Source organism: Myotis yumanensis, unplaced genomic scaffold, assembly GCF_028538775.1.
Source record: "Myotis yumanensis isolate MYYU_CA2020_CCGP unplaced genomic scaffold, mMyoYum1.0.hap1 SCAF_10, whole genome shotgun sequence".
NCBI classification, from domain to species: domain Eukaryota; kingdom Metazoa; phylum Chordata; class Mammalia; order Chiroptera; family Vespertilionidae; genus Myotis; species Myotis yumanensis.
This window is the reverse complement of record NW_027223761.1, coordinates 83,249,194-83,316,551: the sequence shown is the minus strand read 5'-3', so window position 1 is coordinate 83,316,551 and position 67,358 is coordinate 83,249,194. Positions and strand designations below refer to the sequence as shown.

At 51.1% G+C, this 67,358-nt stretch overlaps 6 protein-coding genes across 15 annotated transcripts in view; 2 read left to right on the top strand and 4 right to left on the bottom strand.

Moving 5' to 3' along the window:
- The window catches only part of HINFP (histone H4 transcription factor), a 14,470-nt gene extending 6,536 nt beyond the window's left edge, over window positions 1-7,934 (bottom strand). The window contains exons 1-2 of one of the 2 annotated variants that reach the window (XM_070426217.1): window positions 7,729-7,934; window positions 3,284-3,471 (exon numbers count right to left, since the gene is read on the bottom strand). In XM_070426217.1, the coding sequence (XP_070282318.1) occupies window positions 3,284-3,461 (178 nt within the window). In that variant the 5' untranslated portion in view covers window positions 3,462-3,471; window positions 7,729-7,934. Of the gene's footprint in view, window positions 1-3,283; window positions 3,472-7,311; window positions 7,674-7,728 lie in introns of those variants that run through there. The other variant, XM_070426218.1, reaches the window with a different exon arrangement.
- A 15,048-nt stretch (window positions 7,935-22,982) lies between these two features.
- Window positions 22,983-33,362, bottom strand: C2CD2L (C2CD2 like). 5 transcript variants are annotated; one of them, XM_070426212.1, is made up of 14 exons: window positions 32,669-33,362; window positions 30,619-30,714; window positions 30,124-30,243; window positions 29,854-29,964; window positions 29,635-29,751; window positions 29,215-29,326; window positions 28,990-29,098; window positions 28,234-28,298; window positions 28,005-28,132; window positions 27,750-27,918; window positions 26,464-26,565; window positions 26,197-26,333; window positions 25,826-26,111; window positions 22,983-23,736 (listed from the first exon to the last, which is right to left on the bottom strand). In XM_070426212.1, the coding sequence occupies exons 1-14, from the start codon at window positions 33,020-33,022 to the stop codon at window positions 23,525-23,527; spliced, it is 2,118 nt and encodes a 705-aa protein (XP_070282313.1). In that variant the 5' UTR covers window positions 33,023-33,362; the 3' UTR covers window positions 22,983-23,524. The 5 variants fall into 5 exon arrangements, with proteins under 5 accessions (XP_070282313.1, XP_070282314.1, XP_070282315.1 ...); XM_070426213.1 differs by having other exon boundaries at window positions 26,197-26,330; XM_070426214.1 differs by having other exon boundaries at window positions 26,464-26,562.
- A 5,492-nt stretch (window positions 33,363-38,854) lies between these two features.
- Window positions 38,855-44,770, top strand: DPAGT1 (dolichyl-phosphate N-acetylglucosaminephosphotransferase 1). The gene is made up of 9 exons (XM_070426211.1): window positions 38,855-39,381; window positions 39,619-39,739; window positions 39,882-40,095; window positions 40,560-40,706; window positions 42,410-42,494; window positions 42,834-43,022; window positions 43,323-43,410; window positions 44,046-44,201; window positions 44,278-44,770. The coding sequence occupies exons 1-9, from the start codon at window positions 39,221-39,223 to the stop codon at window positions 44,341-44,343; spliced, it is 1,227 nt and encodes a 408-aa protein (XP_070282312.1). The 5' UTR covers window positions 38,855-39,220; the 3' UTR covers window positions 44,344-44,770.
- A 1,162-nt stretch (window positions 44,771-45,932) lies between these two features.
- H2AX (H2A.X variant histone) lies at window positions 45,933-46,974 on the top strand. The gene has a single exon (XM_070426210.1). The coding sequence runs from the start codon at window positions 46,013-46,015 to the stop codon at window positions 46,439-46,441; it is 429 nt and encodes a 142-aa protein (XP_070282311.1). The 5' UTR covers window positions 45,933-46,012; the 3' UTR covers window positions 46,442-46,974.
- On the bottom strand, window positions 46,931-55,911 carry HMBS (hydroxymethylbilane synthase). Of its 5 annotated transcripts, none has more exons than XM_070426204.1 (14): window positions 55,767-55,911; window positions 52,929-52,982; window positions 52,519-52,591; window positions 51,852-51,901; window positions 51,714-51,769; window positions 51,280-51,432; window positions 50,967-51,044; window positions 50,772-50,847; window positions 49,601-49,714; window positions 49,321-49,359; window positions 48,698-48,817; window positions 47,935-47,988; window positions 47,715-47,801; window positions 46,931-47,624 (listed from the first exon to the last, which is right to left on the bottom strand). In XM_070426204.1, the coding sequence occupies exons 1-14, from the start codon at window positions 55,797-55,799 to the stop codon at window positions 47,451-47,453; spliced, it is 1,161 nt and encodes a 386-aa protein (XP_070282305.1). In that variant the 5' UTR covers window positions 55,800-55,911; the 3' UTR covers window positions 46,931-47,450. The 5 variants fall into 5 exon arrangements, with proteins under 5 accessions (XP_070282305.1, XP_070282309.1, XP_070282308.1 ...); XM_070426208.1 differs by having other exon boundaries at window positions 51,280-51,357; window positions 55,767-55,910; XM_070426207.1 differs by lacking the exon at window positions 55,767-55,911 and adding an exon at window positions 54,631-54,825.
- A 626-nt stretch (window positions 55,912-56,537) lies between these two features.
- On the bottom strand, window positions 56,538-67,071 carry VPS11 (VPS11 core subunit of CORVET and HOPS complexes). The gene is made up of 16 exons (XM_070426203.1): window positions 66,863-67,071; window positions 66,180-66,328; window positions 65,947-66,082; window positions 65,474-65,637; window positions 64,420-64,667; window positions 63,794-63,995; window positions 62,666-62,817; window positions 61,639-61,825; window positions 60,771-60,917; window positions 60,225-60,413; window positions 59,957-60,118; window positions 59,587-59,726; window positions 59,299-59,501; window positions 58,997-59,168; window positions 57,341-57,563; window positions 56,538-57,230 (listed from the first exon to the last, which is right to left on the bottom strand). Exons 1-16 carry the CDS (start codon window positions 67,047-67,049, stop codon window positions 57,066-57,068), a joined length of 2,826 nt encoding a protein of 941 aa, XP_070282304.1. The 5' UTR covers window positions 67,050-67,071; the 3' UTR covers window positions 56,538-57,065.
- Window positions 67,072-67,358: the final 287 nt, after the last annotated feature.

The following is a 67,358-nucleotide window of genomic DNA, read 5'->3' as shown; positions in this document are numbered from 1 at the left end:
AATAAACACAGGGAGACGGGTGTCTTGGAGTGCCCCTGTGCTAAGATCTGACGGGCGAGTGTCTATAAACGAGTGGAGAAGTGTGATCGAGGCAGAGGGATGGTGTGTGCAAGTCCCAGCGCCAGAAGCTGAGCGGCGGGGTGAGTGGCATGCAGTTCCCTGGCTGAGTGTCCACTGCTCCCTGTGGAAGATGCTGCTTCCCAACCGGGACACCCCTGCTCCTTGTGTCAAACTACAAACCCTTCTTCCTCCCATGTTCTGCTCAAGATCTGTCTTCTCCAGGAAGGCCCGTCAACCATTCAATCTAAGCACCATATTTTCAATGTTTATACGGGTTTACTTGTTTTGAAAAGTAGATACTTTTAAAAATATAACAATCCCCTAATTTCTCTTTTGTGTAAATATCATTTGGCTTTTGACACTGTTAGTTACATATTTCAGTCACGACTTCAAACAGAATTTGAAGGGAGCTATCTCTGTACTTTCTATATTTCAAACTCTGCTGTGACCTATTAGTGGGTGGCGAAATCAATTTAGGGGATTGCAAACCACATTTTTTTCTTTCTTTCTTGTAATCCTCACCCAAGGACACGCTTGGAGAGAGAGGAGGAAATGAGGGAGGGAAGGAAGAAGACATTGATGTGAGAGAGAAACACCAATCAGTTGCCTTCTGTCCAGGAATCGAACTCGCAACCACGTGTGTGACCTGACCAGAAATCGAACCGGCAACCTTTCGGAGTGAAGGACAATGCTCAACCAATCAAGTCACACCAGCCAGGCCACATTTTTTTCTTTAAAAAAAATAGAAGAAGAGAACACTTCAGAGAGCATTTAATAAAGTTAAACATTTTTCCAAATGTTTTTTAACTTTTTTTTTCAAGGGGAGAATGGCCCTAGCTGGTTTGGCTCAGTGGATAGAGCATTGGCCTGCGGACTCAAGGGTCCCAGGTTCGATTCCAGTCAAGGGCATGTACCTTGGTTGTGGGCACATACCCAGTGGGGAGTGTGCAGAAGGCAGCTGATCGATGTTTCTCTCTCATCGATGTTTCTGACTCTCTATCCCTCTCCCTTCCTCTCTGTAAAAAATCAATAAAATATATATTTTTAATAAAATAAAGGGGGAGAATGATTTTTGAATGATGATTTTTATTTTTATTTTATCATTTTTTAAAAAATATATTTTTATTGATTTTTTACAGAGAGGAAGGGAGAGAGATAGAGAGTTAGAAACATCGATCAGCTGCCTCCTGCACACTCCCTAGTGGGATGTGCCCGCAACCAAGGTACATGCCCTTGACCGAGATCAAACCTGGGACCCTTGAGTCCGCAGGCTGACGCTCTATCCACTGAGCCAAACCAGTTAGGGCTGTTTTTTAACTTTTGTGTATAGGGTTGTGATGTAAAATGTATTCTTAATTGGTAGTCACATTAAAAAAAAGAGAGAGAAACACTTACTAGGGAGTGAAAAAAGCAGGATGCCAACAGCTTGTACAATATAAAAGAAAAGTCAGCCCTGGCCGGTGTGGCTCAGTGGATAGAGTGTCAGCCTGCAGACTGAAGGGTCCTGGGTTCAGTTCTGGTCAAGGGCACATGCCTGGGTTGCGGGCTTAATCCCCAGTGTGGGGCATGCAGGGGGCAGCCAATCAATGATTCTCTCTCATCAATGATGTTTCTATCTCCCTCTACCTTCCTCTCTGAAATCAACAACTATATATATATATATATATATATATATATATATATATAAATCTAGTGCCCCGGTGCACGGATTCGTGCACATTGAAAGGAAATTAATTAGAAGGTGGCTGGCAGGACTGGGTGAGACAAGCTGGACATGCCCTAGAGCCAACCTCCCGTGGTCCCTCCCTGGCCGGTGGCACCTGGGGTGGCCCCGTAGCTCGAAGGGCATCTGCGGAGTGAGTGGGATCCCTCTGACAGGTGGTGTCCCTCGGCCTGGCCTGTGGGGATTGGGCCTAAACTGGCTCTCCAACATCCCCCAAGGGGTCCCGGATTGTGTAAGGGTGGTTCTTGGGTGACGCACCCCAGAATCAGGCTCCCTCCTCTCTGGCTCCAGGGTACGTCACCCAAAAACCACTGCTGCCAAGTCACCACAGCTTGGCAGCTCCTGTGTTGAGCGCCTGCCCCCTGGTGGTCAGTGCGCATCATACCTACAGGCTGGTCAGACGGTCACTTAACCTTTTATATATATATATAGAAGACAGGTAAATAAATAAATAACAGGAAAACCAGGCTTGAAGATCAGCCGCTATCATGAACAACACAGTAACTATGCAGATCAGGAAGTTCATGACTAACAGAATACTTTAACGAAACAAAGGGTCACTGACATCCGTTTCCCTGGGAAGTCAACAGTTCCTAAGACAGAAATTCAGGAAAAACTAGCCAAAATGTACAAGACCACACCAGATGTCATCTCTACGTTTAGATTCAGAATCCATTTTGGTGGTGGTACCACAACTAACTAGCTTTGTCATGTTTTATTTAACTTAAAAAAATATTTTTATTGATTTCAGAAAGGAAGGGAGAGGGAGAGATAGAAAAATCAATGATGAAAGAATCATCTATTGGCTGCCTCCTTCACTCCCCACACTGGGGACTGAGCCCAAAGCCTGGGCATGTCACTGACAGGGAACCGAACCGTGACCTCCTGGTTCATAGGTCGACGCTCAACCACTGACACACCAGCTGGGCATGTCATGATTTGTTCCTGGGATTACTCAAAGAAAAATGAACCCAAACAGACTAGCAAGTCATGACCTATATGAAAAGAAGAGCTTAAGAAAAGAATTGGGAAAGGAATGCAAGGACAGAATGAAGAAAGCCAGGGAACTAACTACAAAGGCCAGTGTTGGTGCTGCAAACAGTGGGCTGGAGTCAGGACAATAGGAGTAAAGGTTCTTCAGTGACTTTTTCTGTGGTGACTGCAGATTTTCCATGAGAGGATTAATGAATTAAGAACTTTTATGTGTCTGGTTGTTTAGAAATACATATAAAAATATCAGTTACCACATGTACAGAGAGGTCAAAAAGAATGTTCACAAAAGTACTGTCAATAATTGCCTTTTGATGGGAAGATAGCAGATTCATGTTGAAAATCCTTGTCGAATGAGTTTTCTATGCGTCTACAATGTTTTTATAAACAACAAAAGCACAGTTAGGAAATTAAACCACCACTTTCCTGGGCTGCCTTCTCCGTCTGCGGGAAGGAAAGTCAGATGCCCCACCTTCCCTCGAGCTCTTTCCCCTCCCGTGTCCTGCTTACCCAGCAAGTCCTCCTCTTCCTCCTCCTCCTCTTCCCCCGAGCTGTGCAGGTGCTTCTGCAGGTGCTGAGTGACATGCTCGCAGAACTCCTCCATGGCTGAGCACACAAAGGAGCAGGACCCCCACTCACACTGCAGCCCCAGGTTCTCCTTTCGGGGAACTTTCCCAGGGGGCGGCATGGCCTTCACCCTAGAGGAGGAGGAAAAGATCCACAGCTGCAGGATTACCCCCTGTGGCTGGGGGTGACCTGGGTAGGCAGCCTTCCTAGAACCTGCAGCAGAGTCTTTCCAGCCGCCTGGGAGAAAGCCTGTGCCTTTTCAACAAGGATGGAAGAGTTCCTCAAAATCCTGAAGCTTTCTGTGTTCTCGGGAAAGGAGAGCACAAACTAACCTAGTTGATTAGCACGTGCCAGGCACGGAGCTAAGAACTTAACATGTTCTCATATAGCTTCAGAGCAACCCACCTGGGAATGACTCCTGTGGGAAGCAGAACAAAGCTCAGGTTCAGAGATGGCCTTGGAGAAGAACCAGTGCAAATCCAGACGCTGTGGACCAGCATCTATTAGCTGTGTGACTTCAGCCAGGTAACAACCCTCCTACTCCTGAACATCAGCAGCTTCAAAACGGGGTACCAAAACCTTCGGTTTTTAATTTCGCACTTACTATATGCCAAACACCATACTAAGCGCTTCATTTCCATTATGTCGGTTAATTTAATTTCATCACACTATGAGGTAAGCACAATTTTTCCAAAATATTTTTTTATTGATTTCAAAGAGGCAGAGGGAGAGAGAAACATCAATGACCAGAATCGTTGATCTGCTGCCTCCTGCACTGGGGATCGAGCCCGCAACCTGGACATGTGCCCTGACCTGGAATCAAACCGTGACCTCCTGGTTCATAGGTCAATGCTCAATCAAGGAGCCATGCCGCCAGGCTAACTTTATTTACAGATAAAGACCTGAGGCTCAGAAAGATTAACTGGTTTGCTCAAGGCCACACACTGGGTCTGACAAGGTCAGGTTGGGCTAACTCCAAAGTCCATGCTCCTTCTAACCTCACAGCCTGCAAATGAACCCAAAGCTCCTCATTTCTTACTGCATCGCATCACAACGCCCCTGCCGGACTCTCAAAATGCCATACAATCTGCCTTTCCCTAACCTACCCGGTGGTTTCCTCTGACTCTCCCCTAACATCCTCTAAACAAAAATGTAAAGAGGAAAAAAAAAGAGAGAGAGAAGCCCATTCTTCCTTTTCCTTGGGGAGGGGATAACTCCCTCTTGCTCATGAGCTTTTTAATAAACCTCTTGCCTGAGTACTAAAAATAAATAAATATATAAAATGCAGATTTCATTTGAACAAAAGAAGCCAAATCTGTCTAGTTGATATCATACCTAATGTGTATTCAGCATGCTTAAGTATGTATTAAATATTTGTTGAAGAAAGCTAAATAAAAAACGAAAGGTTCTTGCTTGGCTGGTGTAGCTCAGTGGTTGAGCCTCAACCTATGAATCAGGAGGTCGAGGTTGATTCCTGGTCAGGGCACATGCCCGGGTTGGGGCTCTATTCCCAGTGTGAGGTGTGAGGCGTGCAGGGGGCAGCCGATCATCATTGATGTTTCTCTCTCTCTCCCTCTCCCATCCTCTCTCAAATCAATAAAAATATATTAAAACAAACAAACAGTAAAAGTTTTCAACTTTTAATAAAGCATGCAAATGCAGAGTTCTCCTGCTCCCCACCTAGGGGTTTGGATTCAGGAAGCTGGGGTTAAGCCTAGAAATCTGCCCCTTTAACTCAGCACTCCATTCTCAGGTGGGCAGTTCCAGAACAGAGTTTGAAGAGCAATACAAGTTTCCCCATTAAAAGAAAACAGAACAGCAGAGGATGACACTGTAAGCAAAAGTTCTGGGGGATGAGAGGATGCTAGAGGCCTTGACTCTGTCCCAAGTGTCACCTCACCTGGAGAATTCTCACTGATTCTCAATGCCCCCACCATGTGGACCCTGGGAGTAGGCATGGCTCCCTCTGGCCTCCCTGAGACCGGCAGGACCTATGAAAAAGGCCTCTACTACATATTGAGAGGCGGTGGGAAGAGAGAGAATACAAAATACATAAAATCCTGCATGCCCACCAGTACAGGAACGTACTATACCTAACTGCTTACCAGAGAAACCCCTTTTCAATCTACAGCCCTTGCCCCTCCCCCGAGAAGAATCTAGTCACCTTCCACACTCTGGGGAAAACATGGGTTTGCTGGGCTGACACCAGAAAATCTCAACCCTATTTTTATGCTGCTCATGGTCAACATGATTGTTTGTGTTCTATTCTCATTTACCCAACTGGGCAATATTAGCTGCTTCTGAGAAGCCATTTCACACCCACCTGTGTCCCTAACACTGTGGCCAGCACAGTACTGAGCACGAATATTCTAAGCACACTGCTGCTGAGACTGGGGTAAAGCCCAGGAGCAGGCTACCCAGGTATCTAGAGTGACCTGAAACCTTGCAAGTTCCCCGAATCCCTCTTTCACTACCCCCTTCCTTTCTTTCTCTCCTTGTGCCCTGCTTATTTCTACCCCTGGGGGCGGGGGGGGGGGGGGGGGGGGAGTCATAGGACAGAGTGACTATCTGACCGCCACATTTTCCCAAGGCAGGGAATGCAAGGAGGCAACAACGTGTGTAGTGGAGCACTGGACCAGCTGTAAGACCTGGGTTCAAGTTTTTGTCTCAATGACTTCGCTATGCCTAGAATGTAAGTGTCAAGCACTATTCAAAGCGTCTTATTTATATAAAAATGCATTAATAGCCCGGCAGGCGCGGCTAGGTGGTTGAAAACCGACCTATCAATCAGGAGTTCAAGGTTGATTCCTGGTCAGGGTACATGCCGGGGTTTCAGGCTCCATCCCCAGTGTGGGGCGTGCAGGAGGCAGCTGATCAATGATTCTCTCATCATTGATGTTTCTCTCTCTCCCCTTCTCCTTTCCTCTCTGAAATAAGAAATATTAATAAGTAAATAAAAGTGAATACAGGAACCCTACTGAGGTAGGTACCATTATTATCCTACTTCACTGATGAAGAAATGGGCCGATTAGGTTAAGTAAGTTACCTAATGTCACAAAGTTAGGGATTGATGGAAAAGGAATTCAAAGCCAATGAGTTTAGCTCCATTTTCCTCCTATATCTGTCTTACTTCTCCTTTTGATTTCCTCCTTCCCGCAGACATCACATCTATATATACAACACCCAAAACATCTCACTAAATAGTTACTTTGTCAGTTCCCTCCACTATGTTGGAAGCTCTTAGAGAGCCTGCCCTTTGCCTTGTTCAGTTCTATCTGCAGGGCCAGCACATACCTACTAGGGGGGGTCTCTTAATGTTTAAGCAAACTTAATTTATTACTTTTTTTAATTCACTGACTTTAGAGAGAGGGAGGGAGAGATAGAGAAACATCGAATTGTTGTTCCACCTTCGCATTCATTGGTTGATTCTTGTATACACCCTGAGGATCGAGCCCGCAACCTTGGCAGGACGCTCCAACCAACGAAGCTATTATTTTATTATTGAACAAATCACTTAGCTTCTCTAAACCTGTTTCCTTAAATGTAAAAAGGAATACTAATATCTCAGTAATGGGTAATGGAGACAACAGATCTGGTCAGAAAGCTCCAACTAGCTACACGACCTTAGGCAAGGTAACATGGGAATAATTATGCCTGCCTCACTGAACTTATGTATGACCCAACTTACATAATATTAAAGTGCTCAGCAAAACACACCACTAGAACTCAACAAATGTTAGCTATTCGTGACGTCTCCTTGCTCCTGGTGGTGCGCTGATGTTAAGCTTCATCTAATTCTACAAAAAGGTCAACCAACGGAAAACCCGAGGGTCCTTCACACTTTTCACAGGAATCATGGGAAGACGGCATCAGCAAGTGCTGGCGGGTGGGTACAACGCAAGGCACCGACGGAACCCCGAATGGCACTCGGGAAAAGGAGGGACCGGGTTCCGCGCCTCCTCGAGACTCACAGTTCGGCAGGAGAGTGAAGGCTCGGACGCGTGACGACAGCGACCAAAACAAAGCGCCCGCGGAGGAAAGGCAGGCCTCGCAGCGCGCAGGCGGACACCGAGTCCCGCCCCCACGGTGGGCGCCCGGCCCCGCAAGGACGTAGGGTTCGGAGAGAAGAAAGGAGACCCTCCCGGCGGGCAGCGCCTCTCCGGCGCGGCCCCGCAGTGGCCCGGGCCCTGCCCCCGAAGGCGGGCGAGACCGGGTCGCAGCGCCGAGGGGACCCAGATGAGAGAGCAGGGAGGTTCGGGGCGCGCAGGCAGCAGGCCGACGCCGTGGCCGAGCAGCGAGAGAAAGCCTCGCTGGGGCGACCCGGGAAGAGCCCGGTCTCGAAGCCCGCGGTCCCCCGCGCTGCCCAACCGGCGCGGGGTCCTGCTTACCGCCCCTCGGCTCTCGCGTCTCTCCAGCTCCCCTTCCACCGCGACCACTTCCGGGAGGGCACTTGAGCGACGTCAGCGACAGCCAATCGCCGCTCTCGTATCTCCCTAACAGCCAATGGGCGCTGCGACTGATGGTGTGGACGCGCGCCAAAACCCGGAAGGGGCGGGCGCGCGGGGCGACGGACTGTGGCGAAAAGGAGGGTGGCGGGCGCCGCAGGGAGCCTAGCGCTGCGCCGCGCAGCCAGAGAGCCCGAGCGGTGCGTCCCGCGACTGCGCGGGCGGCGCGCGGGCCCCACTGCACTTGCGCAGGCCTCGGGGGCGGTGCCCGGTCGGGTCTCACCTCCCGGATTGGCTCCTGCGTTCAGCTGGCTGTCTGGGCGGCGAGGCGGAGGTGTCAGAAGCTGGGTGCCCAGTGCTACCGATTCTGCTTGCTCAAACTGGATCCTACCGCTATCTTTCACCCTCTTAATCCTTCTTTAAAAAAATTGATTTCAGAGAGGGAGGGAGAAGGAGAGAGAAAAACATCAATGACGAGAGTGTCATTGTTCGGCTGCCTCCTGCACGCCCCCACACGGGATGGAGCCCGCCGCCGGGCATATACCCTGACCTGGTTCTTAGGTTGACGCTGGACTCATCTTACTTTTTATCCAATCCCAGAGGTTTCCCCGCTTTACTTTCTCCTGCCTCCCTAATCAATCAACAATGGATTTCATGTAACCCACCTATGTTACCGCTGATGGTGGTTTATAAAAATGGGTGCACAACCATTTTCCGGAGCACTGTCTCCATGTGTTGAGATTCTGCTTCTGGCAACTGTCGACAGTTTGGTTCAAATAAACTCACAAAAATTCTCTGCAGGTTTGAATGTTTCTTACGTTAACAGCTGCTACAAATGATTCTCGATGGAACATTCAAAGTGGTCTTCACAGAGAGCAAAAGTGATCAAACAACCACTTTGCTTTGAACACTCAAAGGCATTCTGTTGGCCTCAGGGCAAGATCCCAAAACCATAGGGAGGCTTCCTAGACCAGTGGTTCTCAACCTTCCTCATGCCGCGACCCTTTAATACAGTTCCTCACGTTGTGGTGACCCCCAACCATAAAATTATTTTCGTTGCTACTTCATAACTGTAATGTTGCTACTGTTATGATTCGTCATGTAAATATCTGATATGCAGGATGTATTTTCATTGTTACAAATTGAACATAATTAAAGCATAGTGATTAATCACAAAAACAATATGTAATTATATATGTGTTTTCTGATGGTCTTAGGCGACCGACCCCTGTGAAAGGGTCGTTCGACCACCAAGGGGTCGTGACCCACAGGTTGGCGACCCACAGGTTGAGAACCGCTGTCCTAGACCCTTCAGCATGTGGGTCCTGCAAACTCTTCAGCTGTGTCTTGAATCCTTCCGCCTCCACCTCACTTCCTGCTCCAGCCCCAATTTTGTTTGTTTTTTAATTTTTTTTTTATTTGAGAGGAACAGGGGTGCAGGGAGAGATTTGTTGTTCCACTTATTTTTGCATTCATTGGTTGACTCTTGTATGTACCCAAAAATCTAACCTGCTGAGCTACCCAGCCAGCAACCTCAAATTTCTTTCAGTTTCTCCACCACGACTAGTTGCTGGCCACCTCTTACCTCTCCTGCCTTGTGGTTGCTGTTCCCTCTGCCTGGGACAATCTTCCACTTCTCCCCCTCCCAGGTGTACCTGTGTGATTGCTACCCATTCTTCTGGTCTCAGTGAAGATGCTTGTTTTTCCAAGAAGTTCTTGACATCACCGCCCCGTATTTCCCTCTGACAGCTCTATCATCTACTGCATTTGCCTGTGCCCTTGTCCGCACTCTGCACCAGACTCAGTTCAGTGGGAGAGGGCAGGGGTGTAGGTGTTCTTCACCTTTATCATTCCACCACTTAGGCTAGTGGCTGAAATTTAGTACGGGTTCAGGATACATTTGTTAAATAAATTCTGTTCCTTAGTAAAGTTCATTGGGATAAATAGTTATTTTATGGTGTTATATATTTCTTTTTAAAAAAATATATATTTTATTGATTTTTTACAGAGAGGAAGGGAGAGAGATAGAGAGAAACGTCGATGAGAGAGAAACACCGATCAGCTGCCTCCTTCACACTCCCCACTGGGATGTGCCCGCAACCAAGGTACATGCCCTTGACCGGAATCGAACCTGGGACCCCCTCAGTCCGCAGGCTGACACTCTATCCACTGAGCCAAGCCGGTTATGGCAATTGTGTTATGTATTTCTAACCTAAAAATAAGCCTGTATAGTTTATATGATCAGAAAACAATTAAATATTCAATATAAATAAGATAAAGATGCCATTAAAAATAGCAAAGTAAGCCTTAGCCGGTTTAGCTTAGTGGATAGAGCATCAGCCCATGGACTGAAGGGTCTCAAGTTTGATTCCTGTCAAGGGCATGTACCTTGGTCACAGGCTCAATCCACCGTCCCAGTTCAGGGTACGTGCAGGAGGCAACCAATTGATGTGTCTCTCTCACATCGATGTTTCTCTCTCTCAGTCTCTCTCCCTTCTTCCTTTCCCTCTCGCTAAAAATCAATGGGAAAAAATCCTAGGGTGAGGATTAACAAAACAAAACAAAAAGCAAAGTTATAGTAAAATCAGGAATTTGCACATGAAGTTTATTAACAACTGTGTATTATAGCTTTGTTCTTGTTTTAAAATATAATACAATAGCCCTAACTGGTTTGGCTCGGTGGATAGAGTGTTGGCCTGCAGACTTAGGGGTCCCAGGTTCGATTCAGTCAAGGGCCATATACCTTGGTTGCGAGCACATCCCCAGTAGAGAGTGTGCAGGAAGCAGCTGATCGATGTTTCTATGAATGTTTATAACTCTCTATCCTTCTCCCTTCCTCTCTGTAAAAAATCAATAAAATATATTTTTAAAAATAATACGATAATAAAATATATCTCATCAACTTTACTCATTCAAAAGCATGGTTATAGTAACACTTCATGAAATGTCAATCGTATTTTAATTCAATTTATACTTCTAAAGATGGCTAGTAGCTTTCATTTAGCAATTTCATGAAGAAAAAGTTCACTTGCAGAATTGTGTAGACTCAATTTTGACAGAACAAAAATTCAGGATAGTTCTGCAATCCACAGATTTCCAAAATTTGAGGAAGTGTATTACTGTCCAGTATAATTTCCTTCCATCTCGGTCTGCTTCTTTTGAAAATAGCCTCAATATTGGCTGGATTGCTCAGACACATTCTGAGACTTGTATGTATATACTAGAGGCCCAATGCATGAAATTAGTGCAACAGTAGGCCTTCCTTCCCCTGGCTGTCAGCACCAGCTTCCCTCTGGTACCCAGGACCCAGGCTTCCCTCACAGCCCCCGCTTCATCCGGAAGGTCGTCCGGTCTAATTAGCATATTACGATTTTATCATATATATCTATATACATATATGTATATATGTATATATGTATATATGTATATATGTATATATACACACACACACACACACATATATATTTCACAGAGGAAGGGAGAGGGAGAGAGAGAGGTAGAAACATCAATGATGAGAGAGAAGCATTGATTGGCTGCCCCCTGCACGCCCCACACTGGGAATCAAACTGTGACCTCCTGGTTCATAGGTCAATGCTCAACCATTGAGCCACGCCGGCAGAACTGAGATTTGTTCTTTAAAAGCTGCCACAAAAACTTAAAAACCATTCATACTCATCAAAAGCTGTGCTCTCCTCTGCAAGTGTAAAGTGGGTAAAGTTGATTAAGTTATGTTTTTTAGATCTTTTGCATTCACTTTTAAAATCCCTATTTTGTGATCTGGCTCTTCTTCTCTACAAAGTAAGTGGTTCCATTGAGTTCTGGGCAGCTCAGCACTGTAGGCTGAATACAATTTCCAGTTACCATCCACTCAATCCAGGGGCCCAGGGGGGATTGGAATACCTGCCCTCCCATCAGGAATTTTCTTGTGGCCTGGCCAGCATGGCTCAGCCCTTCCTCTCTCTGTAAAAATCAATAAAAGCATATTTTTTTAAAAAAAGAAGTTTCTTGTGTCTGGCCGGTGTGGCTCAGTGTTTGAGTAACAGCCCATGAACCAGGAGGTCCACGTTTGATTCTAGTCATGGTATATGCCCAAGTTGCTGACTTGATCCCCAGTAGCGGGCGTGCAGAAGGCAGCTGATCATCTCATCAATGTTTCTATCTCGGTCCCTCTCCCTTCCTCCCTCTAAAATCAATTTTAAAAATATTTTTTAAAAAACGTTTCTTGTGAAATTTCAAGTTCAGTGTGTTTGGCTGTCTTGTCATATTGTCAACAAAGAAACTGGCCCTCTGTGACCCGCTGAGAGCTGCATTCCTTATTTCAGGGGAAACAGCTTGATAAGTTTGAGTCCTCATGGCCTAAAGTTGAACATATTGCTATATTCAAATTAACAAATACCCACACTCTGCCCCTCTTCCTACATACAGTATTGAGGACTGTGGGGACTATTAACAACTCCATGCTGCCTCCCAAAAACACCCGCGATAGAGAAGCCAGAGCAGCCAGGCTGAGAGCCACCTGAATGATGACCCAGGCCACTGCTGGTTTCAGAGACCAAGACGCTGAGATCCAGAAGGAAGCAGTCTGCTCAAGGTCACTGGTGGGTCTGTGGCACACTCAGGTTTTCAGTCCCTGGCTCAGTGCAGGAGGTTGCCTGTCTCAAGTCCTGGGGTAAAGTTCCAGAGAATAGGGACATAGAGTTTGCTAGTATCCATAACTCCCTGAAACTGGCCCACATTTAGGAATGAAACAACTTTTATTATGATGAAACCTTTATAAGATTTCCCCTCCTGATTAGAAACTGGTGCATCTACTATGGAAAACAATATGGAGACTCCTCAATAAATTAAAAATAGAATTACTTTGCCTGGCTGTGGTAGCTCAGTGGTTGAGCATTGACCTATGAACCAGGAGGTCACTGTTTGATTATGGATTGAGGCACATGCCCGGGTTGCAGGCTCGATTCCCGATTGATCAATGATTCTCTCTTATCATTGATGTTTCTATCTCTCTTTACCTATTCCTTCCTCTCTGACATAAATAAAGATATATTGTTTATTGATTTGTTTTTAGTTTTTATTGATTTCTGACAGGAAGGGCGAGGGAGAGAGAGATAGAAACATCAATGATGAGAGATAATCATTGACCGGCTGTCTCCTGCATGCCCCTACTGGGGATCAAGGCTGCAACCTGGGTATGTGCTCTTGACTGGAATCAAACCCAGGACTTTCAGTTCACAGGCTGATGCTCTAACCACTGAGTCAAACCAGCTAGTGCTAAATACATATATATTTTAAAAATAGGACTACCAGCTTGTGTAGCCCGCCCCATCCAAGGAACAGCAGCCTCCTGATCACCACACCCTCTGTCTGAGGAACAGCAGCTGTGTGTGAAGCCTCCCCCCACCAGCCAGAGGAACCACCACAACTGTGAACAGCACCCATCAGAGGAGCTGTTACCAACTGAGGAGCAGCTGCTACCACAACCGCCCGAGGAGCAACCACAGCCCGAGGAGCCACTGCCACCCAATGAGCAGCCACTGAATGACTCAACATCTAGATATGGCGGTACGATCAAACATGGGTAGACAAAGAAACCCCCAAAGGAAAGAAAAGGAGGACTCGCCAGAGAAGCGATAAGTGAAACCGAGGCATGCAACATGACAGAAAAAGAATTCAGATTAAGGTTCCTAGAGTGCATAAACCAGATGGAGGAAAAAATCAACAACTTATGCAAGAAGCAAGAAGAAACAGATGAAAAAATCAATAAATTATGTAAGAACCAAGAAGAAACGAAGAGTGATATAGCTGCAATAAAAAACACCATTGAAAGTTTCAACAGTAGACTAGGAGAAGCGGAGGACCGAATTAGCGAATTAGAAGACAGGGAAACAAAACACACCCAAACTGAACAGCAATTGGAGAAAAAAATTAAAAGACAGGAGGAGAGCCTAAGGGAGCTATGGGACAACATGAAATGAAACAACATACGATTAATAGGGGTGCCAGAACAACAGAAAGAGGAACAAGACTTAGAAAACCTATTTGAAGAAATAATATCAGAAAACTTCCCTGAGGTGGGGAAGAAAAAAATCACACAAGCACAGAGAGTCCCAAACAAGGTGAACCCGAAAAGACCCACACCAAGACACATCATAATTACCATGGCAAATGTTCAGGACCAAGAGAGAATCTTAAAGGCTGCAAGAGAGAGATGGAAAGTTACATTAAAGGGATCTCCCATTAGATTATCAAATGATTTCTCAACAGAAACACATCAGGCCAGAAAAGAATGGACAGAAATTTACAAAGTGATGCAAAGCAAAGGACTGAATCCAAGAATACTCTATCCAGCAAGGCTATCATTCAAAATTGAAGGGGAAATAAGAAGCTTCACAGACAAAAAAAGGCTAAGGGAGTTTATCAGCACCAAGCCAGCAATGCAAGAAATGCTAAAGGGACTGGTGTAAAAAGAAATAAAAAGCTCAGAAAGAAAACAGCCACACAAAGAAAGAAATGGCTACAAACAAGTACCTTTCAATAATAACTTTAAATGTAAACGGACTAAATGCTCCAACCAAAAGACATCGAGGGGCTGAATGGATAAAAAAAAACATGACTCATACATTTGCTGTCTACAAGAGACCCACCTCAGAAGAAGGGAATCACACAGACTGAAAGTGAAGGGATGGAAAAATATCTTTCAGGCAAATGGAAATGAAAAGAAAGCTGGGGTAGCAATACTCATATCGGACAAAATAGACCTCAAAGTGAAGGCCATAACAAGAGATAAGGAAGGCAACTTCATAATACTAAAGGGATCAATACAACAAGAAGATATGACCGTGATAAACATATATGCACCCAATGCAGGAGCACCCAAATACATAAAAAAACTCCTGGAAGATTTCAAAGGAGAGATCGACAACAATACAATCATAGTAGAGGACTTTAATACACCACTGACATCACTGGATAAATCCTCTAGACAAACAATCAGCAAAGAAACAGCAATCCTAAATGACTCACTAGATCAGATGGACTTAATTGACATCTTCAGAACACTTCACCCCAAAGCCATGGAGTATACATTCTTCTCAAGGGCTAATGGGACATATTCAAAAATAGACCACATATTGGGTCACAAACAAAGTCTTTCCAAATTCAAGAAGATTGAAATCATACCAAGCATCTTCTCAGACCACGATGGCATAATATTAGAAATAAACTACAATAAAAACAACCCAAAATACTCAAACACTTGGAAGCTGAATAGCATGTTATTAATACTGATTGGGTTACCAATGAGATCAAAGAAGAAATTAAAAACATCCTGGAAACTAATGACAATGAAAACACAACAATACAAAACCTATGGGACACAATGAAAGCAATCCTGAGAGGGAAGTTTATAGCTCTACAGGCCTATCTCAAAAAAAAACAAGAAAAAATGATAGTAAATTATCTAACTCTGCAACTCAAAGAATTAGAAAGAGAGCAACAAGAAAAGCCCAGAGTGAGCAGAAGAAAGGAGATAATAAAGATTAGAGCAGAAATAAATGACATAGAGACCAAAAAAACAATACATAAAATCAATGAAACCAAGAGCTGGTTCTTTGAAAGGATAAACAAGATTGATGAACCTCTAGCCAGGCTCACCAAGAAGCAAAGAGAGAGGACCCAAATAAACAACATCAGAAATGATAGAGGTGAAATAACAACAGACCCCACAGAAATACAAATGATTGTTAAACAATACTATGGACAACTCTACTCCAACAAATTAGACAACCTGGAGGAAATGGACATATTCCTAGAAAAATACAACATTCCAAAACTCAATCAGGAAGAATCTAAAAATCTCAACAGGCCAATAACTATGGAAGAAATGGAAGCAGTCATCAAAAAGCTTCCAGCAAACAAAAGCCCAGGACCAGACGGCTTCACAGGGGAGTTTTACCAAACATTCAAGGAAGAAATAAAACCTATCCTCCTCAGACTACTACAAAAAATCCAAGAGGAAGGTATACTTCCAAGCTCATTCTATGAAGCCAGCATCACCCTAATGCCAAAACCGGGTAAAGACAACACAATGAAAGAGAATTACAGGCCAATATCCCTCATGAACATAGATGCCAAAATCCTCAACAAAACCTTAGCAAATCGGATCCAGCAGTACATCAAAAAGATCCTACACCATGACTAAGTAGGATTTATCCCAGGGATGCAAGGATGGTACAATATCCGAAAATCAATAAACGTGATACAGCACATAAACAAATTGAAAGAAAAAAACCACATAGTCATATCAATGGATGCAGAAAAAGCATTTGACAAAATCCAACACCCATTTTTGATAAAAACTCTCAGAAAGGTGGGAATAGAAGGATCATACCTCAACATAATAAAAGCAATATAGCCGAAACCGGTTTGGCTCAGTGGATAGAGCGTCGGCCTGGGGACTGAAGGGTCCCAGGTTCGATTCCGGTCAAGGGCATGTACCTGGGTTGCGGGCACATTCCCGGTGGGATATGTGCAGGAGGCGGCTGATCGATGTTTCTCTCTCATCAATGTTTCTAACTCTCTATCTCTCTCCCTTCCTCTCTGTAAAAAAATCAATAAAATATATTTTTTAAAAATAATAATAATAAAAAATAAAAGCAATATATGACAAACCCACAGCCAACATCATACTCAATGGACAAAAACTAACACCATTTCCCCTAAGAACAGGAACAAGACAGGGATGCCACTCTCACCACTCCTGTTTGATATAGTACTGGAAGTATTAGCCATTGCAATTAGACAAGAAGAAGAAATAAAAGGCATCCAAATTGGAAAAGAAGAAGTAAAACTGTCCTTATTTGCAGATGACATGATATTATACATAAAAAACCCTAAAGACTCCATCAAAAAACTATTAGACTTAATAAATGAATTCAGCAATGTAGCAGGATACAAAAAAATAAAAATAAAAATAAAAATAGGACTACCTTGGAGAAACCAAGATGGTAGCATAGGTAAACACTGGAAATTGCTGCCTCGAACAACCACTTAAAAAAAATACAACTAAAAGACAACACGGACATCATCCAGAACCACAGGAAGGCTGGCTGAATGGAAATTCTACACCTAGAAGGAAAGAGAAAAGCACTGAGACTCAGAGAAGGTGCGGAAGTAAAGTGCAGAGGTACAGAGGCGCACACGGCAAGGGCTGGCAACTGAGGACACGGTTGTCTTTTTCAATCGGGAGGGAGTCTCAAGCTCCCAACTGCTCTGAAATCCAGTTCCGGGTGAGCCTCTGGGGACCCAGACTCATACAGGGAGAAACTGGACTGTCTGGCATCGGTCGGAACTTGAGGGCGGCTTTCTCTCTGAGGTGCTTGCAGCGATTACGGGGACACTGAGACGCGGGGCCTCTTAGGGTAGGAATGGGGAGCAGCCATAGCTGCTTGCCCCGCCCTGTTGATCCCCTGAGACCCTGCCCCGCCCAAGCTATGCACAGAGGCTTTTGCATATGAAAGGCCTGGCCCTTTACAACCTGAAAATTACCTAACAAACTGCAGCTGAATCAGAGAGACCCAGAACTTCCAAAAGAAGGTCCATTGCTTCACAGCTGGGCCTCATCTGGGCACCTCCAAACATCAAACAAAGAAGAGGAATCTCTCCATAGCTCCTGCTGGGTAGCTTCAGGCAGAGGCTAAATTAGCATCTCCTTAGAGACCCAAGAGCCAGTGTACCCAATGGTCAGAGTGGGACCATCCAGATTACAACTCCTCAGATCCATAAGGGACACACTCAGGGGGCAGACTCAGTGAGCACCAAAGCCCCACTGAAGCAAGTCTTGCCCCAGAAGAGTGTCTCCAGCTCAGAAATTCTCCCACTGCAGACACAGCTGATTCTCACAGCCAATTGGCCTGGAGGTCAATTCCTCCCAGTGATACCTACAACAATCAAGACTTAACTACAACAAGACTCTGCTCAAAGCCCACAAAGGGGTGCACCAAGAGTGTCCACCTCAGGTAATTGGAGAGGCTGAGCCACTGGGCCCTATAGGACACCTAACACAGAAAGCCACTCTATCAACACAGGGAAGCATAAAAAATGCGGAGACAAAGAAACAAGTCACAAATGACAGAAATGGAGGAAAGCAAACTACTGGATATAGAGTTCAAAACCACGGTTATAAGGTTTTTCAAGAATTTTCTAGAAAACGCCGATAAATTAAGTGAGACCCTCAAGAAATCTAGTGAGACCCTCGAGGATATGAAAAAGGACCAACTGGAAATTAAGCATACACTGACTGAAATAAAGGATATTATGCAGAGTTCCAACAGCAGGCTAGGGGATCGCAAGAATCAAGTCAAAGATTTGAAATACGAAGAAGCAAAAATCACCCAACCAGAAAAACAAAAAGAAAAAAGAACACAAAAATATGAAGATAGTGCAAGGAGCCTCTGGGATAACCTCAAGCGTACCAACATCCAAATTATGGGGGTGCCAGAAGAAGAGAGAGAGCAAGATATTGAAAACCTATTTGAAGAAATAATGACAGAAAACTTCCCCTACCTGGTGAAAGAAATACACTTACAAGTCCAGGAAGCGCAGAGAACCCCAAACAAAAGGAATCCAAAGAGGACCACACCAAGACACATCATAATTAAAATGCCAAGAGCAAAAGACAAAGAGAGAATCCTAAAAGCAGCAAGAGAAAAACAATCAGTTACCTACAAGGGAGTACCCATACGACTGTCAGCTGATTTCTCAACAGAAACTATGCAGGCCAGAAGGGAGTGGCAAGAAATATTCAAAGTGATGAATAGCAAGAACCTACAACCTAGATTACTTTACCCAGAAAAGCTATCATTCAGAACTGAAGGTCAGATAAAGAGCTTCAGAGATAAGAAAAAGCTAAAGGAGTTCATCACCACCAAACCAGTATTATATGAAATGCTGAAAGGTATCCTTTAAGAAGAGGAAGAAGAAGAAAAAGGTAAAGATACAAATTATGAACAACAAATACACATCTATCAACAAGTGAATCTAAAAATCAAGTGAATAAATAATCTGATAAACACAATAAACCGGTGAATATAATAGAATCAGGGGCATAGAAAGGGAGTGGACTGACTATTCTTGGGGGGGGGGGGGTTGGGGGTTGTGGGAAGAGACTGGACAAAAATTGTACACCTATGGATGAGGACAGTGGGGGGGGGGGTGAGGGCAGAGGGGGGGGGTGGGAAACGGGTGGAGGGGAGCTATGGGGGGCAAAAGAGGAACAACTGTAATAATCTGAACAATAAAGATTTAATTTTAAAAAATAGGACTACCTTATAACTCAGAAATTCCACTTCTGGGTATTTATCTGAAGAAATCCAAAACACTAATTCAAAAAGATATATGCACCCTGTATTCACCGCAGCATTATTTACAATAGCCAAGATATGGAAGCAACTAAGTGCCATCAATAGATGAGTGGATAAGGATGATGTGGTACAGGTACACAATGGAATGTTACTTGGCCATAAAAAGAATGAACTCTTACCATTTGCAACAACATGCATGGACCTAGAGCAGTGGTTCACAACCTTCCTAATGCCGCGACCCTTTAATACAGTTCCTCACGTTGTGGTGACCCCCAACCATAAAGTTATTTTCGTTGCTACTTCATAACTGTAATTTTGCTACTGTTTTGAATCATCATGTAAATATCTGATATGCAGGATGTATTTTCATTGTTACAAATTGAACATAATTAAAGCATAATGATTAATCACAAAAACAATATGTAATTATATATGTGTTTTCTGATGGTCTTAGGCGACCCCTGTGAAAGGGTCATTCGACCCCCAAAGGGGTCGCAACCCACAGGTTGAGAACCGCTGACCTAGAGGGTATTGTGCTGAGTGAAATAAGCCAGACAGAGAAAGACAATTGCCATATGATTTCACTTATATGTGGAATCAAGAACAAAATAAGCAAACAAAACAGAAAGACAAACTGGTGGTTTTCAGAGGGGAGTGGTTTGGAGGACTGGATGAAAAAGGTGAAGGAATTAAGAAGTACAAATGGGTATCTTAGAGAATCCTATATAATAAAAGCTTAATAGGCAAATTGTCCCCTCAGGTGGTCATTTACCAGGAGTTCGACTGACCAGGAGTTCAGTCGCTTGCTATGACTTGTGCAGAACATGGCAGGCATCAGTGACGCGGTGCTGGCAGCAGGCGGCAGTGGAGGTGCTGCTGGCCCTGATGGGCCCTGATGACAACAGAACCACGGAGGGATGATGGAGCAGGTGAGTGGGAACCAATCACCCCACAGACAGCGGCGGCAAGGGGTGGGGTGAGTGGGTGGTGCCAGGTCAAGAGGGGTGCTAGGTGGGGCTGCGGGGCTGTAAGGCTGGGGCCCAATCTCTGCAATCTCTGCAGGCCACACTGAGGGACCCCACCCATGCATGAATTTTGTGCACCGGGCCTCTAGTATAATAATCTACACTAATAAAAGAGAAACATGGTAATTGGCGTACGACCGCTACCCTTCCCATTGGCTAATCAGCGTATCCTTATGCAAATTAACTTTCAGCCAAGATGGCGGCCGGCAGCCATGCACTGAAGCGAGCAGGGAGGCTTGCTTCCTCCAGGGACTGCAGACTCCAACGTTCCCCGCCTCACTTGCCAGACTCTCAACTGCAACTCTAAGCAACTATTACTATGTTGCAAATAAACAAAACTGGCTTTCAGTCAGCCCCGGACCGCAACATTGTATCCATGTTTTCAGCAGCGAGGCCTCAGAGCTAAAGCTGGCCCAGAATAAAAAAAAAGAAAAAAAGAAAACAAGGAGCGGTTGGGAGCTTTTAGTCAACTGCCAGCGGGAAAACAGCCCTCAGCCCCTCAGCCAGCCTGGCCAGGCACCCCAGTGGGGACCCCCACCCTGATCCAGGACACCCTTCAGGGCAAACCAGCCGGCCCCCACCCGTGCACCAGGCCTCTATTCTATATAGTAAAAGGGTAATATGCCTCCTGGCACCGGGATCAGCGTGACAGAGGGCAGCGCCCAAACCCCCTGATCAGCCCTGCTCTGTGCCTGATAGGGGGGAGCTCCCCAATCCCCTGATTGCCCTGCAGCTCTGTGTGTGACAGGGTGCAGCGCACCAACCCCCTGATCGACCCTGCTCTGTGTGTGACAGGGTGTGGTGCCCCAACCCCCTGCCCCCACGGGCCCTGCTCTGTGTGTGACATGGTAGAGCCATAACCTCTCCATCGGCCCTGCCCTGAGTGTGACAGTGGCGGTGCCCCAACCCCCTGATCGGCCCTGCTCTGTGGGTAATAGAGGGTGGCGCCCCAACCCCCCTCCACGGGCCTTGCTCTGTCTGTGACAGGGTAGAGCCATAACCTCCCCATTGGCCCTGCCCTGAGTGTGACAGGGTGCAGCGCCCCAACCCCCTGATCTTCCCTGCTCTGTGTGTGACAGGAGGCGGTGCCCCAGCTCCCCTATCGGCCCTACTCTGTGAGTGATAGGGGGGAGCTCCTCAACCCCCTGATGGGTCCTGCTCTGTTAGTGACAGGGGGCAGCGCCCCAACCCCCTGATTGGCCCTGCTCTGTGAGTGACAGGGGGCGGCGCCCCAACCCCCTGATCGGCCCTGCTCTGTGCGTGACAGGGGGTGGCGCCGCAACCTCCCCATCGACCCTGCCTTGAGTGTAACAGGGGGCGGTGCCCCAACCCCCCAATCAGTCTACCCTGAAAGTGACTGAGGGTGGCATTGCAACCTCCGGATCCACCCTGCTCTGTGCATGACGGGGCGGCGCCCCAACTCCCCAATCGGCCCTGCTCTGAGCCTGACCAGGGGCTGCACTTAGGGATTGGGCCTGCCCTCTGCCACCCGGGAGCAGGCCTAAGCCAGCAGGTCGTTATCTCCTGAGGGGTCCCAGACTGTGAGAGGGCACAGGCCGGGCTGCGGGACCCCCCCCTCCCGAGTGCACAAATTTTTGTGCACCGGGCCTCTAGTCTATATATATAAAAGGCTAATCGGCAAAGTGTCCCCTCGGGAGTTTGACTATGACATATGCTGACCACCAGGGGGTGGCATGGAACATGGCAGGCAACCAGCAGCAGTGGCAGCAGGGCACTGAGAGAGTGAGGGAAGGAGGAAGTGGGGAGGCAGGGAGGTGGGGAGGCGGGGAACCTGATTGGCCCTGATTGCCGGTCAGGCCTAGGGACCCTACCTATGCATGAATTTCATGCACCGGGTCTCTAGTATTGTAATAACGATGTATAGTTCCAGGTGAGTACTAGAATTCTTGGGGGATCACTTCATAAATTATATAAATGTCTAAACACTATGTATATATCTGAACTGTAAATGAAAGACTTTAAAAAGACTTCCCCCTCCCAATCTATCTCTTTTGAGACACTAGTTAACCCTTCGTCCTCACTGACTATGTGCCAGGAGAGTGCTAAGCACTTTAACCACTTCTCGTCTACAACCAAATGGTAGCTGTTATCCCATTTCACAGATGGGAGAATGGAGGCACTCTGAGTTACATAACTTTCCAAGGTCACAACGTCAACTAACGGAATCAGGAGTCAGATTCAGGCAGCCTAGATCCAGAGTCCACCCTCCGCACTCTGTAATATCCTGGAAGGAACAGCTTGTTCAAGAAAGGGAAATGAGAGAGAGAGAGAGAGAGAGAGAGAGAGAGAGAGAGAGAGGGAATTTTTTAAAAAATAAAAATTTAAAAAAGGGAAATGAAGATGCCTGTACTGGCAAACTGCCTTTTTGCTACAACTTCACTCTTTAAAGACGCTTGTTCTTCATCCTCTTTCTCCATGTCCCTCCCTCCCTGCAGGAAGGAACTTTTAAAAAATGTGTAGTTTATGGATTTCAGAGAGGAAGGGAGGAGAGATAGAAACATCAATGAGAGAGAGTCATGGATCAGCTGCTTCCTGCATGCCTCACACTGGGGATCGAGCAGCAACGGGGCATGCGTCCTGACTGGGATTCGAACCGTGACCTCCTGGTTCACAGGTCGACGCTCAACCACTGAGCGACACTGGCTGGGCAGGAAGGAAGTTCTTAGAAAACCCAATATGTGTCCCTCCCCCCTCCCCCCTCCCTGGCCGTGTGGGATCCTCCCACCCCATCGACCCCACAGCCTCACTGCCCCTTCCCCTTTCAAAGGATAACCAGTGGTGCAGCGTATAAATTCCAATTTGACTTTAATAAATTAAATTCCAAATCATCTCGCAGCAATGGCCGTCATCCTCTCTCAGCACACGCGGAGCACCCCTGCTTCCGCTCCATCGCCGTCGTCACGCGGGCTTTCAGTGAGGCCCCGAGAGCCGTCGGTGCAGGGAGGGGTCCCGCCCGGAGACCTCCGCGAGGCATCAAGTACAAAAAACGGTACTAAAGGGGGGGGAGCGGAGGAGGGAGAACCTGCCCCATCCCGCTTCCCGTGGGCCGCCATGGCCTCGGGGACACGGCGCGGGCAGCGCAGGCTGCGCGGGAGCGAGCCCCAGCCCGCAGGGACCGCCGCCTCCTGGGCTGGGCGAGGCCACCTGGGCGCGAGGCCGGAGCTCCCGGCCCGGACGTACACATAGAAAAGCGAATAAATTAGGAGGGACGGCGGGGAGCTGAGCCCCGGGACTGCGGGCCCCGCTCTGGGAGGCCACGCGTGCCGGCAGCGCCCCGCGCGCTCCCCGCCGGTGCCCTCCGTGCCGGGCCGCCCCGCTCAGCGAGGGGCCTCACAGCTGGGGGCTGGGGCTGCCGGCGGCCTTGGGTTTGGACTTGAAGGAGAAGCGCTTCATGAGGCGGCGGGAGAAGCTGCCGGCCTTCTTGCGGGCGCCGGGCGCGGCCATGCTGTCCGAGAGGTCATCGTGCGACTGGCTCAGCCCAGCTTCCCTCTGGCGGGGCCGCCGGCGGAAGAGGAGCTTCGTGCCGCTGCTCAGGAAGCTCACTGCGGAGGGAGAGGGCGGGAGAGGGCGTTGAGCGGAGGGGGAGGGCGCCCAGCGGAGGGGGAGGGCGCGGAGCAGAGGGGGAGGGCGCCCAGCGGAGGGGGAGGGCGCGGACCGGAGGGGGAGGGCCCGAGCGGAGGGGGAGGGCGCGGAGCAGAGGGGGAGGGCGCCCAGCGGAGGGGGAGGGCGCGGACCGGAGGGGGAGGGCCGGAGCGGAGGGGGAGGGCGCCGAGCGGAGGGGGAGGGCGCCCAGCGGAGGGGGAGGGCGCGGAGCGGAGGGGGAGGGCGCGGAGCGGAGGGGGAGGGCGCGGACCGGAGGGAGAGGGCGGGAGAGGGCGTTGAGCGGAGGGGGAGGGCGCCCAGCGGAGGGGGAGGGCGCCCAGCGGAGGGGGAGGGCCGGAGCGGAGGGGGAGGGCGCGGAGCGGAGGGGGAGGGCGCGGAGCGGAGGGGGAGGGCGCTGAGCGGAGGGGGAGGGCGCCCAGCGGAGGGGGAGGGCGCCCAGCGGAGGGGGAGGGCCGGAGCGGAGGGGGAGGGCGCCGAGCGGAGGGGGAGGGCGCCGAGCGGAGGGGGAGGGCGCCCAGCGGCAGAGCTCGGAGGGAGGACCAGCTGGCGGGGCAGGTTCCAGACCCGCTCCTTCGGCCAGAGCCCAGTGCGGGGCGCGCAGGAGGCAGCCGATCAATGATTCTCTCATCATTGATGTTTCTCTCTGACCCTCTCCCTTCCTCCCTGAAATCAAACATATTTTTAAAAGAAGAAAAAAAGAAATGTCCTCAGAGGCAGACATGGAAGAACAAGAAGGTCTGGACCCGGCTCATTGACAAATTCCAGGACGTGAGCAGGAAGGGGTATCCAAGAGGCCCGTTCAGACCAGGTCATGAGAGGCGCTCAGCGGCGGCTTTGGGTCTGGGAGCTCATCATCCCAGAAGTGATGCCGGCTTCAGCCGTCAGTGGTTAAGTGCAGCTGTGGTTGACAGAGGACTGAAGATGTTGGGGGAAGCCCTCATCTTTAGCAGTGAGGAGTACCCCAGCTGTCCACAGGAGTGTCACTGCGCAGGGACAGTCCTAGGTCAGCCCAGGGTAGGATTCTTTTCTTTTTTTAAATATATTTTATTGATTTTTCACAGAGAGGAAGGGAGAGGGATAGAGAGTTAGAAACATCGATGAGAGAGAAACATCGATCAGCTGCCTCCTGCACACCTCCTACTGGGGATGTGCCCGCAACCAAGGTACATGCCCTTGCCCGGAATCGAACCTGGGACCCTTCAGTCCACAGGCCGACGCTCTATACCAGTGATGGCGAACTTATGACACGCGTGTCAGAGGTGACACGCGAACTCATTTTTCTGGTTGATTTTTCTTTGTTAAATGACACTTAAATATATAAAATAAATATCAAAAATATAAGTCTTTGTTCTACTATGGTTGCAAATATCAAAAAATTTCTATATGTGACACGGCACCAGAGTTAAGTTAGAGTTTTTCAAAATGCTGACACGCCGAGCTCAAAAGGTTCGCCATCACTGCTCTATACACTGAGCCAAACTGGTTAGGGCTCAGGGTAGGATTCTTATACTCACAGGGGAAAGGGTACATAATGAAAGGGAAGAAAGAGCCCTGGCCAGTTTGGCTCAGTGGATAGAGCGTCAGCCTGCGGATTGAAGGGTCCTGGGTTTGATTCCGGTCAAGGGCACATGCCTGGGTCGCGGGCTCGATCCCCAGTGTGGGGCGTGCAGGAGGCAGCCGATCAATGATTCTCTCTCATCATTGATGTTTCTATCTCTCTCTCCTTCCTCTCTGAAATCAATAAAAATATATATGAAAATAAAAGAAAGGGAAGGAAGAAAAAAACACACAAGGGAAGGAAGAGACACACTTAGACACGGGAAAAGGAAACTTGTGGTAAATAATGCCACAGGACCCAGCGCATCCAGCTCCCTCTCTACCTTAGCTCGGCTGAGACCGGCTGGGCCTCTGGCAGCCCCTGTGGAAGGACACAGCCCATTGGCTTCGGCCTTCATGTCCCTAAGGCTCCAGGAGGACCCAGGTCATGACGCTGAGTATCAGAGGAGGGGGGTGCCGACCTCTCCCCACCTTTGTGATCCTTGAGGCTGCGGGTCTCCAGGGCACCAGTCGATCCTGTTTCCGACTCGACATCATCTACAGACGGCCTCTCGGAAATGTCCGAACGTGTGGTCTCATCGGCCTCCTGGACACTGGTGGGGCTGGAGAGGGCGTCCAGGGCTCCCGGAAAGGCGGCTGGGGGGTCCGAGGGAGGGGGAGAGGGGCCGCTGCTGTCTCCGGCAGAGTCCTGCGCCGAGGCCTCCAGAGAGGCGGCGTAGCCCAGTGACAGCGCCAGCTCGTCCTGCGAGATGGGCACCTGGCGAGAGGGACAGGTTTGAATGGACTGCAGTGATCCGTGAGGGCTCCCTCCCCACCTTGGCTGCTCTCCCCAGAGCTGTTACCTTGGAAACACCTGAGATGATGAGGGTGCTCCGCTTTGTGGGTGTCTTCTTGGCTGCCCGCCCGCTGGGCTCTGTCAGCTGGCGAATGGCTGTCTCTGCCACAGGGTCCAGGCCGTTGGCAAGGTGGCTCTCCCCTGCTGGGCAGAGGGTGGACCCGACTCCGCTCCAGCTCCCCTTGGACCAGAACCCCCAGGCCCCACCCAAAATGGCTTTGACTTTGGGGCCCCAATACCAGCTGACACTCCCACGTTCCAGGTCCCCACTCACGGCTGCTGCTGTGGGAGGTGCTGCTGGGGCCACCGCTCTCACTCAGCACCGTCGTCTTCTCGGTCACCTCCACCTTGGACGGGGAGCGGGAGGGGGAGTCTGCTGGGTGGGGGAGGGTCAGTGAGCTGGGGGTGTTTGAGAATGGCCCCCGCCCACCCCGTCTTTGTTGAGATGTAGGCTTTGGTGACTCAGAGATAATGAATCACAAGAGTGATTACGAAGATACCATGGGGCCCTAGCCGGTTTGGCTCAGTGGATAGAGCATCAGGCTGTGAATTGAAGGTCCCAGGTTCGATTCCAGTCAAGGGCACATGCCCGGTTTGGGGGCTTGATCCCCAGTGTGGGGTGTGCAGGAGGCAGCCGATCAATGGTTCTTTCTCATCATTGATGTTTCTCTCTCCCTCTCCCTCTCCCTCTCTGAAAGCAATAAAATATATTTAATAAAAAAATATTTCATAGCCGAAACCGGTTTGGCTCAGTGGATGGAGCGTCGGCCTGCGGACTGAGGGGTCCCGGGTTCGATTCCGGTCAAGGGCATGTACCTGGGTTGCGGGCGCATCCCCAGTGGGGGATGTGCAGGAGGCAGCTGATCGATGTTTCTCTATCATCGATGTTTCTAACTCTCTGTCTCTCTCCCTTTCTCTCTGTAAAAAATCAATAAAATATATTTTTTAAAAAAAAAGAAATATTAAAAAAAAAAATTTCATATTCCTTATTAAAAAAACAGGAAGAAGAAGATGCGCTGGGGACAAAGAGGCACCACAGGAACTAATGGGAGTGTGGGGAGATGCCATGAAAATACTGAGGTGCGAGATGGCACATGGGGCCCCTGGATGGAGGGGAATCCCATGGGACCCCTAGAGACGGGAGAAATGTCATGGAGGACCCTGGGAGTAGAAGAAACACCATGGAGGCCACTGGGCGTGTGGAAGGGTCCTGCAGGGCACTGGCTGGCTGAGGCTAGAGGGAGGGAAGATGAGGCAGTGGGGCCGGGGAAAGAGAGGGGAACGGACCCGGACCCGTGAAAAGATGGGGAACTTAGGAGGTGGAAGTGCAAGAGTCACCCGCAGTGGCGGGGTGGGTGGGCCCAGGGTTGACATGGGAGGGACCAGTCAGGGAGAGGGAGGGTGAGAGGGGAAGTCCAAGGGAGGCAGAGATAATGAGGACTATGCGGTGGAGAACAGGGGTGGTTAGGGTTAGAGCTTTCCTTGCCCCTCCCTGTCCCTCCACCGACCTGCCACTCAAGGCCCCTGGCCACTGCTGGGCTCTCAGCTCCTCCTTCTTACCTGACTTGCCATCTACAGTGCGAGGCCGGGACTGGACAGTGGTGACCGTGGTGACAATGGTGCCATCAGGCATGATGGTGCGGTCCAGCTCGACCTTCTTGGTAGGTGTGATGCTGGGGCGTGGCATGGAGGGGGTGGGGTTCCGGGGGGAACCCTCCTCATACTGAAGCTGTCGAGGGGTGGGAGCACAAAGAGGCCGGGCCTCAAAGACCACCCTGTGCTACCTCCTCCCATCTTTCCCGGGTCGCTCCTCACCTCCACTGCCACGGTGGCTGCGGGTCCCAGGGCTGTCCCAGGCCCCGGGGTGAGTGGGCACACCTGTCTCCGGGACAGTGGTCTGGAAGGGGAGCCCACGGGCAGTGTGGCCTGGCCCAGGAGTTCGGCTGGGGGAGGGGCAGCACCATGAGCTGGGCCCATGGTCAGGCTCTACTCAGCACCCGCCTCCCCACGCCCCCCAGGGTGCTCCTTCCGGCCTCCTACTCACCGTCTCCACAGTGGCTGCTCCTCAGCACCCTGAGGACCAGCTCCCGGCTCTGGGGGCCCAGATCCCTGCGGCCAGGAGAAGCAAGGGCAGGGAGGGGGGAGGTTAGCAAAAGGAATCCACCCTCCAACTGATCACAGGACAGAGGCAGACAGTGATGTACATAAATGAGATGGTATGAGTGCTCCAATCAGAGGCCCCTGCCCTCCAAGGACTTCCTCTCCCAGGAGAATAGGAGAGGGCCCGAGTGGAGACCATCCTCCTCAGCGGGGCATGCAAGCCCCTCTGCCCCTGCCCAGCTCCGCCTTCCAGTCTCTGTCTCTATGTCAAACCACCATCTTCCCTTTGCTCATGCTCTTCCCTCTGCCAGGAACATGTGTCCCTCACAGCCTGTTGAAATCCTCCTGGTACTCGAAAGTGTGGTTTAAATATCGCCTCCTCCACGGAGCCTGCTCTGATCCTTATTCCCCTCCGGGAATTACTCTCCCCAGGGGGGCGTTCCTGTGCACTTTTTGTTAACTTAACCTCGAAGAGACCACTAATTCCATTCTCTTTACATCCATCTATCTCTGCCTCGACACGGAAACCACATCGAGGTGGGCACTGAATCGTGGTCACATCTGTACCCCAGGACCTAGTGGGGGCCTGGCCTAAAGGGGCACACATCAAGGTTTAGTGACAACAGAGCTGGTTCGTGCCAGGCTGTGCTGGAAGGGATGACTGTCTGCCTGGGAACGGGGCAGGGGTGGGAATCCTTACAGGGCCAGGTCCTCAGTCCACTCCACCTCGGGACCCGCCCTCGCGGACTTGGTCCACTTCTGCTGCATGGGGTTGTCGAGCTCGGCCATGCAGCACAGGTCCCCAGTGCCTGGGAGGAGACAGAAATTAGATGCTCAGATCAAAGATGGGAAGCCACTAAGGAAAAGAGAGGCCAAGTGCCTGCAACCATAACCTCGGCAGCCCCTAGCCATGGCGAGCTCTCACCTTCCAGCTCACTTCCCAGGTGCGATGCTCGAAGCTGCCGGAGGAATAACCGGGTGGGTCTGGGGATGGCTGGCTGGGCCTGGGACAGCGTGGGTGGCTTCTCACTGGGTACCTAAGTACAAAAGGTCAAAAGAGAATACCAACATAGTACCCTGGAGACACTATGCCTGCAAACAATTTGATTTTTTTTAAAATATGTTCTTATTGATTTTTGGAGAAAAAGGAAGGGAGAGGGAGAGAGAGAGAGAGAAACATTAATCAGCTCCCTCCCACAAGCCCCCTACTGAGGATCGAGCCCAAAACCCAGCGTGTGCCCTGACCAGGAATGGAACCAGTGACCTTTTGGTGCATGGGATGATTCTCAACCAACTGAGCCACACCGATCAGGGTGCAAACTATTTGCTCTCAGTGTCTACTCACCAGCCCTCCAGGGACAGAGCACGCCCTGAGGTTGACCATCATGGCTGGCTGGGTGCTGACGATGGCATCCTCTATCAGCTCCTTAATCGTGGAGAGCTCCACTTGCTCCTCACCTCTCTGCAGGGAGAAGAGGAGCACAGAGACGGGCCCCCAGCTCGGCCTCCCCTTCCCTGCTCTGCCTCTTCCTGCCTCCCCCGACCCCCAGCCCTGCTCCCTTACCTCTCTGGCCTGCAGCTTGGGACGCACTGTCAGGCTGAGATCTGGGCGGTTCCTGAAGGCCCAGGACACAAGGAGTCCCTCGCCAGGGATTTCCTTTAGGTTAACTTCCAACTAGGGACAGGGACCAAGAGACTGAGATGACTTGCCTACTCCTCCAATTATTCCCACTCCCCAGGACCCTCCCACCCCAATCCCCTCTTAGAAAGGAGCCCAACTGAAAAGGAAATTGAACCACCTGCTGCCCAACTCCATTTCCCACACCCCCTCCACCTGTGTTGGTGGCAGTGTCAGAGTGATGTGGTAGGTCTCCATGGAGACGGCAGCGGGGGACTGTTGGGTCACAGAAACTGGGAACATCACCTCCTCAGCAGAGAGCTGACAATGCAGCACCTGGGACAGGCAAGGCATGGAGGCAAAGAGGGTTAGGCATGGAGGAAGGATGCGCCATCCTGCTTTGCCCTGCTCTGTGATGGATCAACAGACCCTCCCACTTCAGCTGTCCTTGAGACTTTATTGTTTGGAGGCCACAAGTCCATAAAAGAATCGTAGAAAAGCCAAAGACTCTTCTCCCCAGAAAAATGCAGATGTGAACACATGTACTGCATGTTGCATGTCACTTTAGTGGGATTCTCAGACCTCCTGAAGCCAATCCTTGGATCCCTTCGTCATTCATCAACCTCAGGTTGAGAGCCCTTGGACTAAAGGGAACTCTTGGAATCAGCCCCCTCTGAGACCCTAAAGAAGCCTTGCCCAGCAGACCCTTACCATGGTGTTCTCTGATTGGTCTACACAGGTCACATGACCAATGCTGGCTCTGGGTAAGAGTTGGGGCACCTCCTCAAAGGCGATCTGGATGGAGCTCTGAGGGAGTAATGTGGACACAGGTCAGGTCTTTGGAGCTGCCTCTACAGGGCGAGCCTGCTGAGTTGCTGGCCGGGACCTGGCACTGCTGAGGCCGCAGCTGCAGGCTGGCTCCTGACCCCTCTTTGGCTCAGGGCTTTCAAATAGGATGTGTTGTCCTCCAAACCCACCTCTTCAGGGCCCTGCAGCTGCCAGGGAGAAGTGGGGAGCTAGCCCACCGCAGAGACCAGGTCACCTTGAGCAGAAGGCCCTAGATTTTTCCTGGAATACCAGGAGCCTCCCTCTTCTCCCCGAAACTTCCTCTTCATCCTCCACCCTCCACCCAAAGGAAAAGGGATGCACAGAAAAAAATAATCACGTTGTAGGTTGTCACTTATATATGATAGTTGGGCAGACAGAGACATGACTGAGCTAAGGGTAAAAACAGTAAGGCCCACTTATCCAAGGCAAGAGCTGGAGAAATGAGGCCAAGCTTCTTCCAAATAAATAGGATGTGGATGCACAAGAGTATGATTCTAGCCATGCTCTTGGAGATGAACAGCTCAGCCTGGCCTTGGGGAACTTTACCAAAGGGACTGGGAAGAAAAGCAAGCTGAAAGGGCTGCAGGGTCCAGAGGTCCGGCTAGTCCCTCCAGGCAGACAGCAGGGTGGTATTAGGGAGCAAAAAGCTGCTTAGCTTAGGGCTTGAAAGCTTCCTAATTCTTTCATTGCAGTGGAGGCAACTTGCTGCAGCCCTGTCTGGAGAGCAGGGAGGGAAGGAGAACTGGGCAGGGGCCCAGACGGACTGACAGCTCTTCCTTGGGCCTTGGGATGGGAGGAAACAAATCCACGGGGCTCATCTGCCTGCTGAACCCAGGGAAGCCAATTCCTGGCTCTGCAGTTGTCACATCTGGAGACCAGGCCCCAGGAGATGGCGAGACGGATGCTTGGAACCCCAATCTCCCCACTCCCTGCTAGAGAGGCCAATGTCCAGCTGAGTCAGCTGCCCTGGGAGTCACTCCTGACCAAGGGACAAGGTGCGGGGAACGCCGGGGAGGTGTGAGTCCAAGACTGGACTGAAAGATGCTATCTGGATTTCTGCCAGCCACCTGGGCAGGAGACGGGCAACTTCTCGTGTGGTCACTTCTGTGTCTAGGCATCTGGGGAGTTAGTAAAGCCCTCCCAGGAGTGGGGGTGGAGACGCCTCTGAGTGAGGGGCCTGGTGGAGGTGAGAGCAAGGAGAGATTCCTGGGCCAGGGTGGGCCGGAGCCCGGGAGAGGGAGACCTGACCTCCCACCCCACCTCTCAGTCTCAGGAGAGCTTCCTGCCCCACCTCCTGGGAAGTGCGGCGGGAGGAAGTAGACTAGGCTAGCTGGTGGCCGGCTCAGGCTCATGCCCGGGGAGAGTGTGGGTTGACTATCCGCTCTCCACCCAGACACCTTCCCCTCAACACATCAGCATGGAAACAGAAGAGTTACGGTAGCAGTGGGTTCCTGAGGGCGGGGGAGGGGACATCAGGCTCCTCTGGAATATGCCTGATCGCACCAGGGACTTGGGACCCGAAATGTCAACTGGGTGTGGGGGCAGGGGCACCAGGCAAATTCCGGGGAAGGAGTATTACCTGTCTCCCTCCCACCCTCGCAGCGCCCCCCACCCCCGCACCCCAACGCCATCCGCACACGCACTGGGCGGAAGCGCCCGCGGGCTCAGGGTTAGCGTTGCTATGAGAACAGCAGTTTGGACCGGGGTTGGGAGCCAGAGTATCCGGACCACAGGAACACTGAGCCGGGGACCCAGCCGGCTTTCTACCGCCTCCAGCCTCACCTGCACCCTTTTCTCTGACCCCAAAGAGGAAGAGAGGCCACGGGCTCCCCCGCTGATCCCCGCCCCCATCTGGCCCTCCGGGCAGCGAGCGGTCCCTCCCTGGGAAGGAAAGGCTGAGCGAGGGGACCCCTGGGTGTCCCGTCAGACTCACCCCGGCGCGGCAGGCCTGCTCGTTGAGCGCTCGCACCCACGCCCGCTGCCAGTTCTCCCGGAAAGACTTGAAGGCGAACAGGGACGCCAGGAGGCCCCGGACGCCGGGCTCCCCCGGGGCGCCGGTCGGAGCGGCCCGCAGCCTCAGCAGCGAGCTCCACACTCCCAGCTCCCGCAGGGGCCCCGCGGGCTCGGCCGCTGGAGCGGGTCCCGGGCTCCGGTCCCCGGGCGCCCCCCGCCGCCACCAGCCGCGCGCGGACTGCAGCAGCCAGCCGAGCACCGTGAGCAGCGAGGCCGCGAACAGGACCAGCAGGGCCGCCCAGCCCGCGTCCCGCAGGGCCCGGCCCGGCTCCATGCTCCGCGCGGGCTGCGCTCCCGGTCCCGCTCGGGCTCAGCCGCTGCCCCGGGGGAGCATGGCCCGGGCGGCCGGGGGCGGGCGGCTCCCCCGGGGCTGGGCGCGCGGGCTCGGGCGCTCTGCGGGGCGGGCGCCGGGAAGGTGGGTGCACGGAGAGCAATCAGGGGGTCCTGGGGCCACCGCGCCGGGTCCCTCTCCGGGGTCGGTCGCTCCTCGGTCCTGCAGTCCCGCTCGGGTGAGTCGCCGGCCGCGCCGGGCTCCTCCGCCGCCCAGGCGCGAGCCCCCTGGACCCGACGGGCCGTCTGCAGGAACGCGGGGCTCCGGCCGCACCGCTGGGCTCCCGGGGCTGCGTGCGGGGCTGACACTGACAACACCCCGCGCCCCGCCCCCACCGCCTTAAAGGGGCCGCACCCCGCGGGGCGGGGCTTGGGGCGCCGGGCGCTGCAGCTGGGGAGTCGGGCGGGAGGGCGAGGCGGCCGCGGAGGTGGTTCCGGGGTTGAAAATAGGCGGGATCTTGGACCGCCCGCCCCAGCCTGGAACTGGGGTGCTCCTCCTTCCCGAGCTCCCCGCGGAGTAGCTGCGCTCACCTGGGAAGCTGCTCCGCTCTCCCCTCTGCTGCTTCCATTTCGGACGCCTGTGGGGTTAAGGAGGTGACTCCCATGGACAGCGTTTCCCCTCTCCCAGCTCCCCCAGGCTCTGCAGCTCCTTTTTTTCTTTTCTTCTTAAAATATATTTTTATTGATTTTAGAGAGGAAGGGAGAGATAGAAACATCAATGGTGAGAGAGAATCATCCACCGGCTGCTGCCTGCACGCCCCACACTGGGGATCCAGCTTGTGCCCTGACAGGGAATGGAACCCTGACCTCCCGGTTCACAGGTTGATGCTCAGCCACTGAGCCACACGGGCTGGGCGGCTCAGCAGCTTCTTGACTCCCATTTCCTGGCGAAGTTAGGCCCCGGGTCTGTAGGCGCCGAGTGCCCTCCCAGGTAGCAGTGCCTGGTCGAGGAGGTGCAGCTGATACTGACCAGGGAGAGAGCAGAACCCGAACCTGGTCCCTGGTCGAGGTTGGGCTAGAACATGGAACATTATCCCCCCTGCCATTCCCACCCCCCTTCGCCTTGGAGCGAGGACACAGGAGCACCCTACTAACCTCCCTGCTGCTGGGGCTTGTTCAGGTGCTATTTCCTGAGCCTGGGGCTGCTTGCTTTTTAAAAAATAATATATTTCCATGGTAACAGCTCCTGCCTAAGGAGTGTGTGTAGAGGGGGTGGTAACGAGCAGGGAGCTGGTGGTAGCACTGGCCTATCAGTAGATTCAGCTAGCGGACCCTGCCCTCCAAGTATCTAATATCCCATTAAGCACCCCAGAATTGTGTTATAGGTACACCTTTCCTAGATTTAAGGGAGTGCATTCCATTTCTATAGGACAGGAGCTTGTCATTGCTTTCTGGAGGAAGGGGAAGGAAAATCCTACAAAAGGATTCAAAGAATCTCCTTCCCCAAGAGGCCCTTCTCCACATGCACATCGCAAGGACTTTGGCACGCAGTGCCTTCCTTAGAAGCTCAACAGCGAAAGTATTAAATCTCTCTCTTCCAAACCCAGTTGGTCGTCTGAGTGCCTGGAAGCAAGCAATGCTTTAAAAATGTGTGTGTGTGTGTGTGTGTGTGTGTGTGTGTGTGTGTGTTTATCATGTTTTAGAGAGAGGAGGGGAGAGGGAGAGAGAGATAGAAACATTGATGAGAGAGAAACATCATTGATCTGCTGCCTTCTGCACACCCTCCTTGGGAATCAAGCCCATAACTTGGGCATGTGCCCGGAGGGGAATCAAACCGTAATCTCTTGGTTCCTGGGTCCACGCTCAGCCAGGCTAAGCAACCTTTTTAAAGTAGAGACTTGCAGAGCAAGATAGAAGCTGGCAGGTCAGCACCAAGGTGCCTGAGCCAGAGGAGGTGGTGGGTGGTGGAGAGTGGGGGCACCCCTGGGTTTCACTGCTCCCTTGCTGTGGCCCTGCCCATGCATCATCATTGAACACCAAAAGCAACGGCAGATTCCCACAGTGTGGGTTTCCAATCTTGAGGGGAGGAGCCGACATGAGATGAAAGGAGGAGACTCAGGGCAGAACCTGGGGCGCAGGAGGAAGCTGTCGGTGGGCAGAGCAGCCAGGCTAGGGGAGCAGGTTCCACATGCCAAGTTTCAGTCTGAGGACCCTCTTCCCCCAACCCTTCTTCAGGAGCCTCGGACCTCCCAGGGGCTTCGCTTCCCTGAGATCTTGGATTTACTGCCTCAACTCTTCCCGAGCCCTTGCTCCTCTGCTGCCAGATGCCGCTTCACAACTCAGTCTCCGCCAGTCTCCCTAGCCAGTGCTGCCACGCTTCCTTTCAGCTGTGGCTTAGACCTGCAGCACTCATTTCATTCTGCCTTATGTCTAGCTGGCTGTTTATATGTCTGCTTTTCCCATGCACCCAGAAGCTGCTTAAGAGTAGAGCCCTGCCCTCACTGGTTTGGCTCAGTGGATAGAGCCTCGGCCTGTGGACTGAAGGGTCCTAGGTTCGATTCCAGCCAAGAGCATGTGCCTTGGTTGCGGGCACATCCCCAGTAAGGAATGTGCAGGAGGCAGCAGATCCATGTTTCTCTCTCATCCCTCTCCCTTGCTATCTGTAAAAAATAAAAAAAATAAAAAAGAGTAGAGCCCTGCCCTCGCTGGTTTGGCTCAGTGGACAGGGTGTCAGTCTGTGGACTGAAGGGTCCCAGGTTCAATTCCAGTCAAGGGCACATGCCCGGATTGCTGGCTCGATTTCCAGTGTGGGGTGTGCAGGAGACAACCGATCAATGATTCTTTCTCCTCATTGATGTTTCTTTCTCCCTCCCCCTTCCTCTCTGAAATTAATAAAAATATATTTAAAAAGCCCTGGCTGGTTTAGCTCAGTGGATGGAGCGTCGGCCTGCAGACTGAAGGGTCCCGGGTTCGATTCCAGTCGGGGGCATGTACCTTGGTTGCAGGCACATCCCCAGTAGGGGGTGTGCAGAAGGCAGCTGATCAATGTTTCTCTTTCATCGATGTTTCTGACTCTCTATCCCTCTCCCTTCTTCTCTGTAAAAAAATCAATAAAATATATTTAAATATATATATATCTATATATATATATTTTTTAAAAAGAGTAGAGCCCTGTTTTACTCTTTTCTCTTCCCTCATATTCAACCAAGTTGCTTTCCGATGCTGAAGTAAACTCCTTGAGGGAAAAAAGCTGTGCTTATATTACTTTGTGTCCCTACAGTACTTAAGAGTTTTCCATTCACATAGTAGAGATTAGTCAATTCTTTGTAATTTTTAGAAGTCTAACAAAAAATATTCCAGGATACATGTAATCACTGAAAATTTCTACACTGCTTCCATCTTTTGAAAATTCATTCATGTCATCCTAGTGGAATGGGAGATCTGTTACCTTTTAGGTAACAGTTTTTGAAAAACTGATGGGGTGGGGGAGCAGGAAGAAAAGCAAGAACAGTAACTCAGCTACCTGGAAAGAGCCATAGGTTTGGTCCGCCACTGTCCTCGCCCCACACTCTCCCAAGCTGTCTCGTGGCCTTTTCGGCGCCATGGGGCATTTTGGGGACAAGCTGTGAGGCAGTCAGACTTAATAGTACATTGGCCTTGTTCCCTGGGAGGCACTCAGGACTCCCTCGCAGCAGATATTCTCCTCAGGCATTCTCTGCTCAGCGCAGGAAACCAGCTGAAGCGTTGACAGCTCCCCTATCTGAGGCCTGGGGTGAGCTCAGCTCTCACGCAAATGCTCTGAACTCTTGCCAGGAAAGGCATGACATTTCAAGTGTGGCCAAACGATGTGTTTGTTTCTTCTCATTAGTCTGATAATCAACTGGGCATTTACCATCTCGGGAACAAAAATATTCAGATTATATGACAAGTATTCACGTAACTATGTTCTGATGGGAATGTGTGTCCTGGGCGATGAATCCCTAGTGTCTTGTCTTTGAACGTCTCTCCACCCTCTTCCAGTCGGGAGGAACCGGAAGCCGCAGCCTTCCCACCTGCTCCCGCCTGGTCCTTTCCCTGTTTGGAAGATCTTCCAATCTTGCCACTCACTGAAATCTTTGGAGATGCTATTCTCCCTCCAGGTCCTATTGCCTCCCTTGATGACACTAAATGTGCTCCTACTGCCTGTACCTCTTTCAGCCCCAGGCTCATTATGCGTGATGATGCCTTACATACAGATGCCTGTGTATCCTTAGTCCTGTGGGTCAGAAAACTCTAGGGCAGTGGTTCTCAACCTTCCTAATGCCGTGACCCTTTAATACAGTTCCTCATGTTGTGGTGACCCCCAACCATAAAATTATGTTTGTTGCTACTTCATAACTGTAATTTTGCTACTGCTATGAATCGTAATGTAAGTATCTGATATGCAGGATGTATTTTCATTGTTCGCGACCCACAGGTTGAGAACTGCTGCTCTAGGGAGTTTCCAGTCAGGCACAGATGCACGTGCATGTATATGTGCGCGCGCGCGCATACACACACACACACACACACACACACACGCACACACGCACAGAACAACAATACCAATCGGATAATAAGTACTGAAAATTTGATGAAATTCTATCACCTAAATTACCAGGATTACTTCATGTCTATAAAGTGTACTTTATAAATAGATGGTTTTTCATAGTTAATTAGAGCCACCTTCAAGTAGAAGAGACATTTCACAACGGGTTTTGAGAGAAGGCCAAAAAAAGTCAACCTGACCCTTATTCCTCAAGCAGGTCACATTCCAAAGAATGGACAAAGGGCCAGGATACTTGAGTCCTCTTTCCAAACTCCCTGGAGGTGATTTCCTCTCGAGGAATAGAAGTCATTTGTCACCTAAGAGCCTGTGAGTGGATGAAAGAGAATGAAGATGCTGGTGGTAAACTGTTATTTGCAAGGAAACAGGTGTCAAGCCAAAGGCACAGGAACCTGGAGGGAGGAACCAGAGTTCCCAGGAAGCCACGTGTGCGTCTGGCTCTCCTGCTTCCTTAGCTCTTCCCAATGCTTTAGCCTCACCTCCTAGGTTTAGCAGCTTGGCACAAGGCAGCGATCCCGCCAGGACCAGGAAAAAGTCGAGCCCAGCGCGGGGCTCAACGTTGAGCATTGAGCTATGAACCAGGTCACGGTTCGATTCCGATTAAGGGAACGTGCCCGGGTTGCAGGCTCCATCCTCAGGGTGGGGTGTGCTGGAGGCAGCTGATCAATGATTCTCATCATTGATGTTTCTCTCCCTCTCCCTTTCCTTTCCTCTCTGAAATCAATTAAAATTATATATATATATATATATACATATGAAAAAGAAATCAACAACCGGGTTAAATCCCAGACTCGAGGGCACTCCCAGCCCCTTCAGTGGGGAAGTGCTGGTTGCAGCTACCAAGGGGGGAGGGGGGGATAGAATGGGCGGGATGTTTAGGAAAAGAGCAAGGGGAGGGCAAGAGAAACACTGGCCAGGAGGGGCGTTTAGAGTGCCTGTGCTTTAGGATTTACATCGTTTCCCAAACTGTAGCTGCGTTTCCGGGAACTGAGTTGTATTGACCTTGGCTTCCGACTACCCTGCGTCCTGGAGCGGTCCTCCCCGAGTCGACGCGGGGCACTGGCCCTTTAAACGTGAGCGGCGGAGGCCCAGGAGGTCAGACTGACGTGGAACTCGGAGTGAGTGGCGTCAGACACGTGGTCGAGGGGTCGCTGGTCTTGCTTCCGGGCCAGGAGCTTCCGCTCTGGGTTGTGCATCTTTCATAGGATAGGAAAGTGTCTGCTTCGGCCTTTCGCTGCTTTTCCAGTCCCCACGTGATGACTCCATCCTCGAATAAAGGACAGAGTTTAAAGTAACTGCCCACTCTTCTGCCCATAGTCAAGATGGCCGCCTCCGCCTCAGCAGCCGAGGTTGCCCTGCGAACCAGATCCGTCCGGGCGGAATAATGGAAGTCGTTTAAAATAATTCTGTCCCCGCGCTCCTGCCCACATTAAAAACGGCCGCCTCCGCCTTCAGCAGCCGAGGTTGCTCCGCGAATCCGATTCTTCCGGGCGGAACCAGCGGAGAGAACTGCCGTGGGCGGAGCTGAGTTGCGGAGGCTCCGAGTCCGGGGCGGCTCGAGTCCGGGGGTCGCGTGTGCTCGGGACGGGGCGGGGCGGGGCGGGCCGGGCGGCCACCATGCGGGCCTTCCCGGAGCTGCCGACGCCGTTGCTGGTGAACTTGATGGGCTCGCTGCTGGGGTTTGCGGCCACCGTCACCCTCATCCCAGCCTTTCGCGGCCACTTCATCGCCGCGCGCCTCTGTGGAAAGGACCTCAACAAGCCGGGCCAGGAGCCGATGTGAGCGGCGCCCCGGGCCCGGGCGGGGGCGGGCTGGGAAGGGGTGTCCGACCGAGAACGGGACGCAGCGCCCACACCGCGGACAGCTGCCCGGAGGGGAGGGCAGCCTGGCCCGCACTGGGCGGGGGGAGGGCGGCTCCAGCAGCGACCCCCCCCCCAGTGCGTTACCGTAGCGCCGGCCCCGGGGAGTGACCGCGCCCCTCTTTCCCCTCCACCCGCCTTGCTGCCGGGCCACAGCCCCGAGTCGCAGGGAGTGATCAGCGGGGCCGTGTTCCTCATCATCCTCTTCTGCTTCATCCCCTTCCCTTTCCTGACCTGCTTTGTGGAGGAGCAGTGCAAAGCCTTCCCCCACCATGAAGTAAGTGGGCTGGCGGGCGGGGCGGGGCGGGCGTCCCCCCAGGTTTGGGGAGATTTGGGGTATTTGGTTTGGGGAGAGGGGCTGTCTCTTCTTGAATGAAGTCGGGGTCGGGTGGAGCCGTGACTCGCCCGGCCTCCCCCAGTTTGTGGCCCTGATAGGCGCGCTCCTGGCCATCTGCTGCATGATTTTCCTGGGCTTCGCGGACGATGTCCTGAACCTGCGCTGGCGCCATAAGCTGCTGCTGCCCACCGCCGCCTCGCTCCCTCTCCTCATGGTCTACTTCACCAACTTTGGCAACACGACCATTGTGGTACCCAAGCCCTTCCGTCCGATTCTGGGCCTGCATTTGGACTTGGGTGAGTAGCCCTTCGACGACTGCTCCTATGTCCCCTCCTTCAGGGCACCCTGACCCCGGAAGACACCTCCTCCCTGCCCCTGCTCTGGCTCTGTCTTCTCAGATCCTCTCTGTTGGCCCTGCATCCTGTCCTCGCCACTTTTTCCAGAAGAATATCCTTAAATCCTCATTCTATACTTTTATTGTTGTTGTTCATCCTCACCTGAGGACATTTTTCCATTGATTTTAGAGAGAGTGGGAGAGGGAAAGACAGAAATATCGATGTGAGAGAAACACATCGATTGGTTGCCTCCTGCACGTGCCTGACCAGGGCGGGGGCCAGGGAGGAGCCTGCAACTGAGGCCTGTACCCTTGACTGGAATAGAACCCGGGACCCATCAGTCCACAGGCCTATGCTCTATCCATGAGCTGGCTAGGGCCTCATTCTATACTTGGTACCACTTTTCTCCCTGTCCTCTCCCCCAGGGATCCTGTACTATGTCTACATGGGGCTGCTGGCAGTGTTCTGCACCAACGCCATCAACATCCTCGCAGGGATCAATGGCCTAGAGGCTGGCCAGTCACTAGTCATTTCTGCTTCCATCATCGTCTTCAACCTGGTGGAGCTGGAAGGTAGGTGGGACTGGGGAAGAGTGAGAGAAGACTGAGTGTTAAGAGAATTAGTTGCGTGAGATCTGGCTTTGGGGAATTTTGGGAAAAAGCAATATGTTAATAATTATAAAATATAAGCTCTCTGGCTGGTTAGCTCAGTTGATTAGAGCATTGTCCCCATAAGCCAAGGTTGTGGGTTTGATTCCCAGGACACATACAAAAAATCAACCACTGAATGCATAAATCAGTGGTACAACAAATCAATATTTCTCTCCCTCTCTCTAAAAATCAATAAAAATATGCCCAGTCAGTGTGGCTCAGTGGTTGAGCATTGACCCATGAACCAGTTCACAGTTCGATTCTGGTCAAGGGCATATGCCTGGGTTATGGGCTCAGTCCCCAGTGGGAGGTGTGCAGTAGGCAGCCAATCAATGATTCTTTGTCATCATTGATGTTTCTATTTCTCTCTCTCCCCTTCCTCTCTGAAATCAATAAAAATATAATAAATAAGTACAGAAGATAAGGGAAGGTCATTTATTTTGCAAATAACTAGATTTATTAAATGTGAGAAAAATAGCAGCCTTGACATTTATAGCTAGATTGGCTCAGGTCTTCTCTTACTGAACATAAACAACTTCACAGAACCTCCAAGTCACTCTGTGACCATGAGAGAGACAAAAACCAGACCCCTCCATAACTATGTGTGAGCACAGACAAAACCATAAGAACACTGTGACCCCACCACAATGACCAAGACCCCCGCTTTTGGCTAACATGCGTGATTGCTGCTTCCTTCTAACTCAGCTCCTTCCACTTCGATAAAAGCTAAGATGCTCATAGAATTACTCCTACTGACGGCACCCAGACCAGTGCAAAACTCTGCCTCCTTGCATCTTCCTCAGAATTATTTCCTGAAAACCAAACAGTCACGGGATTGATTCTCAGTCAAAGGCACATACCTGGGTTGCAGGTTCGATCCCCAGCCCCTGTGGGGTGTGTGCAGGAAGCAACCAATTGATGTGCCTCTCTCACATTGATGTTTCTCTCTCTTTTTTCCCTCCACCCTCCCTTCCACTCTCTAAAAAAATTAATGGAAAAAATATCCTCAGGTGAGGATTAAAACAAAAAAGCTAAGCACTTTTAAAACATTTAAACTTTGTAACAGCTCTGTGTGACAGGTGTTATTAACTGTATTTTACAGATGAGGAAACTGAGGCTTCGAGAAGTTAAATTTGTCATGACCAAGGTTACACAGTTAGGAGTAAAGCTTGTATTCAAACCTAGGTGTGAACGGTCTAAATCAATTTAAGGCAATAACTAGTTTAGAAAGGGCTCATGAAAGAGCTGGAATGTTGAAAATTGCCCGGGTGACATAAAAGGAGTAGTGAGTTCTTTTTTAAAAATTGATTTCAGTGAGAGAAATGGAGAGGGAGAGAGAGATAGAAACATCAATGATGAGACAGAATCATCAATTGGCTGCCTCCTGCATGCCCCCCACTGGAGATCGAGCCTGTACCCCCAGCTCATGTCCTGACAGGAATCGAACCGTGACCTCCTGGTTCATAAGTCTTTAACCCCCGAGCCACACTGGCCTGGCACTAGTGAGTTCTTGAATGTGACTTGGGAGAGGTAGACAATAAAGCTTGAGACAGAACTTAGAAACAGACAGAAATGGTCTGTGGAGGAGGCTCTCACTTTTCCCTCTTTTCTCCCTGCTTCTAAAGGTGATTGTCGAGATGACCATGTCTTCTCCCTCTACTTCATGATGCCCTTTTTTTCCACCACCTTGGGATTGCTCTATCACAACTGGTAAGTAGGCCTGTAGATGGGGGCCAACTGTTTTAACATGTGGCAAGCATGGCCCTGATCACGACCCATCTCCTAATGGAGAGGCAAAGTCTGTGCACACCTGTATTGTTTTCTGGGTCTTCAGTTGGTTGTATTCTTAATTGCTCTCTAACCGGCAGTGGCTGGGTCCAAGTGCTGTGGAGCCACAGGAATAGATGAGTTCAGGGCCTTGGGTCTGGAGAGTTGCTGGGAGAGCTGGAGTCTGAGTCAGACCTGGGGTCAGGGCTAGCCCAGGGCCCAGAGTGAGAGGAAAGATTGATAATGCCTTTTGCCACTGGCTCAGATCCTCTCCCCACACAGGTACCCATCACGGGTGTTTGTCGGAGATACCTTCTGTTACTTCGCTGGCATGACCTTTGCCGTGGTGGGCATCTTGGGACACTTCAGCAAGACCATGCTACTCTTCTTCATGCCCCAGGTGTTCAACTTTCTCTACTCCCTGCCTCAGCTCCTGCATATCATCCCCTGCCCTCGCCACCGTGTGCCCAGGTAGTTGCTTTGGGGCTTGAAAGGGACATCATGGCCTTTTTGCTTGGGATGCATAAAACCAGCCTTAGACATTTGCTGTGTAAAGGCAGTGGGCCCAAAGAAGGGCTGACTGTCCCCCGTGGTTAGCATTTTATAAATGACAGAGCACACTTACTACGTAATCTCATTTAATGATCACAGCAGCTCTGATCACATATAGTAAGCAGCAGAGCCAGAAAGATCTGCACATTCAGGACTCATCCTATTAAATAACCACACTCTCAGTAAGGCCCAGTTACATAAAGCTCTCTTCCCCTGCAGACTTAATACCAACACAGGCAAACTGGAGATGAGCTATTCCAAGTTCAAGACCAAGAGCCTGTCTTTCTTGGGCACCTTTATTCTAAAGGTAACAGGGGCCCTGGCTGGTGTGGCTCAGTTGGTTGAGTGCCATCCTGTGCACCTAAGGTCGCCAGTTTGATTCCAGGTCAGGGCATATGCCCAGGTTGTGGTTTTGATCCCCAGTTGGGGTTTGTGCAAAAGGCGGCTGATCGATGTTTCTCTTTCCTCTCCCTCCTCTCTCTCTAAAATAAATTTTAAAAAACCCACACACATGCCCTAGCCAGTCTGGCTCAGTGGATAGAGCGTCGGCCTGCGGACCAAAGGTCCCGGGTTTGATTCCAGTCAAGGGCACAAACCTCAGTTTCAGGCTCCTCCCCAGCCCAGGCCCTGGTCTGGGCACATGCAGGAGGCAGTCAATCGATGTGTCTCTCTCACATTGATGTTTCTCTCTCACATGATGTTTCTGTCTTTCCTTCTCTCTTCTACTCTCTCTTAACATCAATCGGGAAAAAAACCCCAAAACCCACACACATAATTAAAGGTAACAGGAACGAGGAGGTAAGGCTTTAGGCCACCATCCTGAATCCAGGGAGTGGGGAACCCAGGCCTGCATTCGACCCCAGGGGAGTTGGAAGCACTAAGCAGGTCCCCATTCGATAAGCATAGGTATTAGCTGAGTTCTCTCCACTTCGGCCCTTCCAGGTAGCAGAGAGTCTGCAGCTGGTGACAGTGCGCCAGAGTGAGGATGAGGATGGTGCCTTCACTGAGTGTAACAACATGACCCTCATCAACCTGCTCCTTAAAGTCTTTGGGCCCATGCATGAGAGGAACCTCACCCTGCTGCTGCTGCTGCTACAGGTGTGGCTGGGGACGGGGCTTGCACCTCCTTGCCTCCCTTTCCATGGTTCTCATTGCAGCTCACTGTTCCTTGCAGGTCCTGGGCAGTGCTGTCACGTTCTCCATTCGGTACCAGCTTGTCCGGCTCTTCTATGATGTCTGAGCTCCCTGATCATTGCCTTCACTTCACAGTCTCCAGGGCTCCCGACTCAGGCCAAGGACTCAGGCCAACCTCGTTCTAGACCAAGACTGCCTCTCAGCCCAGGCCCCTCCCACCCCTCCTCCTCCCCAGCCTTTCCTTTTCCCTGTGATAATTGACATGCTGGGCAGTGACTATTGATTGGACTTTGCCTGTAGTTTCTTCAACTTGCCACAGCCCCCTGACGGGGGGACATGTGGCTGTTCGGTTTCCACAGCTCCGTCCTTCAAGGAATAGGCTGGGCCTGGGGCAGAGCCCTGGCTCCTGATAGGGACACGGGCTTGGAGAAGACTTCACATTAGACTATAAATTAAGGGTTCTAATTAGTAAAAGAAGATGGGGGTGCAGGTGCTCCCAGTGGTAACAATAAAGCGATGTTTTTTTTCTTGTCCCTCCAAGTGTGTTTCCTCCTGGGTATCCTAGGGTAGATTGGGAGGGTTGGTGGAGGCCCTTCCTCCAAGAAGATGCCTATCTCTCTGCCCTATCCGCCACCCCCCACCCACTTCGCCCCCCAGTACCCCAGGCCCCTTCTAGCAAGACTGTGAGCAGAGCCCTAGCTGGTTTGCTCAGTGGACAGAGCATGGGCCTGCGGACTGAAGGGTCCCAGGTTCGATTCCGGCCAAGGGCACATTCTGGGTTGTGGGCTCGATCCCCAGTAGGGGGCGTGCAGGAGGCAGCCTATCAATGTTTCTCTCTCATCGTTGATTCTGTCTATCCCTCTCTAAAATCAATAAAAATATATATTAAAAAAAAAGACTGCCCTAACTGGTTTGGCTCAGTGGATAGAGCGTAGGCCTGCGGACTCAAGGGTCCAGGTTCGATTCCGGTCAAGGGCATGTACATTGGTTGCGGGCACATCCCCAGTAGGGAGTGTGCAGGAGGCAGCTGATCTGTTTCTGGCTCTCTATCCCTCTCCCTTCCTCTCTGTAAAAAGTCAATAAAATATATTTTTAAAAAAGAAAAAAGACTGTGAGCAGAAAGAACTGAGACCCACAGAGCCTGTTTAATAAATATTGAAATCCTGATATTTCAGGTAGCAGGAAGGGCCATAGACTGGAGTGATCTGCTCTCGGGTGTGGGACCGGAACTTCCACGGGCTCTCATTTCCTTTTTACTACCTTCGCTGTATGGGAGGGAGAAGGGAGTGACCAGACCGGAAGGGGTGGCCGGGGACTTAGAGAGCGCACCCTTTTAAAAGGCCCAGCTCCACACACTTTCCCGTGGTTCTCCAGGCGGATTCAGACTCCACCCTCTTTGGCTTCCGGTTTGGGTCGCCGGCGTAGCGTTTGAATCTCGCGCGCTCCCCGCGGATTGGCTGCGGGAGGGAGCGGGGCTGGTTGCGCGCCGTGCTCCTCGCCGTTTTCCCCGGGCAAAAGGTTTTCAAATTCGACCAATCGGCTGTCGCGCTCCTTCAGCCAAGACGGGTCACCAAGGCTTAACTGCAACCAACCAGAGACGCTATTAGAGAAAAGAGCCAATCAGCAGGGCGCGGAGGCGGGCCCTGGAGGCTTATAAGGGCGGCCCCCCCGAGCGCGCGGCAGCATTTGGACTGCGTCGGCAGCTTCGTTTCCGTGCCTGCTCACCGCTGCTCCTCACCGCTTCTCACCGCTCCCGCTCCTCCGCCTCGCGCAGCATGTCGGGCCGCGGTAAAACCGGCGGCAAGGCCCGCGCCAAGGCTAAGTCACGGTCGTCGCGCGCCGGCCTGCAGTTCCCTGTGGGCCGCGTCCACCGGCTGCTCCGCAAGGGCCACTACGCCGAGCGGGTCGGGGCGGGCGCGCCCGTGTACCTGGCGGCGGTGCTGGAGTACCTGACGGCCGAGATCCTGGAGCTGGCGGGCAACGCGGCCCGCGACAACAAGAAGACGCGCATCATCCCGCGCCACCTGCAGCTGGCCATCCGCAACGACGAGGAGCTCAACAAGCTGCTGGGCGGCGTGACCATCGCGCAGGGCGGCGTGCTGCCCAACATCCAGGCCGTGCTGCTGCCCAAGAAGACGAGCGCGGCCGTGGGCCCCAAGGCGCCGGCGGGCAAGAAGGCCACGCAGGCCTCCCAGGAGTACTGAGGCCGCCGCCGCCCCGCCACCACAAAGGCCCTTTTAAGGGCCACCACCGCCTCGCGGAAAGAGCTGAGCCGCAGTCGCCCCCGCCCCGCCGCCCTCCCCGCTCCCCGGCGCTGACCCGGCCGCCCTGCCCTTGGAGCGGCCGATGGGCCGCGGCCCTGACGCAGCGCCGACCGCGGCCTGGGAGGTGCGCGCTTCGGGCGCCGCCTCGGCCTGGGCTGTGGACTCCTCCCGGCTCTGCCGGCGGAGACTCGGACCCTGACCTGTGCGCGGCCGTCCCCTCTGCTGCCAGGTCCCAGGCCTTTCCCCCCGCTCCCCATCGACCTCCTGGGCCCGTGCGGGGCTGCCCGGACCTGGCGCGGGCGGGCCAGGCCTCACCGCTCGTCCCGCGACAGACACCAGCACTGTGCGGGCACCCCACCCGGGCCCAGCCTCGTTGGTTTCCGAACTGGAATTCAGCAGCTAACCCACCCAAGAGCAGGTACTTGGAAGTTTCAGATGGACAGATTTTGTTTATTAAAGGATTTTTTAAGAAATGTATCCTGTTTTTATTTTGCCCCGCAGCCGTGTAGGATTGATGACTTTAGGTCCCTCTGTTCTCTGGGGGGACTGTGGGGGAGGGGAGACGCTGTTATAAGACTGGTTAATAGGAGAGCAAATAGGACTTTAAGATTATAGCTTCTTTAATGTCCCTGGGAGACAATTTGCTGTTGGAGGTGAAATGAGAACGATGGAGGCAGAAACAAGGAGGTTCCAGACGCGCTCTGGGCAGTTCCCAGCCTCTGAAGGAGTAAAGGGTTTTGTTTGTCCTCTTCCCTGCAAGCCCACCAAAACAAAGGCACCTTCAGAGCTGGTTTATTAGCGGAGTCGATTACATTTCAAAGGCTTGGGCTCTAAAGAGATGAGGCCCCACCTACTGAGCAGGCAAGGCCATCCCTGGAAGTCTGACTGCAGTTCAGGCCCCTGAGGCCTAGGGTGCCAGCCTGGGCAGCAGCAGCCCACCACAGACCAGTCAGTGGGCATCATTAAGCTGCCGTGCGACGTCCAAGATGTTCTTGGCTCCTTTGTTCAGCAACAAGTTGGCCAGGCTGGTGCCCAGGTTCTCAGCAGCCAGCTGGGCTGCTCGTGGAATGTTCTGGGCAGTGATGCCCACCAACTGTGGGTCATCTTCAGGGCCATCTTCATGCTGGGTGAGGGAAGAACGTAGGGCTTGGTGAGCACTCGGGGGGATGAGGCAGGCTTGTTTCTTACCCTTCCCTCACCCTCTCCCTGGCACCTGGGCAGGGGCGTGGATGGTGGCCTGCATGGTCTCTTGCATGCTCTCTGAGCCATCCAGACTCCAGACTCCTCCAGTCAGGTACAGCTGGGAAAGAAAACAGGTGCCTAGTATATCCCGAGAGGAAACCACTTGGAATCCAGAGCTCTTGCTGGCAACGTGGGATGCACAGGGAGAAATGCCAGTCCTTCCCTACCCTTCCACCCACTTCCCTGCTTACTTGTCCATCCTGAATAGCTGTGTGCACTGCTACAGGTACGCTGCAGCCTCCTTCCTGCAGGAAGAAGGTCTCCCCGTGAACCCCAAAGACCCTTAACTACCCTGTGCCCAGAGTCCAGAAATTCATAGGCCTGTGAGGACACCACTGAAGAGGCTAAGGGCCCAGACCTGGGTCCTCTTCATACACAACATTCAAGAATAAGTTACCAGCCGAGGCCGGTTTGGCTCAGTGGATAGAGCGTCGGCCTGTGGACTGGAAGGTCCCGGGTTCGATTCCGGTCAAGGGCATGTACCTGGGTTGCGGGCACATCCCCAGTGGGAGATGTGCGGGAGGCGGCTGATCGATGTTTCTCTCTCATTGATGTTTCTGACTCTCTATCTCTCTCCCTTCCTCTCTGTAAAAAATCAATAAAATATATTTAAAAAAAAAAAAGAATAAGTTACCAGCCCTAACCGGTGTGGCTCAGTGGATAGAGCGTTGGCCTGCGGACTGAAGGGTCCCAGGTTCGATTCCGGTCAAGGGCATGTATCTTGGTTGTGGGCACATCCCCAGGAGGGGGTGTGCAGAAGGCAGCTGATCGATGTTTCTCTCTCATTGATGTTTCTGACTCTCTATCCCTCTCCCTTCCTCTCTGTAAAAAATCAATAAAATATATTTTTTTAAAAAGAAAATAAGTTACCATTAAATACAGAGCATCAATGTGACAGTCTCCCCACCACCCTTCCCAACTCCTGTTCCACCACAGGTGGAACACAGGCCCTACCAGGTGCTTTAGGAAGGCTCGTTCGGCAATGCAGCAAAGCAGGGTCTCAGGATGGTGCAACATGCCCACCAGGTCCAAGATGTCCTGGTCCTTGGCTCGCACTTCCACGCCCAGGGCCCCCTGATGGAAGAACAGCCTAAGACATCGGTTCTCAACCTTCCTAATACCTCGACCCTTTAATACAGTTCCTCATGTTGCGGTGACCCCCAACCATAAAATTATTTTCGTTGCTACTTCATAACTGTAATTTTGCTACTGTTATGAATCGTCATGTAAATATCTGATATGCAGGATGTATTTTCATTGCTACAAATTGAACATAATTAAAGCATAGTGACTAATCACAAAAACAATATGTAATTATATATGTGTTTTCCGATGGTCTTAGGCGACCCCTGTGAAAGGGTCGTTTGACCCCCAAAGGGGTCACGACCCACAGGTTGAGAACCGCTGGCCTAAGACATCAGACCCAATCTTTTCCCGACCAATGGAGCTAAGGGTGGGAACCAGCCCACCTTCAAATGCTCCCCAAGACCCTTTGCTCGAGTAGCCTTCCAAGGCCTGCCCCTCCCTGGGAACTTTGATGCACATGGTTGTACAACCAGCTCCTTGGGCAAGCATACCTGACCCACAGCGTACATGCATTCCTCGGGGTGCAGGATCTGTAGGGGCAGAACAGGCAGAAGTATAGAGACAGAGAAACATACTGCAGTGAGCGGGGGCTCCCTATCAGACAGAAAGCCTGGGCAGGCAAAGGAGGGAGTCAGCCTCTGATTCCCAATCTTCCCTGAAACTTCTTTCCAGCTTAGTGTTAGAGGCAGGGTGTTCAAAAAGAACATTAGCTACCACTAAATACAGGCAGGGGGTAAAGATGAACTGGGAGGGGAAGGGGATGGCCCCCACCTGCCCCACGCGGTTCTGCCAGCCCATGCGCTGCAGGCCCGCTGCGGCCAAGATGATGGCACTGAACTCCTGCAGCTCGTCCAGCTTCTGAAGCCGAGTGTTGAGGTTTCCCCGCTGAGGAGAGATGCTAAGGACATGTGCATTGTTCTCTGCCTGAAACTTTCTAGCTGCCTAACTTTTTAAAAATTAAATCTTTATTGTTGAAAGTATTACATATGTCCCCCGTCTTCCCCCCATTGACCCCTTCTAGGCCTCCCCCCAATCCCTGGGCCTTCACCACACTATTGTCTGTGTCTGTGGGTTATGCATATATGCATACAAGGTCTTTGGCTGATCTCTTCCCACCCCCACCTTCCCTCAGATTCCACAGTCTGTTCCATGCTCCTATGTCTCTGGATCTATTTTGTTCATCAGTTTACTTTGTTCATTAGATTCCACATACGAGTGAGATCATGTGACACTTGTCTTTCTCTGATTGGCTTATTTTGTTTTCTAGCTGGTCAACTTCTCATCTTTTGGTTCTCAGCTTAATGGAAGCAGCTAACACTTAACTCATTATATGCCAGATACTATTCTAAAATGCTATGTACATATGCCAACTCATTTAGTTTTCACAGAAACTCTATGAGGAAGGTTTTATTAGTATCTACATTTTACAGATGAGGAAAATGATAGGTCAAATAAATTAAATTGCCCAAGATTACAAAGATCTCTCAGAAGCCTTCCTTGCCCCCAAAATCTGTGTTTAGATGTTCCAGTTAGAAGCTTCCAGAGAATTCCCTACTTTGCACATTAGAGCACTTATCACATACCATTTTAGTTTTATAAAACATACTACATATTCATTGTAAAAATCAAAACAATACAGAACATAAAAATGGAAGTGCTCAGCCCTTCCCCATCTCTCCCCTCCCCCCTCAGTAATCACTGTTTAGCATCACTGTTTTATCAATGCCCGTTTGTCTCCCCAACCAAACTGTAAATTCTATCTGAGCAGGGGCAATGCTGATGTGAAAGGGTTATGGGTGGATGAATGGGAGGACAGTTAATCCACTGCCCCATGGTCCACTTCCCCTGGAAGTCCTTTCCATGTTAGGGACTCTCAGGCCCTCTGGACCTCGCCTTCCACCTAGCCTTCCAGCTACGGCCCCACCCTCCTCTAAAAGGATACGATGCTCTTGAACTGCAGATGTGGGAACTTTCTCTGCAGCTGGGCCGCTCTTCGCAGGGAGCTGGTTCCCACCACACTGCTCAAAGACAGGGTGGAAAGTGAGATGTTACCCCAGGCACTGTTCCTTTCCTCCTCCTCCCCGTCCTCCAGCTTCTGTGCATATTCCACCAAGACGCCTAGCCAGGCCCCACTCACCTCTTCTCTGGCAAGGTCTCTAGGGTCTTCCCAACAAATTTTGGGTGAAAGACAACAGCATCATAGGGGTTCTCTCGCCTAGGGGTGGAGGGAGGGTTGCAGAGTGAGAGGTCTCAGTTCAGGTCATATCCAGTTTCTCCTGATAGCCAACTAACTGGCATTTTCTGAGTTTTTCTGCCATGCTTACTACTCCTCAGGGCAGGGGAGCCAGCCCTAGAGGCAGAGGGCCAAGTCCCAAAGGGAAAAGCCAAGGTTAACTCACTGCCTATCCTGCCCCCTCCCCAGCCCAGGCCCAGACTCAGAGGGCACTTACTTGCAGACGGCTCCAATGGTGAAGCCTGGAGGAAGCACAGTGGGCAGGTCCTTTAGGGAGTGAACGACCAGGTCCACTCTAGAGAGATGGGATGGGGGCAGGAGAAGGGTCCAGGCAGCAGCTTCCACCTCTGCTCCATCCATCCCGCCTCTACTTCAGTGGCCGAGCCAGGAGCAGTACCAAAAGCAGGCCTCAGAGACCTCAGGACCCTGAGACCTTCTCCCTTTCTCCCCACTCTCCTCCTCTCCTCCCCCCTCCCCCATCAATCTTGCTGGGCTCAGAATCAGGACACTCTCCTTTTCTGATGCCTAAAAAACACACATATGACTCCCTCTTGAGCCTATCCAAGAGTCTAAGCCCAGCAGCCTAGCTGATACCCAGGTCTGCTGCACACAGAGGCTGGGAGGGCCCACACTCTCCTGTATTTCACTTACTCATTCTTCTCTAATGCGTGCTCCAGCTCCTTGGTAAACAGGCTCTTCTCTCCAATCTGCCACACAAGAGCGAGAGAATGAATCTCTTGGGAGAAGGAAAGAGGAGGGACAAGGGTTGGGGTGGGTGGGCATTATTACCTTAGAGAGTGCAGTATCAAGAATCTTGTCCCCTGTGGTGGACATAGCAACTGAGGAGAGAGTCAGCCAGTCACACATTGATCAGTATTCATTGTGGCCCTACTAAAGCCAGCACTCTGCTAAGATTCAGGGTAGACACAGGGGCACATAAGCCCCAGCTCCAACCCTCTGGGAATGTACAATCTCTCAGGAAGATCAACACCCTCATAAAAAGACCCAAGCCCTAGCTGGTTTGGCTCAGTGGATAGAGCATCGGTCTGGGGACTGAAGGGTCCCAAGTTCGATTCCAGTCAAGGGCATGTACCTCGGTTGCAGGTTCCCCGGCTCTGGTTGGGGTGCATGCAGGAGGCAACCAATCAATGAGTCTCTCTCACATTGATATTTCTGTCTCTACCTCTCCCTTCCACTCTATCTGAAATCAATAGAAAAATACCCTTGGGTGAGGATTAACAAATATAAATAAATAAATAGGCTCAATGCAGAAGACATTAAATGCCAGGCTAGCCCTGGTAGAGGGGTGAGGAGTCTTTCAAACTGGGAGTAGCCAAGATTTCTTGGCGGCAACAGGACCAGGCTGTGGTCCCAGGCAAAGCTGGAAACACTGTGCTCTCCCCTCCAGAGCAGGTGAGGGCTTCCCATTACTTCCATTACTGTCCGGAAAACTCACCGATTTCAAACTGCAGGCCTGGGTTTAAGGTTTTCAGCATTGCCACCACGCTGTCCGTCTGTATGCGCGCCAGCTGGGGGCAGAAATTGGCATTAGTCCTGTCCTTCCCTGGCCACTGCCCTGAGCTCAGATGCTCATAGGGTCAAGACAATCCTGAAGGGATTGGAATTCAAAGAAGGTGTTGAATGCCCACCTTGGGAGGAGAGGGGTCTGGTTTAGGAGTCCTCTGCACCCCAACAACTTCCCCAGCCCAGGGACTCTCTCTCCACAGAATGCAATCTGCCATTGTGCATAAAATTCTAACACCCAGCTACCCCATTTCCTCCAGCCCTGAGTCGCTGGGCCCCCCAACTTATAATATTGTGCACACAGACTCTTCCCACAAACCTCCACCCAGTACCTGCACTCACCTGGCTCTTGCGGGTACCCACGCGAATCACTCTCATCTTTGGGCTGTTTTCTTCCTGCAAAAAAAATTTCCCAGGTCACAGTCCCTCTGTTCCTTGTGTTCCTCAACACCTTGTCCAAGAAACAGATCACTGGCTTGGAAGAAAGGAATCTCAGCCCCTGGCCAGCGGCCACCCAAGGCTGGTCCCTTTCCTGTCCTCGGTACCTTCTGCTCTCCTCACAGACCCAGAGAAGCAGAGACCAGAAGGAAACGACAGTAGGATCTGCTATTGCTGCACTAACCAGGACACTGAGCGCACAAGCCCATCCTAGCCACGGCAGTGGAGTGCTGCACAGAGCCAGGTGGGCAAAGAGATAAGGGCCATCAACGTGGCCACAGAGAGGGTGGGAACTGCGGCAGGAGGGGCAGGGCAGCTGGGGCCACACAGGCTGAGTCACTGAGGACAAGTTCAAGCATCCACAGCAGAACAGGCATTAAGGAAGCATCAGTGCCACCTAGATCCAAGAGCTATCCAACAGCTGCCAAACTATGAACTCCCTAATCTGATCGAATGATTACACAAGGGGCTGAGGTCAACAGATCTGATGTACAGTCCTGCTCAGCCTCTTGGCTGGGCGACCTTGGGCACATCACCCCTGCAGTACTTTCTTGTTCATCTATAAAATGAAGAGTGTTGGACCCAGGTATCATTTGCCTTTGATGTTCTATAAGACTGAGATACATTCACCTGGAGTGCTGCCTGTGGTTTCACCAACAAGGAAATATTGGGACATCAAACCAAGAACTCAACACACTCTCCTTCCAGGACAAAGGTGTTCGGTGCCAAGCAAGCAGAACGGTTCTTCAGCCTGAGATCTTATTTCTTTCTAGACCTGACAGTTGCCACTGTAGATACTTTCAACTTTCCCTGTTCTGGGACCTTTTTTTTTTTTTTTTTTTTTTTTTTTTTTTAAATATATTTTATTGATTTTTTACAGAGAGGAAGGGAGAGAGACAGAGAGCTAGAAACATCGATGAGAGAGAAACACCGATCAGCTGCCTCCTGCACACCTCCCACCGGGGATGTGCCCGCAACCCAGGCACATGCCCTTGACCGGAATCAAACCCGGGACCTTTCAATCCGCAGGCCAACACTCCATCCACTGAGCCAAACCGGTTTCGGCTGTTCTGGGACCTTTAGCCCAGGGAGCTGTTTCGCTAGGCGGCACCTGAGGAGTAGGTGACAACTAGTTGGTCTTGGACTGCAGTATATTCCATTCCTATCTCTTCTCTAAACAACAAACACTGGCCCGGCCGGCATGGCTCAGTGGTTGAACATCAACCTATGAAGCAGGTCATGGTTCAATTCCCCATCAGGGCACATGCCTGGGGTTTCAGGCTTGATCCCCAATTGGGGTTGTGCAGGAGGCAACTGATCAATGAATCTCTCATCATTGATGGTTCTCTCCCTCTCTGAAATCAATAAAAAAAAAAAAAACATTAAACAAACAAAAACCAACCCTGGGGGAGCCTGAGAAATTAGGCGAGGCTTGGAATGCTAAACATGGCCACTAATTCTGGGCCACAGGGAAACCACAGAAAGACATCTAAGGTCCCAGAACTGCGAGGTTCAGGCAATCCCTTAAGTTCACTGAGTCTGCACAACAGTCAGTTAAATGATTCCATCGGAACTGGTTTATTTAGCATGTATATGCTAGAGCTACCGCTTTTAATCTTCACAGCCACGTATCAGGTGGACAGGGCGGACGTCTTTGGGACCATGTTGTAACAGCAAAGCCAGGCTCCGACGGGTGAAGTGACTTGTCCAGGGTCACACAGCTCCTAATGGGCAGAGGGCTGGAGCTGGAATCCAGACCTTTCTACTCCTAGTCCAGTGCTCAGGAATGTCTGCAGTGGCAAGGAATCCTCTACTCACTAGCAGGCTGGGCAGAGGCAGATAAGCAGCTGCCCATCTCTTTCTTATCTCAGGCTGGCAGCAGCCTCCAGCGGCTCTGCAGTTCGCATCTGCACCAGCCCAGAGCTCGAGCGGAGCAGCTGGGGATCGGGAGACACGAGGGCGAGGGCGCTCCCCTCCCGCCCCCAGGGTAGTGACCCAGGTGTGTTGCAGCTTTTTAAAAAAAAAATTGATCCCAGAGAGGAAGAGAGACAAACATCAATGATGAGAGAGAATCATTGATCGGCTGCCTCCTGCACAACCCACACTGGGGACTGAGCCCGCTACCCGGGCCTGTGCCCTGACCGCGAGCGGAACCGTGACCTGGTTCAGAGGTCCACGCTCAACCCCTGAGCCACGCCGCCGGGCGCAGCTGGGGTTTGGGGAGAAGGCTGGGGCTGGGTGACTGGTGAGACGGAAAAAGAGAAGAAGGTGCTCTTCCTGGATGTGTGTGTGCAGTTCGGAGACTGGGGGGCGCGCTCTCCCCTCTGGATGCACGTGGAACATTTCCCAAGATGGCGGGACCTAACCGCGGCCCGGCCCTTGGGAAGGGATCCCGGGGAACGGCCCGTCTTCTCGGTCTGGGCGCTACTGCGGCGCACGAGCTTCCTCGGTCTGCGCCACCTGAACCTAGACCGCCGGTGCCAGCCCTGGAGGACTCCCACCCAGACCCCGCAGGACGGGACAACTCCTCCATTCTTAACCCCTTCCGCAACGCCCGCCCACTTCCTCTCCTTCCACGGGGCAGCGACTGGCCCTTTAACAGCTGTACGGGCGGGGCCGAGAGGGGGGAAGACGGACAGTAGTTCCGACCAATAGACGACACAGAGGGTGGTAACCCGAAGCCAATCACTGCATCCCTAGTCTGGACACCGAAGTCCCGAGGGTCACGGGTTCAGGACTCACCGCCGGCGCGGCCGCGTGGCTGGGGGCAGACATGGCAGTGCCCGGTCAGCAGGGCCTCCGCAGGGCTCCGAACTCGGGACGCCGGCGGCACTGGCTGGCGGGCACGGGCGCCACGGAGGGCCTGCGCTCCGTCCGCGGCGCCGACTTGGCCCGGCTACGTCACTACCGGCGCCCGCCCTCGGAGGGGCGGTGCCTGCCCTGGGCGGGAATTAGGATTGCGACAGAGACGGGCCATTGCGGTGCCGCCCCTACTCGGTCCAGCTGAGGCCGACGGCGACTTCCTTGCCCGTCTTCCTGGTTTGAAACCCAGCCTCCCGCCTGCTCCTTTCTACCTCCACCTCCACAGTTCTGCGCGCAACGCTGATGGTCAATGGCTGAGCCCAGGTGAACCCCCTGCTCCCCTTTGCAGACCTTTTTATCCTGCTTATCCTCCGATACCGAGTACCTTCCGTGAAGGCAGACTTAGGCCCAAGGCTCTTATCAGAACCTGCTTCCCACATTAAGTATTTTGTCCAAAGAACCACAGAGCCAGCCAGACTACAGAGCGGAACTGTTTGGGGGGCCTCAGTCCTTGGAATTTTGCGGCGGCTCTTCAGTAAGCGGGACCCTACCAGATGCCACAGGCCCCGCCCATTCACGGAATGAAGCCAATCCATGATCTTTAAGGCAGTGAAGGAAGTGGGTCGTGGAGCTCTAGGAATGCAGAGGAAGACAAGCAATTCTACAGTAAAGAATCAGCAAGTCCCCAGAATAACTTTATCAACCCCGAAATCAGTTTTTAAAAAACATTTTTTAAATGCTTTTTTAGAGAGGGAGGGAAACAGTAATGAGAGCAACACTGATAGGCTGCCTCTTGCACGCCCCCTACTGGGCAATGAACCCAAAACCAGGCATGTGCCCTGACTGGGAATCAAACCACCAACCTTTCTGTGTATGGGATGACACCCAACCGAGTCACACGGGCCAGGGCTGAAATCATTTATCTATAGACTCTGGGAGCAAGGACCCAAGCACAGACTGGTGCTCTTGGATGGAGAATAAAGCAGCTATTGCCTATACTTGGAGGTTGTTGAGGTGCCCTCCCCCAGGGTTTGAATAATCAACGCTGCTCAGAAAGTTAACAGGAAAAACAGTGGGCTGGCCAAAGAGGAGGCAGGAAAAAAAATCCCCTTCAGTCGTGAAGGCTATCACAGCAGAGGCTGGGACATGCCTGCCTGACTCCTGGGCATTAGCTCTGCCTCAGTCCTATATTCCTGCTGCTGGGCCTCCATTATCACCCCCCTCTTGCCCCCAAGCTGTTCAAGTGCCCCTCCTGGAGTGCACGAGCAGGTCCCGCTGCAGCCCAGACTCCAAGCTTCCAGCCAGCCTGGCCGTGGGAGGGTCAGTGAGCAGGGTCAGTTTGTTGAAAACGCCTCGGCCGAAGTAGTCAGCGATGACAGAGAAGCTGTCGTTGGAGCACTTGAGCTGTGGGAAAGAAGAAGGAATCAGAACTGAAGTGCTTGTTTCCTCAAATGGGCTCCCCTGCAGTGCTCCCGACTCTACGAGTGGGTACTCATCTAGCCACTCTTTCCCACCTGGTGCTGGAACTGATCGTGGAGATCGCGTTTCTGTTCCTGGGCCCGGATCATATCCATGACCTTCCGGTTTTCAGGGAGGCAGGTGGGGCAGTCAGCATCACTTTCCGAGTAACTCTCAAAGCAGTGTTGGTGGAAAGAGTGTCCACAGAGAAAGTGGACTGAGGGCAATTCCAAGGCACTGTTACAGATGCTGCACTTGGTCTTCTGGAAAATCTTCGGACTACAGGCAAGGGAGACCAGAAAGGAGTGGCAGACAGTGAGGGCAGGGCCCACAGCCAAGCTGAGAGAAGGCAGCTGGAGTCACTAAGGAGAGATCCAGGCCCTGCTCTCCTTACCACCTTATGAAGGTCAGAAGACAGCAGTGTTGGGCCTGCAGTGTCTCAGCATGTTCCAGGAAGCCCAACCACCCAAGGGATACTTTTCTCTTTCAGCCTCACAATTGCCACAAAACTGTTTTCAGGTCTTTACTCAGATGTGGCCTTTTCAGAGAGGCCTTTCCCGAACACCTTAGAAATTCTCACACACACACACTCCTCACCCTACTTCCTTTCCTCAATTTTCTTCTTTGAACTTAACACCATCTAACATACTATAACATTTTGCTTATTTAATATGATAACTGTCTGTCTCTACCTCTACAATGTAAGCTCCACTGTGCTGCTAACAGTACTTGGGCCTGGCCAGCATGGCTCAGTGGTTGAGCATCTCTCTCCATCTCCCTCTCTGAAATCAACTAAAAATATACATATATTAAAAAAAAAAAAAAAAGAACAGTACTTGGAACATAATAGGGGCTCAGTAAATATTTGTGGGATTGTTCTCTAATAAACATTTTACAACATTAAGGGCAAATAATATTTAAAGAGTTAGCATTAATGTCTACTATACATACATATAATCACTTTTGTTTTTCTTTTAAAAAATATGTTCTTATTTACTTCAGAGAGAGGAAGGGAGAGGGAGAGAGTTAGAAACATCAATGAGAGAAAAACATTGATCGGCTGCCTCCTGCACACCCCCTACTGGGAGTTGAGCCTGCAACGAGGCATGTGCCCTGACCGGGCAACCTCCTGCTCCATAGGATGATGCTCAACCAACTGAGCCACACTGGCCAGGCCACTCTTTGTATTTTTTTTAAAATATATGTTTTAATTGATGTTTTTACAGAGAGGAAGGGAGAGGGCTAGAGAGTTAGAAACATCGATGAGAGAGAAACACCAATCAGCTGCCTCCTGCACACGCCCTACTGGGGATGTGCCCGCAACCAAGGTACATGCCCTTGACCGGAATCGAACCTGGGACCCTTCAGTCCACAGGCCGACACTCTATCCACTGAGCCAAACCAGTTAAGGCTTTGTATTTTCTAAAGCAAAGTTTTTACTTCTGACTGGCTTTTAACTACACAACTTAGATGTGTGTTTAGAAAATGTAAAACAGAGAAGCAAATACAGAACAAAAAGTACCTATACTAGATACTATCCTCCAAAGCGCAATAAATAACGATCTTTTTTGGAATTCCTCCAATAAAATATCTTCAAGCATGAAATGCTCAAACACACTCTGTATAATCTTTTGTCTTTGAAAGCATTTAATGACACCCTGTGAAGGACAAGGTTATCCGCTGGACCCCTCCACCTGTCCAGATGCCAGTACCTCGCCTTGAGCTCCTGGATCTCCTGGCGGATGCGGGTGGTCTCCTCTCGGTACCGCCGCACCCGGAGCTCGTCCTGTGCAATCTGCTGGCTCTGTTTCTGCAGTTTCTGGACCAGGTAGTCCCGGATGACAGATAGGGTGGCGGTGGAGTTGTGGGCCAGGGTCTGCACCACTGAGATTGGGGTCCAGGAGGAAACAATGAACCGAGCAGTACCCAATGGACAGGGTTGAAGTGCTCCTGCCCCAGTGCCCCTGATTTTCAGCAGTTGGCACCTACCCACCCACCCTGTCCTCCCGAGTACCTAGAAGTGGTGGCATGAGGTTCTTGTTCTCAATATGCTTGAGCACAGCTGCCACGTACTCCTTGCAGTCCTCCTCCTTGCGGGCAAAGTAGCTGAGCGCCTGTTCCCACAGAGAGGGCTCCTGCTCCCCATGGCGCTCACACACCTCGATCACCTGCCGGTACTGCTCATGCTGCATGTAGTAGTGCATCATCTGCTGATACCTATGCGAGGTCAGACACACCTCAGGGGCTGTCCCTGGAAAATTACTTGGACCCTTCCCGCTTCCCTGACATTCCCCAAACTTACAGCTTCCCCTGCTCGTAGAGGTGCAGGACCCCATCCTGGAAGTCGTGCATCTGGCATAGGACCAGGGCCTTGTCAAAAACGTCACAGAAGCGGCCACTCTTCAGGAGGGAGATCGCTTCTGCGTGAAGCTTCTCTTTGACCTGGGGCAGGAGAGAGGAGAGCTCTGGACATAAGGAAAAAAATCACAAGGCCTCTTGGGGGAAGGCAAGTCAACTATCTCGTCTCCTCAGTCCATTCTCCTTCTTACTGAGGCCCATTTACCCACCAATGGTGAGGTGTTATTGGTCTATAGAAGGCAGCCAAAGCAACCACGAAAGATGGAAGAATTGTCTTTTCTCCAGTACCTCCTGCAGTTTTTACCAGGCCTCACCTGTGGATCCTTCTCATGGGCCCAGTTCTGCAGTCGTAGTTCAAGGAGCGTGTCGTAGATGCCCTGTGGTGAGTCGGGCTGTACTGCACTCATGTGCTCTAGGAAAGCTTTCAACTCTCGTGGGTTGTTGGCAAATATGGGGATGAACTCCTCTGAGTTGGCCTAAGATGGCAATGGAGGAGAGAGGAGGCAGAGTGAATGAGCTTGGTACCTAAGATGCCCCAAAGGTGATTCCTGCTGTCCAACAGCCATTCTCCCAGGGCCTCACCCTGCGGCCTGGTGACTCCCTGTCACCTTGACCTTCAAAGCTGGGCCGATAGTTGGTACAAAGTCCCTTCAGCAACTGGGTCATCTGCTCTGGTATGTGGTGCATGAGGATCTTGCCATAGCGCTTCATGTTGCTCTCTGCCTGCTCAAAAGGCAGCTTGCCAATGTACCTAAGGGCTTCCTGGTAGTTCTGTGGAGATGTAAAGGGCAGAGTAAGGGCATGTTCCTGTCTCACCCACTAGGAGAGAGCACTGTCATCATTCCCAATGTCCTAGAGAAAGAACAGAACTATGAGTCAAGAGTCTCCCCTAGTGCCCTGACCTGTGTGCTCAGTGGTTAGAGCATCAGCCTGGGCACTGAGTTCGGAAGGCAACCAATCTATGTGTCTCTCCTCACACTGATGGATGTCTGTCTGTCTGTCTGTCTGTCTCCCTCCCTTCCATTCTCTAAAAATCAATGAATAAAATATCCTCCGGTGAGGATTAACAAAAACACACACAGGAAAACACCTCCACGAAAATGAAGGGGAAAAAAGCGTCCCCCCTACCTTGATGTCCTCTAGCTGGATCTTCAAGTACCACTCGTGGTGTGCATGGTGCTCGGCCAAGTAGAGGGCGTGGGAGTAGTAGCCAGCCTGCCGCAGCACCCTGATAGCTGTCTCCACGTCAAAGTGGACTTCACTCTCGCTCTTTGTCTGCCGGGAACGGTAGACAGCATCACGCACAGAAGAGGGTGTGGTCAGGGAAAGGACAGGACACATTCGTCTGATTCAAGACCAGATTCTTAAGATAATAATAAAGTCCACACTTTTAAAATAGTATGCTCCCCTGCTTCTCAGAAAGTTCCTAAGAGCCAAAGTTTTCCTCTGCCCCTACTACTGAGAGCAGTGATGGCGAACCTTTTGAGCTCAGCGTGTCAGCATTTTGTAAAACCCTAACTTAACTCTGGTGCCGTGTCACATATAGAAATTTTTTGATATTTGCAACCATAGTAGAACAAAGACTTATATTTTTGATATTTATTTTATATATTTAAATGCCATTTAACAAAGAAAAATCACCCAGAAAAATGAGTTCGCCTGTCACCTCTGACACGCGTGTCATAGGTTCGCCATCACTGACTTAGAGGGACTCCTCTGGGGACAAAGGGCTACCCCACTACTACTCCCCTGGGCTTAGATACTGAGGGAAGTTCTGGCATCATAAAGCAAGAAGGGAGACAGGAGAGAACTGGCGGGAAACGCTATTCCTTTTCCCAGTTTATAGGCCAGAGGGTCCTTCCTGGTCCCCAAATAAGGTCAGCTCTTTCCTCTCCCTACATCCTGCTGAAGGGCAAGCCCTGGGGGCGCCACCTCGTGCTCAGTGGGGGCCTCAAGGAATACCCTTTCTGCTCCACTCCCCGCCCCCAGCCTGCACCTTGATGAACTCCTCTAGCCTCAAGCTGTCCTTGAGCTTGGTGTAGCAGTTGAGCAGCAGGGTGGTGTGGTCGGCATTGGCCAGGGACTGCCGGTGCAGGGTCTGCAGGTAGGCGGTCAGGTTGTGGATACGCTGGGCATCCAGAAACTTGCGGATCACATATGACGGTTCCAACTTTCCAATGGTTCTAGGGAGACACATGCATCAAGAAGCATCTGGATCAGTGTACTTTTCAAACTTTCACATGCATAGGAATCACTTGCAGATTTTCCTTTTTAAAAAATATTTTTTATTGATTTGAGAGAGAGAGGAAGGAAGAGGAATAAAGAGACAGAAACAGTGGTCAGAGAGACACATCGATCAGCTGCCTCCTGCATGCCCCCCACCAAGATCGAGCCAGCAACCTGGGCATGTGTCCTGACAGGGAATCAAATCAGGGACCTCTTGGTTCATGGGTCGACACTCAACTACTGAGCCACACCAGCCGGGCACTTGCAAATCTTCTTAAAATGCAAATTCTTTTTCAACTGTGCTGCAGAGAGGCCCGAGAGCCTGCACTTCCAACGAAGTCCCAGGTGATACTGATGCTGCTAGACTGTGGACCACATGAGTAACAAGCCTCCGGAGTACTAATTCTTAAAGTTGGCTGAAAACAGGAATTCTAGAGAAGGTGAGAAAGAAGCTAGAAAGGGTCTTAACACCCCTTATTAGGGCAGGAAATTCCAAGAATTAATACCAAGGAAAGAATGTGTGGGAGAATTAGGTAAAAATGAATATTAACAAAGGCCAAACTGCAGTTTAAAATAATAGATGTTCATCAGCTCAATCTCATACTGGTCATGTAATATTTCACCCTAAACATTCCCTTTCCACATATTGTCTTCTCCTTCAAGGCATCACAGTTTCTGCAGAAAAAATGGAAGGTTCCTGGTAGAGTCCATTCCCTTCCCCCGAGCATAGGTATTGGCTATCTGGCTGCCTGTCTCTGCATTCAGAGCTAAAAACCCTTAAGCACCCTTTGACTGACCGGATATACTGCTGGACTGCCCCATCATGGTTGCCCTTGCTATAGAGATGGTCCCCGTACTGCATGAAGATCTGGGCCAACCCATCACTATCCAGGTGCTGGCTCTTGGCCAGGTTAATCGCCATTTCAAATAGGTTCTTCTTAAACAGCATCTGGAAGGAAAGAGATTGGAAAATTGGTAGATGCAGTCCTGAGGCGACACCTCCCCAGAATGAACCCACAACACACATGCCAGACAGTCCTGAAGTTCCTATCTGCCTAAATCCTAGCAGGGTGAGACCTCTGATACCCCCAAGACCAACATCAGGTTACCTCCTAAGGCTCTTTGCAGAGAGTGGACCCTGAAAGTGGGCTCAGGCTCCTAGCCGTTACTTCCCTCTAGCAAGCATGTCAGACTCAAAGGCTAACACGGGCCAAATAAACAAGGTTGAAGTGTATGTGGCTGCAAAAAAAACTAAAGCTTCAATTTTCAAAGAAACCTGGGTTTGTTTCGATAGAGACATGCTGGATACAAAGGGCTGAAATAAATGAGTCATTAACATAAAATAGAACATTTTAATAAAAATTAATATTTTTTCTTGAACATTAACTTACCAGACACTGAATAAATGCACAAATTAATAAGCAAATAAACCTATTTTCTTGTTCTCCGAAAGTGAAATATTTCCTGTTGCACACACCAAACAAGTCAGTACAAGACTAATAATGTGGCCATCAGCTGCTAAAATATTCGCTGCTAGTGTTAATGGAGAGAAATGGTGCACCTGCGCGTAAGGGAAATGAATGCAACAGGATTATAGTAATCAGTTATAATTCGTTAATAATTATGTATTACAGGATATTGTAAAAATTAAGAAATTTCTATTAAAACATTTCTTATATACTGTTATATTGGCTGAGCCGCAAAAATATTCATTATGGGCTGCATATGGCCCGCGGGCTGCGAGTTTGACATGCTTGCTCTAAAGCCTCATCCCAGGCCATTTACCTTGTACTTCTACCCCAAGGGAGCTGAGTAAGGCTATGACCCAAAGAGAAGGATACACTCTGGCCAACGTGTCTTGGGAGCCTGTCCCTACAGCAGTATCTGGGTGCCTATGGCCAGCGCTGGGAACCTGGTGGCCTTGCCTCCAGTTTGGTCTGTGTGTCCTTCTCCTGCAGTGCGTGGACCCGCCCATCCCGCGTCAGCACGTACAGGGAGCCCCACTCAGCAAGCACATCCACTACATCCTCAAAGACAGCGCTATAGGCTATAAACTTGTTGCACAGGTCATAGATGTTGAGAATCTGCTTGTCGGAGCTCTGTGAGTCCCTGTTGGTAAACTCTGACCTGTGTGGGAAAGAAAAAGCACCAGACATTTGTACCTTCTCTGCCTCAGCTTCCCCTCTATTTCCTTTCCAATAGCCACTTTGATTTTTTTATTGATTGATTTTAGGAAGAAAGGAAGGGGGAGAGACAGTGTTTTTGACTACTTAATCCCTCCTTCCTCTGCCCCAATTTATTTTTACTAAAGAGCACAAAAATCAATACCATGTCCAAAATTCTCTGGAACATTCTAGGGCATCAGGACTGCTCAACAAGTGTCTGCAGCACAACACATTTCTCAGTATAAACATTGTAACTGATTCTAGGTGTAAGCACAATCTACATAAAACCAAAGTAGGAGACTGACAGGATCCAGGTAGTAGGGTTTTTAGAACAGGTCAATTCTGGGGATCAAGCACAGCCCTCCCCCTTTCCCTGGAGTTCTTACTTGGGAGAAACCTTCCGGTCACGGGAGACAATGACAAGGTAGCCTCTAAACCAGTGAGCAATGAGTTTATGGCCCTCAAAGGCGAAGCAGGGCCCACGTTCATCAGGCTGGTACAAGTAGACACACTCATCCCCGGCCACAATGAACTGCAGGTCCTGAGAAGGGTCACTGAGGGCTGAGCAGCGCAGGCCACAACCGTGGGTATCCAACTCCACACGAGGGTAGTCCTTTCCAGAAACTATATAGGACTTTGAGAAGTAAGAAAGGAGTTATCAGGCACCCTCTGAGACGGCGGCATCTAAGCCTTCCCAAAGGTATTCCCATCTCCCATTTCTCATTCTCAGCCCCTAAGATTTCCCTGTCGCTTGCCTTCTCCATTAGCCATCACCCATCTACTAAATACATAAGCAGAGACCACCTTTCCTCCTTCTGTATATACTGTCACTACCTGCTACAGGAATTCTGCAAGTAAGAGAAATACAATCTTGTATTATTTTATCAAAAGACTATTCCGCCGAAACCGGTTTGGCTCAGTGGATAGAGCGTCGGCCTGCGGACTCAAGGGTCCCAGGTTCGATTCCGGTCAAGGGCATGTACCTGGGTTGCGGGCACATCCCCAGTGGGGGGTGTGCAGGAGGCAGCTGATCAATGTTTCTCTCTCATCGATGTTTCTAACTCTCTATCTCTCTCCCTTCCTCTCTGTGGAAAATCAATAAAATATATTAAAAAAAAAAAAAAAAGACTATTCCTGAGAGTAGGCTGTTATAAATTAGGAGCAACAGGATCCAGGGAAGTAAAGCAACTTGTCCAACGTCACTTCACAAGTTAGTTAGAAAAAAAATTCAGGTCTTTTCTTACAAACCCAGAGTTCTTTTCCTAACTCTAACTCTTCCTACTCTCTCAAATGAAGAAATAAGCTCAGCAAATGACTCGAGGCTACATGATGACAAATGTCAGAATCCTACCTCTCTTGTCAGCTCCTATGCTAGCTCCCTAAGCAACGGAGAAAGAAGCCTTTCTCACTTGCCCCTAACAGTGGAGGTCCTGGTCATACCTGAACGTTCTCTGTCGTCACAACAAACAAGTGAGTGTTCTTTCCCGCTTGGCGAAAGGCCAGTCCCGTTACAGGGTAGTTGCCCTTGTGCAAAATCTGGGTCTTGCTATGCCGGTCCCGAGTGATGTCTCCTTTGTTCAAGGTAACACTGCCATCCGTGAAACCTGTACAAGAGCAGGAAACGACTTGACTGAAGCTGCAAGGCCAGGAAGCACAGAGGGAGGCGGCCACTTGAAGCACTCCTCAGAGTGATGAGATCTCTCTCCATACCCAGCTTCTCCAATGGTTAATATGGAGATAGGTACTCACTGACTCATTTTTCAAAGAACAAAACTAAATCCTTTCCTATTCCAAACTCTAATATCTCAGAACAAGGTGGTCCGATGAAAACAATAAATATGAGCTGCAGAAGCAACTCTGAAAAACATCTACGAAGAATCCTGGAGCTTTAGCTTCGCCCTCTTTCTGCTTACCGATGGCCATAAAATTGAGATTTTCATGGACAGTCAAACAGGACACAACAGTGGGCTCTGTTCCAGGGATGGCAGGGAAGATTCGAGTACAGAGTGGATTGCCACCATCTCTCTTCTCGAGGTTCCAGATTTTCACCTGTTGGCAGATCTCAGATGGATGAATGCTAACCACCCTCCAGCAAACAAACATTCCCAGACCTCTGGGTCTTTCCCGCTACCTTCCCAGGACTCACCAGGGGGTTGATGCCCTGTTCATCCTCACCAACAGATGCCAGAATGTTGTGCTGCTTCAGTTGGTACAGGTGTGTCACCCGTAGTTTGTAGGCTTGGAAGCCCGTAAGCTGGAGGGAGCGCGACAAGAACCAGACCTGACCTTCCATATGTGCAGCGCAGTCAAGGAGCCTCCTCTCCACGTGGACTTACATTTAGACCAGAAACCAGATAACAACTAACACCCATGCAGCTCTTCAAATTTTCATGGATTTGTCCATATTATCTCCTGGGCTCCCTAGAGACCAGAGTTTGGAAGCAGCACCGTGAAGAGCAAAGCAGCAAACTCCTGGTCTCATTTACTTGCCACCCCCATATTGGGCAGCGGAGATAGGGACACCTTACATATTCATCTTTGAAAGCCAACTTGCACCCTTTCTTTGATCTTAAAATAACCCTACTGCAAGTTGGCATTTTATACCCTTTTACAGATAAGGAAGTTGAAGCCTGGGGAGCTTCAACGATTGCCCGGGATGACTCAGTTGGCAAGTGAGAGAATGGCCTTCTTCCTGCCCTCAGACCACAGACGGCACCCGGCGCCCACCGACAGGAAAGGGGCAGGCGGCACGAACCCTCCAAGGGGCCGATTCCGTCCCAGCGGGGCCTCCGCAGGGGTCGGGGAGGGACAGCGCCAGAGGAAGGATATCTCCAAAGACAAGGCTCCCTCGGCCTGAGTCGCAGACAGTGATGCCAGGAGGGAGGCAGAGGAGCTTGGAAGCAGCGGGCCCAGCGGCAGGCGCGGGCCCGGGAGCGGGCCCATCGCTGCCCAGCGGTTCCTTCACCACCTCCTTGTCGAAGAAAACGAAGCGCCGCCACTGCAGGTAGGCCGCCATCTTGGCCCAAGCCCCGGCCTCCAGTCGGAGGTCACGTGAGAGGCGCCCGGAACCACATGACTCACAGCTTCCTGGAGCCCGAAGGCCCGGGCGCTCCGGAGAGCTTCCGGCTGCTGGAGAGTGGGCGGGGCCTCGGAGGAGGGCGGGGCCGCGGGAGGAGGGCGGACACCCCGCCCACCACCTGAAACCCGCACTTTACCATTTGCGGCCTGAGACTGGGCTGGCTGAAATGCTCTTAAGAGCTGGCCCTTGCCGGCTGGCGAGTCTCTGTGGTTGGGTGCCGACCTCTGAGCCAGGGGGCCGAGGTTC

What these genes read in the sequence shown, in the direction of transcription:
- C2CD2L (XM_070426212.1), bottom strand. Translation starts at nt 33,022, where the DNA reads ATGGAGCCGGGCCGGGCCCTGCGGGACGCGGGCTGGGCGGCCCTGCTG. An exon ending in TGGACTGAGGACCTGGCCCT is followed by an intron (nt 28,299 to 28,989) that starts GTAAGGATTCCC and finishes TCCTGGCCGCAG; the next exon opens with GGATCTGGGCCCCCAGAGCC. An exon ending in CACCTCCCACAGCAGCAGCC is followed by an intron (nt 26,334 to 26,463) that starts GTGAGTGGGGAC and finishes CCCTCTGCCCAG; the next exon opens with CAGGGGAGAGCCACCTTGCC.
- VPS11 (XM_070426203.1), bottom strand. Translation starts at nt 67,049, where the DNA reads ATGGCGGCCTACCTGCAGTGGCGGCGCTTCGTTTTCTTCGACAAGGAG. An exon ending in AACAGGGCATCAACCCCCTG is followed by an intron (nt 66,083 to 66,179) that starts GTGAGTCCTGGG and finishes ATCTGCCAACAG; the next exon opens with GTGAAAATCTGGAACCTCGA. An exon ending in CCTCATGCCACCACTTCTAG is followed by an intron (nt 59,169 to 59,298) that starts GTACTCGGGAGG and finishes CCCCAATCTCAG; the next exon opens with TGGTGCAGACCCTGGCCCAC.
- HMBS (XM_070426204.1), bottom strand. Translation starts at nt 55,799, where the DNA reads ATGTCTGCCCCCAGCCACGCGGCCGCGCCGGCG. An exon ending in AGGCCTGCAGTTTGAAATCG is followed by an intron (nt 51,902 to 52,518) that starts GTGAGTTTTCCG and finishes CTCTCTCCTCAG; the next exon opens with TTGCTATGTCCACCACAGGG. An exon ending in CACGCATTAGAGAAGAATGA is followed by an intron (nt 51,433 to 51,713) that starts GTAAGTGAAATA and finishes CGGCCACTGAAG; the next exon opens with TAGAGGCGGGATGGATGGAG.
- DPAGT1 (XM_070426211.1), top strand. Translation starts at nt 39,221, where the DNA reads ATGCGGGCCTTCCCGGAGCTGCCGACGCCGTTGCTGGTGAACTTGATG. An exon ending in AAGCCTTCCCCCACCATGAA is followed by an intron (nt 39,740 to 39,881) that starts GTAAGTGGGCTG and finishes GGCCTCCCCCAG; the next exon opens with TTTGTGGCCCTGATAGGCGC. An exon ending in GGATTGCTCTATCACAACTG is followed by an intron (nt 42,495 to 42,833) that starts GTAAGTAGGCCT and finishes CTCCCCACACAG; the next exon opens with GTACCCATCACGGGTGTTTG.
- H2AX (XM_070426210.1), top strand. Translation starts at nt 46,013, where the DNA reads ATGTCGGGCCGCGGTAAAACCGGCGGCAAGGCCCGCGCCAAGGCTAAG.